Below are 72,089 nucleotides of genomic sequence, written 5' to 3'. Positions count from 1 at the left end.
AACATCTGCAAACCAGGTTTCGAACATACAACAAACATAATACGCCACCTCTATTGGTCTACTTCAAGGATGTTCAACTTCCAATCCTCGTTAGGCCTAGGCCTCCTATGAGTCCCACACATAAGCCTGTCTATCCAGCCTAGGAAGGAGGGCAAAAACCCTAAACATTAGGGAAATTCCACTCCCAACCCAGCAAAAAGGTGCAACCCCCCCTTCGGTGTCCATGGCTGGCATGGCTCACAACGCTATCAGTAAGGGAAACCCCAACCCTATATTACCTAAATAAAGACTTCAGCGTAAACATATACAACCCTTATGGGTACATAACTTGCTTGTGTGTTCAAATGCTACCATACAACAAACTGCGTCTAGCATAGTACAGCAGCTACATTTCAAGGCCTCCTGCAGGTCCCCTTTCTCCCCCCGGCGATGTTCCCTTCAGCCCAGTTCTACAAGGTCTGTGGCCTGCAAAGCTGGTTCCGTGCAGGTGGCTGCGAGGCAAGGACACACGGCACCATCCCCAAAACAACAAAACCTGAGACACAAGAACAATCCTACAATGCCTCCCAACCCTGGCCTACCATCACTTTAAATTTCCCTTCCACACTTTGAACTAATGTTAAACATATACTACATAATCCTGAAAAGGAGTGGTCACTAAAATTAAACAGCGAAGAGAAAGCGAAGAACAGTGAGAGGACACCACTGTTTATGGTGTCCTCATCGACCCTTCGCTTGACCCTCTATAGCACAGGTGTCAAACTCCAGTCCTGGAGGGCCGGAGCCCTGCACATTTTTGGGTTTCCCCTCATTTAACACACCTGATTCAACTCCTTGTGCTAATTACCACACAGCTCTTGAGCTGAATCATTTGTGGTGGAACAGGGAAAGAACTAAGCTACACAGGGCTCTGGCCCCCCAGGACTGGAGTTTGACACCCCTGCTCTATAGTCTGCCTACAGAACCAACAGACCTGTGGACGATGCAGTTAACACTGGACTCCATTTCTTACTCCGACACTTGGAGTGCCCTGAGGCATATGTTAGGATTCTGTTTGTGGACTTTAGCTTTGCATTTAATACTATTCTATCGGAGCTAATGCGGACTGAACTCTCACAACTGTCTGTGCCTGATCCAAAATAACATATTATAACCACGATGGCCCAGTTTTACGCTACAATCATTGAGTCCATCCTCACCTGCTCCATCACAGCCTGGTTTGGATCAGCCACTGAACGAGACAAGGCCAGACTGCAACACATCATCCACTCAGCAGAGCGAATAATCGGCAGTAACCTGCCTACCCTCCAGACACTTTACATCACCAGAACCAGGAAACGGGCATACAAAATCTTTGAGGACCCATCTCACCCTGCTCACCACATCTTTCAAGCCTTACCCTCCATGAGAAGACTCATGGCAATCAGAACCAAGACCACAAGACACGCCAAGAGCTTCTCCCCTCAGGTAGTCTCTCTCATTAACCAAACCAGTCTCTGAATGGACGTTCAATTAATCGTCAGCTGCAGTGAAATATCCACCAGCATAACCAGTGAACAACTGATAAACTTCCTCTATGATTATATTCTGCACTCTTGCACATTATGCACACATACTGCAAACTCTGTATACATATTGCACTCTTGCACATATAGTTGACTTGGCTGCTAATTAATAACGGCACCATTTAAGAGCCCTTTAAATTATTATGCCATTTATGTAGTTTATATTCATACTACAATTATTACTATGTACACACATATATAAATATCATAATACCATCATCACTGCCATTTATAAAATTAATTATCATGTAATTATCATATTACCTAATTGCCAATCTATTGTTTATTACCTTTCTGCATATGTCTTTGCTAAACGTGGTATGTTCTTTGTAATGTCATGTAAAAGCACCACCAAGGCAAATTCCTTGTATGGAAACATATCTGGATTCCGATTCTACATCCTTCATCAGTACTAGAAAACTTCCATCCAGCGTTGCATTTCACTTTGACGCTGTCGCTTTTGAAACACTTTTCTGTGATCTAGCTCTTGTTTTGGTCGCCGGCTATCATCCAACAAAAGGTTCATTTCAGCTCTCCTAATCTGACATAAACCACACTCACAAACACTTTCGGGTTACTGTGCCACCGGGAAGGGATGGACTCCGGTCAGGATGGGTTTCCAGCATTTCCTATCCTGGCTGTTCTCTTTAGGGACAAACACAAGAATGGAGTCTACCCAGCTGGAAATTGTACGTTCCCTGTACGTTCAGAGAACGTACCCATTGGTGTAAAGGACGTCGCTGTGTAACCTTCCCAGAATGTTCCCGGGATGTCACGATGTGGAGTTCTTTAGACGTTCGGGGAACATCATTTTGGGAAAATTCGAGGAACTTTCAGGACGTGTTGGTAACGTTTCGGGTCCTATGTGGTCTTTTCATCACTTTCCCAGGATTTTTATAGATCTTGAGTGACAATTACAGTAACCTTTAGGGGACCTACCTGGAATGTTATTTTTTAGTCCTTGCACCACCTTCTCAAAGCTAGGGCTGTACGATCACATCACCATATGTGATCTTTCCACGAGTAATACTGAGATTTTTATGCAACAGAAAAGGAGAGATTACCCAAAATAACCTGTAATGAAATAGGACTTGTTATTATCTACCAATTAACATAGTGTGACAAATAGGTTAGTGGTGTTACCCCGAGCTGCAACAACAGACACAAAACAGTACCTAATCCAATGAGTAATATTGTGCATGCGCACATCACAATGATGCGGAGGTGGATTTTTCGTACAGCACAACTCAGATCGTTTGCAGAACTTTAGTAACATTACAGGGACTTTTGCACAACATTTAGGTGACTTAAAGTTTAATATATGCAATACCAAAACGTGTTTACACTATAAAACAATTATATCCAATGCATTTCAGTTCTTATTATTTCTTTTATTGTTCATAATTCGAGTGAGAGAGAGAGAGAGAGAGAGAGAGAGAGAGATGTTTTGGTTTTGGACCAAAAATGACTCAGATTATGTAAAACAATTATTTAAACAAATTATTTACATGAAACAATTACTTCAGTCACTGTAGTAACATCTAAAATGTTCTTTTCTCAAACTGAGCTGAAACCATCCAAAAACACTATCAATAAAAAAGAAAGAAACGTTTGAGAGAAAACTCCGTCACTGTCTTCAATTTGATATCGTGTAGATGGCCCAGGTTCTTCTTCCGCTGCCTGAAAATCATAAATAACAATATTTCCCAGTCACTTCGTTTACTTTTTAATTGCTTTTGATTACCCTTAGGTGTACAGGCTATGAGGTAACTTAGCATATTAACCAAATGTGTTTGCCATGTAAAGTGTGGAAATATAAGACAAAACTGAGATTATTAGTGGTTAGACTATGAGTAGGTGTCCATGAATTTGTGACAGAAACAAAGGTTTAATAGAGAGACAAGGTGAAGGGTAATAAAAGTAACGAGTTACACTAATATCTTGGATGTCCTCCTGTGTTGCCATAAAATGTTACAGCACCTTTGTCACGACCGGGTGACGGGCGAGCGAGTGGGATGCGGAAAAGCAGGAGCAGGGAGACCGCAATCCAAGGGCAACAGGGTTTATTATGGAGAACAAGCAGACAGGGGAGCACTCGGTTAACAACGTCAATGACAGACCTGGGGAAACAGACTCGAACGCGGACTGAAACACACAAGACAAGCCGAAATAACAGGAAATAGGTGATCACAATCAGGGTAGTGCACGTGAGTAATGAGGGGACGTGGCACACACGAGGATCGGACGAGCTGGGCGTGACGACCTTGGCTTGTCCGATTTAAGTGAACAGGTACTACGAATTTAAAAATGGCATCAATGTGCAGTGCAGTTTTAAGTGTTAACTGCTCCGAAGAAAAACAAAAAAAACTTACAGGTATTGGGTGGATCTTTGCACGGTGAGGTGCGTGTTTTAGGGTATCCCCTATATAATTTTCAATGTCCTTCTCGCTAACCCTCGGAAATTGTGCAGCACAAGCTCCTAGAAAAAATGCAGTATTTAATAAATATTAAACAATGGGTCTATGCAATGTAATGGACATTTTGTGAAATCTAACCGTTTAACATACTAGGTAATTTAAAACAACATGGTGGAGTGCTGTTCCCAAGAAGGACAGCTTTCCTTTTCGGCCTTTCAGGCTGTAACTGTGACCAGACCTCGTTTGTAGCCATCTTTCTGAGGGTTCTCCTCACAACGTCCCCAATGCTGCAGCCTCCCATCAGACTAAAAAAACGGATCTATACAACATATGAAGATAAATACTTACATGTAAAAACAATTCTTAGTGTTGCAATTAGACAAACCCTTTTAAACAGCAATATAGCATATCAACATTCCATCTTTTGTTTTTGTTCTGGGCCCTCCAACTGCAATTTGAATCCCTCAAGCTCTTGCACTGTCCTGCAGGGCTTCTCAAAACACATGTTCTCCATGGACACCGGGCCAGGGGGATTTTTTTGAATGGTCTGGACCAGGTGTTCAATACTGTTTCCAGTGTCTGCCTGCATCCTTTCAATGGCCATCATGATTTTTTCATGGATGGGGTCTAGGGGGCTTAACAGGGTTGCCAACTAACGCATCTGGCGTGACACTTAAGGCCAATTGATGCTTCACTTTTCCGTGTTCGTTTTCAGATGCGGACAAGGGGACGTCACGTAAATTTCACAATTTCTCGCGTTCGATTTTTACAATCTTATCCTAATTTTATCATATCCTATGTTATCTAATGTTATACAACCTATCCTATCCTTATTATATATTATTTTATGCTTATCATAAGCTATCCTAATTTTATCGTATCCTATGTTATGTTATATAATGTTATCTTAACCTTATCTCTACTTATCATTATCTTAATCTTATCCTTTATCTTATACAATCTTATCTTAAACTTCTTCTTTTAACCTATCCTATCTTGATTTTATGGTATCCTATGTTATGCAATTGTTTCTTTTTTTTGTCAATGTATTTTTTATTGGTTTTTTCAGACATACAAAAACCCCCCACAGGTACAAGCATTAAGACAAATAAACATAACACCACAAGACAAAAAAAAATAAAAAATGTAGTCACTCAGTTACTTTGTACACATCACACATTATCGAGAGTCAAGGTGCATTGTCAGCTGTTCTATATGAGAAATAAAAGGATGTCATACCATATCAAACTTTCCCACTGATCCATGCAATGCATATCTAATCTTTTCAATCTTAAGGAAAAACATGACATCACATATCCATCTAACAAAGGAGGGGGGGTTTCTCATTTTTCCAATTTAAAAGAATGAGTCGCCGAGCCAAAAGGGAGGAGTAGGCTATACAATTTAATTGTGTCTTTCGTAATGGGAGATCATTCAATGGTACGCCAAAAAGTCCAATAAAAGGACAAAGGTCAAAGGTTACCCCCGAAATCACAGAATACACCTCAAATATTGAAGACCAGAATGCAGTCATACTTGGACATGACCAAAAAGTGTGAAAGAGAGTAGCAGGTGCTTGTCTACATCTGTCACAAATAGGATTAACCCCCGGGTAAATCTTGGATAACTTAACCCCAGACATGTGAAGTCTATGTACAATCTTGAACTGAATGAGGCAGTGCCTCGCACAAATAGAGGAGGAGTGGATTCTTTGAAGTATGTTAGACCATTGACCATCATTAATAGTTGTACCCATATCCTTCTTTTACTATTGTCAGTGAAGAACCTTCCATGTCAAATATATTTGTGTACAGCTTTGAGACGGTTCCCCTAAGCTCTGGCTGACTTTCTATGATTGAATCAAGAAATGATGTCTGAGGTAGTGAAGGAAAATGACTGACGTTATTCTGTGTGAAATGTCTAACTTGTAGGTATCTGAAAAAGTGATTTGCTGGCAGAGCAAACTCCTGTCTAACCTGATCAAATGACATGAAGACGCCATCCTTATATAACATCTTAATATTCAACGCTCCATTTTTAAACCATTGTCTGAATGCATTATCTAATAGAGAAGCTGGAAATAGCAGGTTGGCCATGACAGGGGCGTAAACAGACATGGAGGCTAGGCCATAATGTTTACGAAACTGAGACCAGATCCTTAGTGCAGGGCTTAAAGTATTCCGGCACCTTGCCGGATCTCCGGCGTGCGGCCATGAGGGAAAAAAATAATAATATTTTAGAGCCTGCGCATGCGGTTTAATATTTTCGAGCCAATTTATTTCACCTACCAATCATATGAGAGGAACGCAGCTTTAACTAACGTTACAAGCCTATCAGAAGCAGAGAAGGGCGGGTCCTTGCAACACGGTATGATTGACACCCATACGTCAATGTCACGTTAGCGTTGTCGGAGAAAAAAAAATGGAGCGCAAGTTTATGAAGCCTGGGGATGATGTCCTAGCAATAGATAAAGGACTCAAAAATAAATGGTGCTGGGTGTGGATTGAAGAAAGTAGAAATGGCGAGCCTTTTGGCAGTTGGTGCAAGAAACTGAGAGAGCCCGGGGCTTGTTTCTGCACGATTTGCTGGAGGAAGCTACTGTATGCCAGCAGCGGTAAGAAAGTGCTTGCTTGTCATGATTTAGACTCCGGTCATAGAGCCACTGCCCGTGCACTCAAACTTACCACGACGTTGCCGGGAGCAACTGTTACAGCTGACACACCGTTGTCTATGACTGACCGTGTCTGCGATTTAAAAATACGTTTGTGCACATTTATAGCAGAACATGATTTGGCATTCAGAATTTCGCATCCACTGGTCACCCTGTGTAAAAAACTGGCAGAAGACAAAAAAGCGTTAACTAGCCTGTCGGTTTCAAATCAACATGCGAGTTACATGAACACTCATGGAATTGCATTACAGTTCAAAAAATGTTTGTCTGAGAAGCTAAAAAAATGCATGTTCTCACTCAATGTTGATGAAGCAACAACCTTGAATATGGATAAAACACTCAATGTGCTTGTTCGCTTTTTTGATAATGAAAGCAACAGAGTAATAACACAACATCTGGCAAGCAGAAAAGTCAACATTGCAAATGCCCCAAACCTTATGCTGGAACTTAAAGATGTCATGCAGACTTATGGTCTTGAGTGGAGACAAGTTACCAGCATCCTCCTTGACAACTGTGCAGTCATGAGAGGAAAAAAGTCTGGCCTTGAAACTCAAGCAAGGAAGGCGAACCCATACCTCCTTGACGTATCTGGAGACACCGTGCACATGGTTTCCAATGCTGCCAAGGCCCTCATGAGTCCGTTCAGCACAGAAGTGGAAAATTTCTGCTCCGATGTCTATTATGATATTGAGAAGTCACCAAAACAGAAGGAGATTTTCTCAGACTTTCAGAGTCTGCTCCATCTTCCTTCCAAGAGCTTGATAAGACCTATTAGCAACAGATTTCTTCAGATGCTGGAGGTGTGCACCAGGCTGAATGAACTCATGGATGTACTGGTGGTGCATTATTACTATGTGCTGGATTGATTGATTGATTGATTGATTCCCTTTATTGCTGTTGCAATTCACCATGTCACTAGTCACAAGTACCAGCGAAAAGCAGGCCATCAACCCGACCATACATACTGTACACAAACATTATAGGGGGGCAGACAGGTCAGGAAGACAGGGGACTGTAGGAAAACTCAGAGAAACAGATTACGTGAGGAGAGTGGAGGTGAATAAAAAAAACAGCCCCCAGACTAGGAAGTACAATATAGGAACAGAAAAAAAAACACCTCAGCAATAAGCACATAGTCACCACATCTCACAACACTAAAGTCGAGACTTGCAACAGGGTAGGGAAGGGAATCCAAATGAAGAACACAAATACAGGTAATGCTAATCATTTTGTAGTATAAATTAAGTATTTTTTAATGTGCTGTCTCTGCAGTTAACCATTTTTATTGTATTATATTGCATGTAGAGTGATGTGCTAGTTTAGAGTGTTGTTAGGTTTTATGTAGGAATAAGCAATGAAAATAGCCACAGTGGTGTGTGTGTGTGTGTTTGTGTGATACAGAAGGCTTCTTAATGAATTGCTGACGAGATATGCACTAACAGTTGAGGAAAAGACCAGAGTAGAAATTCTTCAACAAGAACAAGCCACAACATCCCGAATGGGAACACAAGCCAACCTTGACCGGAAGGCACGAATCTCTGTGCTCTTTACAGAGTTTGACCGATTCAAAGTCAGGGTCGACATGTTCAGAGGTATCTTGTAGCAGGCTAACTTGTGTAGGCAAAAACTTTACTTAAACTTCCTCGGGACACCGTCAACAACATCACGTTTCATCGGGTCCACCGCATAGGAGGGGTGAGGAAAGAAGCTCAGCGTCCAAGACCTATCGTGGCCAAGTTTGAACATTTCAAGCAAAAGGAACTGGTGAAAAGCCGAGGCAGGGAGCTCAGAGGAACGGACTTCAGCGTCAACGACCAATTTCCCAAAGAAATCCTGGATCGTCGCAGAATCCTGTTCCAGCTCAGGAAAAAATTCATTGCGGAGGGAGCCCGAGCTGTCATCGCGGTAGACAGACTGTATGTTAATGGACAACTATTTCGCGACCAGAACACCACTGCTTGGCTCTACTGAAACCACTTCCGACTAAGGTAACACGCATTTAACAAACTGACTTTAAAGTTTGGCAGTTAATACAGGTTTTTAGCGCACGCCGCACACTAGACGGCTTTGTCTAAAGACTATTAAGGCTGGTTCACTTTATATCCCTTACTGTTCCTCAACCCCCTTGTTTAATGTCTCACTACAGTCGCAGTTGTTGTTGTTGTTGTTATTGTTATGGCCATCATTGTCAATTTGGTTGTTATGTTAATTGTTGCATATCGATATTGACGCTCAAAAATGTTTTATCTGGAAGCAGTCTACCAGATACTATACACCCACACCGACACGTAGGTAGTCACACACTCGCATGCATAGATGCCCACTCAAACATACACGCACCCCCTCATCTTAACATCACACATGTATGCATTCATACACTCACATATACACATGCCCACTCAAGCTCAGACAGATCTCCTCACCTTAATAACACACATGGAGGCATTCACACATTGATATTTGCACACACACTAATCCTGACATATTCAGACTCATTCACACAGAGTCTTTCACATACACACACATCCATCCATTTTAACATTAGATTGCACTCATGGGGTCTAAGTTAGGACAGCATGAATTCACTACGCTTTGTCACTTGGAACGTGCGTGGTATTGGCTCAATTGCTAAGAGACATAAAATCTTAGAATATCTAACAACATTACAGGCAGACATTGTCCTACTGCAGGAAACTCACTTAGCCAAAACAGGACAGTGTACATTAAATTCACCAGAATTTCCACACGTATACTTAGCTAGTTATAATTCAAAACAGAGAGGTGTAGCAATTTTAATCAACAAAAGAATATGTTTCAACTGTAAAGACACTATCGCAGACCCAGAAGGTAGATTCATAATTATTAAAATTTCAGCATATAACAAAGAGATATGTATTGCCAATATATACGGTCCAAATAGTGATGACTCCTCCTTCTTCCACCACCTTTTTGCTGAAATATCATCGCACTCAGACACAGAACTTATACTGGGAGGGGACTTCAACTTAGTACTTAACCCAGAATCTGACAGACGTAGTACAGCAGCTAGTTACCGTACTTGCCAATCATCTGAAACAGTAAAACAATATATGAATGATTTCGGCCTATGCGATGTCTGGCGTACTTTTCACACCACGCTCAGAGAATACACGTTTTTCTCACCAGTCCATCATTCTTACTCCCGGATAGACTTTTTTCTTACGAGCAATACAGTTATGAAAGATATATCTGACACACAAATTCACCCTATAACAATCAGTGACCACGCACCTGTCACTATGACGGTCACTGTAAAAGTTAGTGCACCACCTTTTAAACGGTGGAGACTGAATACATCATTACTAACGGACTCAGAGTTTCTAGAAGTTATTAAAAAAGATTGGACAACATTTATTGAAACAAATGACCTGCCAGGTATCTCTGCGTGCATTCTCTGGGAGACAGCAAAGGCTGTAATACGAGGCAGAATAATTTCATATTCAGTACATAAAAAGAAGAAAGAAAAAGCACTCGAAACTGAACTAGAACAGAAAATTAAAACTTTGGAATCAGCACATGTTGCCTCCCAAGAAAAACACCTTCTCAATGACCTGAGAAAAAATAAAATTAAATTGCAAGAATTAAGAGACAAAAAAACTCAGTTTTACATACAGAGATTACGCTTGGACAATTTTGAACATAGTAATAAATCAAGTAAATTTTTAGCAAACCAACTAAAACAGAATAAGGAGAAGGCAGCAATCTCTTCAGTTACAGACCCCAATGGGAAGGCAACTCATAGCCTAGGAGAGAAGCCTAGGACTTCTATAAAAAATTATACTCACCTGATATTAATCCAACCAATTCTGAAATAGAAGAGTTCTTAAATAACATCGACCTACCAATATTAAATAATGAACAAATAACGGCATTAGAGTTACCTCTCTCAATAGTGGAACTTCATGATGCACTACAATGTATGCCTAACGGGAAAGCCCCAGGTCCAGATGGATTTCCAGCAGAATTCTACAAAACATTTTGGCCTCTGCTAGCACCACTCTTCCATAGAATGGTTATAGAAATTAAAGAAACTGGCAGCATCCCTCCAAATATGAATTGTGCAGACATTAACCTGCTCCTCAAACCTGACAAAGATCCTGCTCTCCCCTCTAGCTACCGACCAATATCACTTATAAATGCGGACCTTAAAATCATCAGCAAGGCACTGGCTAGTAGAATTGAAAAAGTGACACCTTATATAATACATCCAGATCAAACGGGTTTCATTAAAGGCAGACAGTCCACTAACAACATGAGGAGACTAATTGGCGTAATAGACTACTGCAACATTCAAAATAAGGAAGCCATAATCATGTCATTGGACGCAGAAAAGGCTTTTGACAGGGTCAACTGGAAATTTCTAATGGCAACCTTACTAAGATTTGGATTTCGTGAGAACTTCGTAACCTGGATTAAAATTTTATACAGTTCACCTAAAGCCTGTGTAAAAACGAATGATCAAATCTCCCCAAGCTTCACTCTCAGAAGGGGCACTAGGCAAGGTTGTCCACTTTCTCCATCACTATTTTCTATATTTATTGAACCATTGGCAGCAGCAATTCGGAATAATAATAATATCAAAGGTATTCAAACAGCAAGTATAACCCATAAAATTAGTCTTTATGCAGATGATGTATTACTTTTTCTTCAAAATACACAGGGTTCCCTCACGGAGACGATAAGACTTATAGATAAATTCTCCTCCATATCAGATTACTCTATTAATTGGAACAAGTCGACTACTCTTCCAATATCTTGTGACTTCCAGTCCAATCCAACTATCCCACTTCAATCTGGGAACATTAGATATCTGGGTATTAACATTTCTGCCAAGCTGTCAGATCTGACGCGATTAAATTATAGTCCGCTGCTTAAAAAGATAGAAGATGACCTTGCACGGTGGAACAATCTACCCACATCACTTCTGGGAAGAGTAGCTACAATCAAAATGATGATCCTACCAAAAATTAACTACATGTTCTCAATGGTTCCGAGTCAACCTCCGCGGACTTGGTTTAAATCATTGGACTCCTTAGTTTCAAAATATCTATGGAAATCCAAACCACCACGAATAAGTTTAAAAACTTTACAGAAATCCAAAAACTGTGGGGGTTTGGAGCTTCCCAATTTCTACAACTACTTTCTTGCCAATAGATTGATATATGTCCTAAAATGGACTACGCAAAATAACTTAGACCTTAACTGGTTGGATATTGAGCAAACTTTCTGTAATGATATTCGAGTCGAGGACCTGCCATTTATCAGTCATATACTTAAACGACATTGCTGTTTTAAGAGCATCAACATCAGCACATCGCTGACAGCCTGGTGGGAATTTCTTAGAATAAACCAAACTTCAGTGGTCCCATGCAAACTGACACCCATCTGGAACAACCCTGACATCCTGTTAAATAAAAAAGTGATAAACTTCCTGGCTTGGCATAATAAAGGAATCAAGCGCCTCGAACATATAATCCAAGACAATTGCATGATATCATTTGACAAAATTACAGAAACTTATAACATTGAGAAAAACAAATACTTAGAATATCTTCAACTTAAATCAATAATACACAATAGATGGTGCCGTAAGCAATTAGATCTGGAGCTTTCACCTAAAATAGCAAACTTCTTAATAACTCCAATTAAAAAACTACTGTCTAGGATTTACGTGCATCTAGCAGAATCTGATACAACGCTCTCACTCCCTACCCACAAATGGGAAAGGGATTTACTTATCAATCAAGACACTAACTTCTGGAGGCAAATTTGCTTGAATACCTTTCGAATGAATCGGAACTCCAACCTGCAGCTTTTACAATACAAAATTTTACACAGAACACACTACACAGGGCAGAGGATGTTCCAGATGGGTATCAGAGATACTGACATATGCCTAACTTGTAAGACGGATGCACCAGATAATTACCTGCATGCTTTCTGGTATTGCACACCGGTCAACGAATTCTGGCAAAGGATTTGTGAAGACTTATCGACACACCTAGGGCATCCCATCCCACCCTCCCCCTCACTCTGCCTGCTTGGGGACCTCACTGACAATAATATGGACATGAATAAATCTTGCATGCTTCTCACAGTACTAACCATTGCTAAGAAAACAATCCTTCTGAACTGGAAGTCAAAAGAGAATTTAAACATAAATCTGTTCAAAAATCTACTCTGGGATTATGTTTCCATGGAGAGGATGTCTGCCTGTAAGAAAAATCAATTGATCGATTTTGAAGACAGTTGGACTCCAATAATGAATTTTTTAACGTAATGTCGTCAGGGGTGGTGGGGCCTTGCCATCACCGTCCCGGGTTGGGGGCTGGGGGTGGGGGGGCTGGGTTGTTGGGGTCCTCTGGTGTTTCTCTTGGCTGAGGGCGCGTGGTCAGTGTCTCTGGGTGGCCGCTGGCCTGGCCTGGTGGGGGCGGTGCGGGGGGTGGGGGGGTTCTGCCCCCGCGGGGTGGGTGGCGCGCTGGGGGGGGATCGGGGGGTGGGGCCTCTGGGTTCCGCCTGGGCCGCTGCGCTGGGGTGCGTGGGTTTGGGGGCGTGGGCTCTATCTGCTGGGGCCGCTGCTCCGGCTCCCGGGCGGGTGGTCGCCCGCATGCTGGGGGGCCTGGTCTGCCCGGGCCCGTTGCCTGGTGGGGACGGGTCGTTGTCTGCCGTTGGCGATTCCGGCGCGGGGCCCTCGGGCGCTGTGGGGTGGTTTGGGGGGGGTGGTGGGGGGAGCCTCTGCCTCACCTGGGGGGGGGCCTGGGGTGGCCGGGGGGCGGGGGTCACCCCGCCTGGCTGGTCCGGCTCCCCGTTTGCCGGGGGGGTCTGGGGTTGTCCCGTCCTTGGCCGCTAGCTGGGGTCTCATCGGGCGTGGTGGGGTGGGTCTCTCCCGGTCTGCGCCTGGGGGGGGGGGGCGTTCCCTGCTGCTGGGCTGCCTGTGCCGCCCCTAAACACCTCGGTTGGCCGTCCCTGCCGGCTGTGCGGGGTCAGGGATGGGGACTAATCGGGGCCAGTCGGGGATCTGGCCCCGGTGCCGGGGGGGGCCCACTCCTGGCACGCCCTTATTGCTCCCCTGGGTCCAACACCACATTTCACACAACACTAGGGCCTTGAGGGGCGGTGGGGAGGTGCGCCGAGACACTGCCCCTCAATTTTTACTTGCATGTTAGACACCACATGACACTAGGGCTGAGGAGGTGGGTTGAGGCAGGTGGGGCTCTGCCGTCTGCCAGCGGTGGGGTGCCCATGCCTCAACTGCTCGCCCACTTTTTGCACCTTAGTCATATACGCAGTCCATATTACATTAGGGCCTTGGGGGTGCGGGGAGGGGGATGGGGGACTCTGCCATCTGCCAGTGGTGGGGCCCTCATACCCGAACTGCACCCACTAATTTTAATGCATAGTAGACATAAACACACAACTCTCTCACACATGTACATGCACACTTCACACCAACATGGGTCAGGGAGGGGATGGGGGCTGAGGGCCCCCCCCTAACTCTCTGTCTCTGGCCCTGTGCTGGTGGGGTGGCCCGCCGGGGGGAAGACCCATCATGGGGGGGTTCGGGTGGCCCTGGCGGGTATGGGCGGCCTCCTCTCTTGGGCCGCGGGCCGGGTGGTGCTTGGCTCTGCTGCGCCGTGGTGGGGCCCTGGCGGGCGGTCCGGGGAATCTTGGGACACTCTGGGCCCTGCTAGGCGGATTGGGGGGTTCGGTCTGGGCTGGGCGGGGTGTCTGCCGCTCCCCGGTCGCCGCGGGTCCGCTCCCGGGTGGGGGGGGGGCTCTTTGTATGGGCCCCCCTTGGATCATCCTGCAGTGTTGGGGGGGAGGCGTGCCGGGTCGCTGCGGTGGGCGGCGGCCCGTCCTCCCGGGGGACGGGCTGGGGGGGCTGGGGCTCCCCCAGTGTGTGGGGGGCCGTCCGCCGGGGGGGTGGGGGGGGTGGTCCCGGTGGGTGGGGCCCTTCGGCCCTGGACCCGCCTGCCCCGGTGGGGTGGTTGCGGGTGGGGCTGGGGGGCTCGCCGCCCGTCCTCCCTCTGCGGGCCTCCCTGTGCGGGGGTTGGCGCCCCCTTAGTCCCTCGCGGGCTCCCTCTCGGGTTGGGCGGGTGGTTGTCTCTGGGATGCGTGGCTGTGGGCCCTTGTGCCGGGGGGGCAGTAGGGTGGCTTCGGTTGCCTGGTTCTCCTGCCTTCGCCTTGGGCCTGGGGGGGGGGGGGGTGCTGCCGCCTCCCCTGACGGCATTAAATGCCAGCACATCCAATGACAAATCAGGTCACACCTACACTTGCACATGCATACAAGACTGGTTGAGCGATCAATATCATTATTATTATTACTTTTTAGGGTATGTTATAGATTTAGGAATTGAAATATACATATATAACGGTACGATTACGTGTGTGTATGCTACATATATATAATACCGATTTGTATTAATTATTATTAGTAGCACTGATGTTGTTATAATTCTTGTTGTTTGATGAGTGTTATGTTTCTTATGGTTGTTTGTATTCTGTATTCCCCTATACTTCATCTTTTTTCCATCCCGCCTACATTATTAGTGTTATTATTTCTGTATACCTTTTTTTTTTTTCTATTCTCTCTCCCCCTCTCCCCATGGTGATTGATGTCTGTTATTGTTACGCTGTTGTTTTTGTACCCCCCCTGTTTTTCTCCTTTTCCACGGTACTGGTGAGTTCGGAGCGGCCACAATCTTTACTCTTGAATGTAATGTAAAATAAAGTTGTCCTCCGAAGAGGGGGGGTGGTGGTGGGCAATAAAAAAAAAAAAAAAAAAAAAAAAAAAAAAACTTTAGGCTAAATGTAATGAAAGTTAATAACAGTTGTTGTTTTTTACAAAGGGAACAGCCAGGTCTCTACTACAGCAATCATAACCAGCTTTAGAAGTTATGCAGAGTTATATAGAAGTGTTCAAATAAATAGCAGTTTATTGTTAAAAAAAAGTGAATAAAGTGAAATTATTTTTAATCAGTATGTTATTTCCATATTTCAAATGTAATGGAAAGATTAGACATTCAATTCCAAGGCAAAAAATGTAAAATACTTTATTAAGTGTGCATTTTTTTTACAGGAAATGAAGAGAAGGAATATTTATCTTAAGAAAAAAATATAGCAGTGTTGTGAATTTTTTCTTTTCTCTTCAGCCACAAACATTGACATACACTTAAAACATTTTAAAGATTTAACTGATGATAACATCTGATTATGATCTGATTAACATCTGACAAAAACAATGATTATGCACCAAAATATTACTTCAGTAATTTAAAGTTAAGTTAAATCTTGAAAAATGTCTTAAGTTTATGTCAAGTGTTTGAAAAATCTCAACATTGCAATTTTTTAATTTTTTTTTGGGAACAGATTCATATTCCATTTCCTTTGCTTCCAGTAAAAAAAACTGCAGACCTGGTCAAATTCGTTAATAATTTGATTTGGAGTAATTTTTCCATTACATCTGATATATGGAAATAAAAGCTATTAAAAGTATTTATACTTTATTCACTTTTTTAAAACGCACTGCTATTTATTTGAACTGTATGCAACTTGTCTTTAATTCTGTTTTCTTGTTGGGTTTTTTTTACGCATGTGAAAATGTCAAATAAAAATATATTTTTTTTTAATGTTTGCAGGCATACTTTCAACATTTCAGGGATTTTTGAAAAAAATGCAACATGAAAAACCAATGGCGCACTTGCTGCACGTGGAGATGGTGGCCCTAGTTCGAGAGCTCCTCAGCAAATTTATGAAGCTGGAAGCCATCCCACTGAGTGCAAAGGATATCATCAAGGTTGATGTCCGGAGTAAAGATTTGCAACTATAAGAGAAAAGGTTGTCTGTTGGAAGATACTGCTACTCTGCACTAAACAAGGCCCGTGTGGAGAGGCTGATATGGGTGAGAAACATTTACAACTCTCTCAGAGAAGGGTACATGAAGTCATCAGAGTTCCTTCTCAAAGACCTTCCTCTGGACAACAAGATAATCACCTCACTTTCTGCACTCACTCCCTCTCTGATTCAAGATGACTCCATCTGTGGGGCTTTTATCACATTAGGAGAGGCCTTGCCTAATGTGGTCGCACCAGAAGAGATTGGTCAGGTGGAGGAAGAGATACGGGCGTACCAAATAGAGGTGGACCTGGTAACGTGTGCCCAGAACTACATTGAAGAAGAAGGCCGAGTTGATGTAGATTGGTGGAGCAGAGTTGTATCCATGAAAAATCCAGAGAGAGGTGTGAGATTTCCCATTCTGGGTCAGCTGGTCAAAGCACTACTTAGCATTTTCACAGGCCCCCTGGTTGAGGGATCATTTAATCTCATGGGTGATATTCTTGAAGCAGACAGATGCTCCATGAATGTGGAAACTTATGAGAGCCTTGCAATTGTAAAATCCACGATTAAAGCAAGGGAGTGGACAGCATCGACAATGACAATAGACCAGCCATTAAGGTGGTCTTGCCTGTCATCGTATCAAACATATCAAAAACATCTGCAGAAAAAGAAAGAGGCACAACAGGCACAAAAGAAGAAAAGGGTGAATGAGGCAGCAAGGATTCGGCCATCACAGATGGCAAACAAACTCATATGGCAGGCCAGGAATATCGCTGGATCAGCCAAAGCCTCCTCTAGACGAGTCAAACACTCATCCTCGTCCACTGGACCATCCAGACCTTTTTCAACCTCCTCTGGACCAGCCAGACCCTCACCAACCTCCACTGGACCATCCAGACCCTCACCAACCTCCACTGGACCATCCAGACCTTTTTCAACCTCCTCTGGACCAGCCAGACCCTCAGCCTCCTCCTCTGGACCATTCAGACCATTTTCAACTTCCAATGGACCAGCCAAACTCTTTCTCTCTCCCTCTGGACCAGCCAAAGCCTCATCTTCATCCTCTGGACCAGCCAAAGCCTCATCTTCATCCTCAGGACCAGCCAACGCATCATCTTCATCCTCTGGACCAGCCAAAGCCTCATCCTTATCTTCTGGACCAGACTCTTCTGGACTAGCCAAACTCTTTCTCCCTCCCTCTGGACCAGCCAAAGCCTCATCCTCATCATCTGGACCAGCCAAAGCCTCATCCTCCTCCACTGTACCAGCTCCATCTTCTGGTCCAAATGTCTTAAAAAGAAAGAGTTTGCAGGACTTTGCTTACAACCCAGAAAAAAAGAAAAAATAAGTGATAATGGCCTTGATTTCACTTCTAATCTTCAGTTTAGCAGTTCAGTTCTTTAGCACTTTGAGCACTTGTTATTTATGCACTTTAAGCACTTGCTATTGTTTAGCAGTTTTTTTTGTACTTTATTTTTGTTATTATTGTCAATATTTGAAGTAAGTCCTTCAAATAAAAAAGTCCCCCCCAAAAAAAAGTTCAACTGTACTGAAAAATAACGTTGCTTATGAATGTTGGCAAGTAAAAAAGTATTTGTACTTTGTGATCAAGTGCCATTCTTGGCACATCACACAACGACGAAATGCGTCCTCTGCATTTTAACCCATATGTGATATATTAGCTATATTATTTAGCTTCATTCTTAAAATAATAATATTAATACCAATAATAATAATAACAAAACCAAATGTAGCCAGGTCTATAAAGCTACCATAAGGCTTTGAAGCTATTATAGAGCATAATTTGTAAAGAGGGAGACATGAACCTTACAATAAGTTGTGTATACCAAAGTGGGCAGCTGTCTCTTTAAGACGTTCCTGAGTGCCAAAAGGTAGGGTGGGAGTTTTTTTTTTCCGGCGGGTTTTTCTAGACGGAGGAAGGCGGGTAAAGAGAGCGGAAAGAGGAGTGAACGGCAACTTAGGGAAATAAACGTATATATCTACATATATATATTTGTGTAGATGTCAACGTTTAGAGCACTGTTTATTTTTTTTGGCCTAAGCATACAATTGCAGCAATTAGTGGATAGAAAGATTTTGGTGCAAGTGCTCTCTTTTGGATATCCTGGTAGGTCAATTTACCTGTTTGAAAATATAGATATAGGGATCATTAGTGTGAAGGAAAAACAGTCAGGATATGAATGTGAACCTTTGCTGATTGTGTGGTTGATTATTTTCTTTACTAATGTATCATTTTTTGTAGTTGTATGTAAAATGCTAAAGCTACCTATAAGGCTACTTGCTAATTGATCGGATTACGTTGACTGTGATATGGTGTTATTCAGTTTAGCCACCCTGTTAGTACCATTGCAGGTTGAAATGTTTATAATGTGCATATATAAGTATATACATGTATATGTGTATATTAATGTTATTCAGGAAATCTGTATAGTATCATAGTATGGCCTAATGTGAATCTGAGATTGCGCTGTATGTTAATGGATGATGGAAAAAAATATAATTTTGTGTGATGTTTAAGTAAGACATCTAACTCTCTGTACTTTGTGTGCAGACTGTTTTTTTTGGATTTGATTCCGTTCCGAATTCAGTATTTTTTCGGCCAAGGAAGATCGCTTGTTTCACAGAGTCGCTCCCTCTGCGTTGAACTGCGCAATGTAACAAGTTTTTTGCAACTGGAGATTTTTTTCTTTCCCAGCGCTTTGTGAAGAAATCCTCAAGTGTTGCAGCGGCATCCACCTCCCCAATGGACACGGGGATCTCCAGCATGCTGCTGTTGCAGCAGAGGCAGGGTCCGAGTGGGCGGCAGTTTGGAAAAAGATTGCAGCCCTCGAAGACAAGGTTCCGGTCCGAGATCTCCATGCTTGCTGGTGCCCTGACTGACCCATATATATCCCGGAGTAGTTCAGAGACCACTGGGACTCCTTTTGTAGTCCCCACTTCAGCTCCAAGCTGTTTCCCGCCCCCTCCTCCTCATCCTCCACCGCCACCTCGTCCTCCTCCACCTGCTAGTATCCAGGGCCCCAAGCAGAGTCATCGTCAGGGAAATGGCGCAGGACCCACCAAAGGCCCCAACATGGTGGATGTCCTGGCGGAGCTGCCCCGCATTAAACTGCACCCGGTGCTGAGATCGCCAGGTGGGACGCCAGTGCCAAGGAGGGGCTGACACAGGGGACGCCCATGGCCTCAAGAGGACATTACTTCCATCTTATCAAAGGCTCTGGCGGGTGTGGGCGGCCTCCTCTCTTGGGCCGCGGGCTGGGTGGTGCTTGGCTCTGCTGCGCCGTGGTGGGGCCCTGGCGGGCAGTCCGGGGGATCTTGGGACACTGGGGGCCTTCTAGGCGGATTGGGGGGTTCGGTTTGGGTTGGGCGGGGGGGCTCGCCGCCCGTCCTCCCTCTGCGGGCCTCCCTGTACGGGGGTTGGCGCCCCTTTAGTCCCTCGCGGGCTGCTTCCTGGGTTGGGCGGGTGGTTATCTCCGGGGCACATGGCCGTGGGCCCTTGTGCTGGGGGGGCGGCAGGGTGGCCTCGGTTGCCTGGTTTCTCCTGCCTTCGCCTTCGGCCTTGTGGGGGGGTGGGGTGCTGTCGCTTCCCCCGACGGCATCATATGCCAGCACATCCAATGACAAATCAGTTCACACCTACACTTACACATACATATAAGAATGGTTGAGCGATCAGTATCATTATTATTGTTACTTTTTAGCGTGTGTTATAGACATAGGAATTGAAATATACATGTATAAGGGTAGGATCACGTGTGTGTATGCTACATATATATATATATATATATATAATACCTATTTGTCACATTATTAATTATAATTATTATTACTGATGTTATAATGTTTGTTGTTTGATGTCCTTGTAATGAGTGTTATTTTTCTTATGGTTGTTTGTATTCTGTATTCCCCTACACTTCATTTTCTCCGTCCCACCTACATTATTAGTTTTATTTTTCCTGTATACCTCTGTTTCCTTTTTTTTTTTTTCTTTTCTCTCCCCATGGTGATTAATGTCTGTTCTCGTTACGATTGTTGTTTCTGTATCCCCCGTTTTTTTTTTTTTTTTTCCTTTCCTCCACGGGACGGGTGAGTTCGGAGCAGCCACACTCTTTGCTCTTGAATTTAGTGTAAAATAAAGTTGTCCTCCGAAGAGGGGGGGTGGTGGTGGGGAATTTAAAAAAGGAAGAAAAAAGGAAAGGGAAAAGAGAAAAAAAAATCAAAGGCTCTGAAAAAGAAGTTCAGACACCAGATCCACTCTGATGAGTAGGAGAGGCGGTCCTCTGAGCCCTTAAACTTTTTATACTTATATCATTTTTATACTTAAGACTTATATACTTTATATACTTAAACTTTATATACTTATACTTTATGTACTTATACACTCACCAAAGGATTATTAGGAACACCATACTAATACGGTGTTTGACCCCCTTTCGCCTTCAGAACTGCCTTAATTCTACGTGGCATTGATTCAACAAGGTGCCGAAAGCATTCTTTAGAAATGTTGGCCCATATTGATAGGATAGCATCTTGCAGTTGATGGAGATTTGTGGGATGCACATCCAGGGCACGAAGCTCCCGTTCCACCACATCCCAAAGATGCTCTATTGGGTTGAGATCTGGTGACTGTGGGGGCCATTTAAGTACAGTGAACTCATTGTCATGTTCAAGAAACCAATTTGAAATGATTCGAGCTTTGTGACATGGTGCATTATCCTGCTGGAAGTAGCCATCAGAGGATGGGTACATGGTGGTCATAAAGGGATGGACATGGTCAGAAACAATGCTCAGGTAGGCCGTGGCATTTAAACGATGCCCAATTGGCACTAAGGGGCCTAAAGTGTACCAAGAAAACATCCCCCACACCATTACACCACCACCACCAGCCGGCACAGTGGTAACAAGGCATGATGGATCCATGTTCTCATTCTGTTTACTCTACCATTTGAATGTCTCAACAGAAATCGAGACTCATCAGACCAGGCAACATTTTTCCAGTCTTCAACTGTCCAATTTTGGTGAGCTTGTGCAAATTGTAGCCTCTTTTCCTATTTGTAGTGGAGATGAGTGGTACCCAGTGGGGTCTTCTGCTGTTGTAGCCCATCCGCCTCAAGGTTGTGCGTGTTGTGGCTTCACAAATGCTTTGCTGCATACCTCGGTTGTAACGAGTGGTTATTTCAGTCAAAGTTGCTCTTCTATCAGCTTGAATCAGTCGGCCCATTCTCCTCTGACCTCTAGCATCAACAAGGCATTTTCGCCCACGGGACTGCCGCATACTGGATGTTTTTCCCTTTTCACACCATTCTTTGTAAACCCTAGAAATGGTTGTGCGTGAAAATCCCAGTAACTGAGCAGATTGTGAAATGAGCAGATTGTGAAATACTCAGACCGGCCCGTCTGGCACCAACAACCATGCCACGCTCAAAATTGATTAAATCACCTTTCTTTCCCATTCTGACATTCAGTTTGGAGTTCAGGAGATTGTCTTGACCAGGACCACACCCCTAAATGCATTGAAACAACTGCCATGTGATTGGTTGATTAGATAATTGCATTAATGAGAAATTGAACAGGTGTTCCTAATAATCCTTTAGGTGAGTGTATACTTTATATGCTTATATTTATATACTTATACTTTGTGTACTGATTATATATACTTATTAATAAATAATATATTTTTATCACTATTATTTTTAAAAGAGTTGCTGATTTTGTAATACTGCTGCAGCATTCTCCACATGCTAATCACTGCCCCACATCGAATTGGCACTTTGATCAGCCATGAATCACTTCACTACCCCCTGTTGAATGTTGCATCGTATGTTGTTAGATATCTCGTAGTAGTATTGCAGTATTTATTTAAATTGAAAATGCTTAAAACAGATCAATTTCTCACAAACACATCTATTCATGAGTGATTTAAACGGCAAGGATGAAAATGATTAGGATTAGCTCTTGCCAAAATAGGGCTTGTAAACTTTTGTGGTACTCAGAATTAACCCAAACAACTATGACTCTATAATCCTCTATAATCACTCTCACTCTGTCACACTTGAATCAAACTCCAGGCCTCGCATGTAATGAGCAAAATTTTCTTCTTTATTCAGCAATCCAGCATAGTGTTCCAACCACACTCGGGGACAATGCGCAATGCACCCCGCACCCAGAAATCAGCAGGTTAATATACTATAAGACGAATTCCCCTATATGGACTTCTAAGTCCTGATTGGTTACCAAACATCTGCAAACCAGGTTTCGAACATACAACAAACATAATACGCCACCTCTATTGGTCTACTTCAAGGATGTTCAGTTTCCAATCCTCGTTAGGCCTAGGCCTCCTATGAGTCCCACACATAAGCCTGTCTATCCAGCCTAGGAAGGAGGGCAAAAACCCTAAACATTAGGGAAATTCCACTCCCAACCCAGCAAAAAGGTGCAACCCCCCCTTTGGTGTCCATGGCTGGCATGGCTCACAATGTTATCAGTAAGGGAAACCCCAACCCTATATTACCTAAATAAAGACTTCAGCGTAAACATATACAACCCTTATGGGTACATAACTTGCTTGTGTGTTCAAATGCTACCATACAACAAACTGCGTCTAGCATAGTATAGCAGCTACATTTCAAGGCTTCCTGCAGGTCCCCTTTCTCCCCCCGGCGATGTTCCCTTCAGCCCAGTTCTCCAAGATCTGTGGCCTGCAAAGCTGGTTCCGTGCAGGTGGCTGTGAGGCAAGGACACACGGCACCATCCCCAAAACAACAAAACCTGAGACACAAGAACAATCCCACAATGCCTCCCAACCCTGGCCTACCATCACTTTAAATTTCCCTTCCACACTTTGAAGTAATGTTAAACATATACTACATAATCCTGAAAAGGAGTGGTCACTAAAATTAAACAGCTCGCAGATCTTCACAATGCAAGAAATGCAAAGATGGAGAAAGCGAAGAACAGTTCACAGCCGGCTGGGCACATTGTCATCATCAAAGATTTTAAGCATGTTTATTTATATAGCACAATTCGGGCACAAGGCAATTCAAAGTGCTTTACAAAGACAAGGATACAATCAAATTAAAATGTCAAAATCACATTTCAAAGATAAGCAAAAGAAATAATAATGAAAATAAATAATTTTATTAATCAATTACAATGAACACATAATAATAAGAAAAAGCCAAAATAAATAAATAGCTAACTGAAAAGACGTCACATTTTAATGACAGAAAATGACTGGTGCTGCACTAGGAAACTCTGACCATGCAACAATTCATCTAATTCCAGCATACAGACAAAATCTGAAAACTGCTAAACCTGTTGTTACTAGAGTGAAACACTGAACATGTGGAGCAGTAGAGCAATTAAAATCATGCTTTGACTCGACAGACTGGAATGTTTTCAAAACTGCTACTAACAGCGTGGATGAATACACGGACACTGTAACATGGCACATAAGCTTCTGCGAGGACTCTCGCATTCCCAAAAAGTCTGTTGTCAGCTATAATAACGACGAACCATGGTTTACAACTGAACTCAGGCAGCTTCCTAAAACAAAAGATGAAGCTTACAGGAGTGGTGACAAAAACCTGTTCAAATTCTACTGCGGGTTTGAAAAGCCACATTCGCGCATCATACAGCCCTCACCTTTTCAATGGCCTTCTTCACACCTGGGTACCTTCACACCTCGCCCACACTATACCCAGCTCACCCCCCCCCACGTCCAGCCACCTCCCCAGGAGAATCAACGACAGAGATGTAAACAAGATCTTCAGTAGCCAGAATACAAGGAAAGCTCCTGGTTCAGACTCTGTCTCCCCAGCCACTCTGAAGCACTGTGCAGATCAATAGTCACCTGTCTTCACAGATATTTTCAACCAGTCACTGAACCAGTCAGTGACTACAGACTGGTGGCTCTCACATCGGTGGTAATGAAGGCTTTTGAGAGACTTGTGCTGTCATACCTTAAAACCATCACAGACCTATCGCTTGACCCCAGGCTACAGTCTGCCTACAGAACCAACAGACCTGTGGACGATGCAGTTAACACTGGACTCCATTTCTTACTCCGACTTTTGGAGTGCCCTGAGACATATGTTAGGATTCTGTTTGTGGACTTTAGCTTTGCATTTAATACTATTCTATCGGAGCTAATGCGGAATGAACTCTCACAACTGTCCGTGCCTGATCCAAAATAACATGTTATAACCACGATGGCCCAGTTTTACGCTACAATCATTGAGTCCATCGTCACCTCCTCCATCACAGCCTGGTTTGGATCAGCCACTGAACGAGACAAGGCCAGACTGCAACACATCATCCACTCAGCAGAGCGAATAATCGGCAGTAACCTGCTTACCCTCCAGACACTTTACATCACCAGAACCAGGAAACGGGCATACAAAATCTTTGAGGACCCATCTCACCCTGCTCACCACATCTTTCAAGCCTTACCCTCCATGAGAAGACTCATGGCAATCAGAACCAAGACCACAAGACACGCCAAGAGCTTCTCCCCTCAGGTAGTCTCTCTCATTAACCAAACCAGTCTCTGAATGGACGTTCAATTAATCGTCAGCTGCAGTGAAATATCCACCAGCATAACCAGTGAACAACTGATAAACTACCTCTATGATTATATTCTGCACTCTTGCACATTATGCACACATACTGCAAACTCTGTATACATATTGCACTCTTGCACATATAGTTGACTTGGCTGCTACTTAATAACGGCACCATTTAAGAGCCCTTTAAATTATTATACCATTTATATAGTTTATATTCATACTACAATGATTACTATGTACACACACATATATAAATATCATAATACCATCATTACTACCATTAATAAACTTAATTATCATATAATTATCATATTACCCAATTGCCAGTCTATTGTTTATTACCTTTCTGCATATGTCTTTGCTAAATGTGGGTAACTCTCGCCAGTGTGGGGAAGCAATAAAAAAGGCCAACAGAATGTTGGGTTATATCTCTAGGTGTGTGGAGTTTAAGTCAAGGGAGGTGATGATACACTTATATAATTCCTTGGTAAGACACCACCTAGAATACTGTGTGCAGGTTTGGTCACCATACCTCAAGAAGGACATTGCTGCCTTAGAAAAGGTGCAACGAAGAGCTACGAGAATGATTCCTGGTCTTAGAGGAATGTCTTATGAGGAGAGGTTAGCGGAACTCAATCTGTTTAGCCTTGAGCAAAGGAGACTAAGGGGGGATATGATTCAGGTCTATAAGATTCTAACGGGTCTGGATGCTCTTCAGCCAAATGACTATTTCAATATTAGTCTAAATACTAGAACTTGTGGCCATAAGTGGAAATTAGCGGGAGAAAAATTTGAGGAAGCACTTCTTTACACAGCGTGTAGTTAGAGTATGGAATAGTCTTCCTGCTAGTGTAGCGGAAGCTAAAACCCTGGGTTCCTTTAAATCAGAGCTAGATAAAATTTTAACAACTCTGAGCTATTAGTTAAGTTCTCCCCAAACGAGCTTGATGGGCCGAATGGCCTCCTCTCGTTTGTAAATTTCTTATGTTCTTATGTTCTTTGTAATGTCATGTAAAAGCACCACCAAGGCAAATTCCTTGTATGGAAACATATCTGGATTCCGATTCTACATCCTTCATCAGTACTAGAAAACTTCCATCCAGCGTTGCATTTCTCTTTGACGCTGTCGCTTTTGAAACACTTTTCTGTGATCTAGCTCTTGTTTTGGTCGCCGACTATCATCCAACAAAAGGTTCATTTCAGCTCTCCTAATCTGACATAAACCACACTCACAAACACTTTCGGGTTACTGTGTCACCGGGAAGGGATGGACTCCAGTCGGGATGGGTTTCCAGCATTTCCTATCCTGGCTGTTCTCTTTAGGGACAAACACAGGAATGGAGTCTAGTGATCACACCGGAACTTGACTTACCTGAACGGAGATGTATGGAGCAGACTCTCATATGCGCAGGGATGCTCTGGAATGCAAGGTCTTTACGCCCCACCGCTATAAGCTACGCCATCCGACGCCATTTCGTCAACTCTTCCACTTTTGCTCTTGTCTTTTCCAATCCAGAAAAGAGAAGAAACGTATACCGGTCCTGAAGACCGAAGAGAGACCCGAGTCGATATGGGGCTGCCGCTTAGCGGGTCGCCGTTAGCCGGGCCTCCGTGACGCCCCCGCGCAGAGTAGAATGCCCAGGGGCGTCGCAGTCACCGGCGTCCTCCCTGTCCTCCTGTCCTCTCAAAAAACAGCAATCATTTAAACAAACATGAGGGAAAATTCAAAAGGCAAAGATGAAGTCATGCCTTACCTCAGCACAGCTGCCCACCGCACAAACGACAGCGTGTCACCTTACTTTAAAAAAAAAGAAAAATTGGGGCCGCGCACGGACAGGGCCCCTCCCTCACACCACATGCGGCTAATTAGTTGGCCATCCAGAGGCACTCAGTCTATTAGTCACCCATTCAGTCAGTCAGTTCTGCCTTTCAACAACAGGGGGCAGTAGAGGTGCACCGTTCCCGGAAGCACTGCAATACCGGGTCGATGCCTGGAGCAGATGGGGCAAGCCCCACTTCCGGCTCCCTGTTCCAAAAATCCGTTTAATATGTGGTCCCCTCCATGGGGGACGTATCAAAATAACCTTTTCATACCAAAACAAAATGTAAATCAGCTCAAATACATGAATAATAAATATTATGCTTGTACTACTTACATTAACACATAATCACAATCTATAAGGCTGAAACATTCCCACACTATGCAAATCATGCCAACACAGTACAATAAGACTTTCAAAGATAATATTAAACAAACACCCACAGAGTGTTCCAAAGTGCATTTTGCAATGTCTATACTTTGAATGTCAAATTACAAACTTCACATAAATCTAAAGTACACTAAGATTAAGATGAGTTTGTTACCAAACCAAATATATAAGAAATAATTTATTTGCCAGGAATTAAGTTTATGATATTGAATGAAATGTGTGAGCATGCCCCAGTTAGTGAAAGTGTGTCCCCTACCCCAAGACTCCAGAGGGTTAAAAAGGAACACATCCGCAGACTTCCAAGCTCTGCACTAGGGCTGAACGATATTCTGTTTTGACATCGACATCGCGATGTGCGCGTGAGCGATGGTCACATCGCCGGAACATACGATGTGAAGGGTAGAAGCCCATTGTGTATTAAGAGAACGGTAGCACACAGTAAACACGAGTTTGTTGTATGGCTTGTTGCTGGGGTGACATGCACGTTCCGCGTGCCTGCACAGTGATTGGTTCGCTGTGTCGCTGCTCACCGCTCACAGCCAACATTCACTGCTAAAAATGCGCGACGAAGAGGATCCGCCGCAAAAAAATGATTTCGTACCAAAAAGAAAGTCGAAATCATCTATTTGGGACTATTTCGGCTACAAAAAGGAGGATGTTGACCAAAAAGAGGTACTTTGCATGGAGTGTCATAAAGTTGTGGCCACAAAACATGGAAACACCACCAATTTGTCTGATCACTTAAAACGGCACCACAAAGCTCTTTACAACGAATACAAAGCCAAATCTGGATGTCAACCAAAACAAACAAATGTTTGTGATGCCTTTGCCAGTGTGACACCTTACCAGAAAGGCTCTCAATGACAGAAAGAAATAACAGACGCAATAACGTTTCATATCGCTAAAGATATGTTGCCATTAAATACCGTCGCCAAAGAGGGATTTAAGAAAATGATCCGAACGCTTGACAGGCGGTATGTTATACCATCCCGCACATATTTTTCCCAAGTTGCGATAAAAGAGCTGTATGAAAAATGCAAATCTAAGATTGAAGCAGAACTGTCGCACGTGGAATACTATGCAACTACAACAGACTTGTGGTCCAGCAGGACAACGGAGCCCTACATGAGTCTGACGGTCCATTTCATCGCAGAGGACTTCGAGCTAAAAAGTCGCTGTTTGCAGACGGCATTTTTCCCGGAAAGTCATACAGCCGAGAATGTCGCAGAGGCCCTGAGAGAAGCGGTGTCCGCTTGGGGCTTAGATGAGACACGTCAAGTCTGTATAACAACAGATAATGCAGCGAACATGGTGAAAGCTGCCGATCTGAACAAGTGGACCAGGCTACAGTGCTTCGGCCACAGACTGCATCTTGCAGTTGGTGAGTAATGACCATGATCTTTATCCAAAATAAAAATACATTTTTACTCAGCTGTTTTACTTAATAACCTGTCCTGAACCTGACAAAACTTGTAAAATGAATTTGTTGCATGTGTGTACGTAGAGCTTTAAAACGTAAGAAAAAATACAGACACTAAACATTTAATTTTAAACAAAAAATAGTTTTATGAGCACATTTGAGGAGCTCTTTTCCAAAATGCGATAACTCCATTTCAATAGTTTTCAGGGAAATTAATTGTTTTACCTAGACCCACACATTTTGTGAATATTCAATTTATCCTGTTAAAATGTTTTTTGCTTAGTCTGAACATGTTGAATAATGATTATTAAATCAAACAACTATATTGTTGTTGAAAAATTCAAAGTAAATTTTTTTTCTTTTCAAAACGCTATAAATCCATCCATTTTTCCCAAAAATTGATGGTTGTCTTTTTTTAAAAGTCTTTTGTCTTTTATTTTTCATGTTCGCAGTTATTAATAAACAATTAAAATGTCTCATTGCAATATTTTACATATTCCTAATCATTACTTTTGCTGGTTCTTTGTCACAGCTTTTAGGGGCCGTGTACATGAACGCGTCCTGCATCAGCACCGAAAACTTAGAGAGAGAGAGAGAGAGAGAGAGAGAGAGAGAGAGAGAGAGAATAAGATTTTTTTACTTATTTTGAGGAATTATAGCCTAATGAACAAACATCTGTTAGGAGCGCAGCCACGTTGGATTGCGAGAACGTTCACTAGGCTAAAATTAAGTTCGGTGCTTATTGGGGTTTGGAAAGAAACTGCATCTGAAACAAGGAAATTATTATTGGCGTTTATCGCGTTTTGGAAAAGAGCTCTTCATTTATTGTTTGAAATAAAACAGTGTGCTTCAATAATTAAAGTTCGCAATGTTTTGTTTGTTTTCTCCGCTTAGAAAATGCAGTGAAAAAGGATGGCCGCAATGATCGTGCTACAGGAGTCTGCAAGAAGCTGGTGAGCCACTTCTCTCACAGCTGGAAGGCCAGCGATGCCCTGGCAAAAGTCCAGAAGGAACTCAATCTACCATCACATTGTCTCATCTCAGAATGCCAAACAAGATGGGGTTCCAGACAGATGATGATCAGCAGGATATTAGAGCAGCAGCAGGCTTTAACTCAGGTCCTGTCTGCAGACAAGAAGCTGCGGCATCTAATTCCAACCTGGGAAGATATAGATGTGCTGGAGTCTGTAAGCAAGTCACTGGGCCCAATGCTGGATTTCACTGATGCACTTTCAGGCGATGAATACGTCAGTGTCTCCTTTGTAAAGCCAGTTCTTCAGCTCTTCAACACTTCACTACTGGAAATGCGAGAGGAAGACACAGACCTGACCAAGAACATAAAGATGAAGATGCTGGACTACCTCAATGAGAAATACGAAGATGATGATACTCAGAAGCTGCTAGATATGGCATATTTTTTGGACCCCCGGTTCAAGATAGACTTCATCAGTGCAGACAAGAAGACCCAAGTTAAGGCCAGAGTGGTATCACAGATGATGGAATGCCAGGAGAAATCAAGCTGCAGCACTGACGTGGAGCCCAACGTTACCAGTGCACCCCAGGCAAAGAAAGCAAAGAAGTCATTGGGAAGCTTCTTTAAACAGAGAGAAACTGAAGCAAAGGGTGATTCCTCTCTGACCCTAAAGGATGCTTTGGAAGCAGAGCTAAACACTTACCTGCTAACACCTCCAATAGACAAAGAGGAGGATCCACTTGCATGGTGGAAAGTACACAAACTAAGCTTTCCTCATCTCGCCAGACTTGCCCGCAAAAACCTGTGTATTCCTGCGACAAGCTCGCCGTCAGAGAGACTTTTCAGTACTAGTGGCAACATCGTCACTTGCCAACGAACCTGTCTCAAGCCTGCAAAGGTTGATAGTAGAGGTCGACCGATATGGGTTTTTCAATAGCCGATGCCGATGACGATATTTAGGAGTCAGGGTCAGCCGATGGCCGATATATGCTGCCGATATTTTTTGGCCGAAAATTGGACGTTTTCCCCTCTATTTGCATGATAAAATATCACATTAATAATAACAAACGATACACAAAATTTCTCAACTTAGCATTTACTGAATACTGACTTGTGTAAATTTAAATATAAACTTAAATAACAAAAACACAATACAACTTATAAACAACTTAAACTTATAAACAATAAAGATAGCAGCATCAGAATCTCTTTAGCAGCAAACTCATTCTTCAGCTCCCAAGCTCACCAGTCTGCTGCAGATATTGCACCTGGCTTTTCCTGGTGTTGGCTTTGTGAAATGCTGCCATACAGGATTAGATTTTTGTTCAGCCATCAGACAGCAATTACTAAAACAGAAGAATAAATGCAAGGTTAGAATTTTTATTATAGTACCTTCATCTTCAATTCATTCTACAATTCCAGTATTCCATGCACATTAAAACAATTACACTCTAATACATTTTGAAGAAAAAAAAAACACTAAGTGCATCATGGTATGATGAGTAGTGTACACTAACATGTTGTTTCTGTTGTTAGCAGACAGATAGCTTAAAGCCAAATTCACAATCAGAATCTAGTGATCCCGGAAAATAAAATAAAATAACTGTCGTATTGCACAGCCTTGTATGCAAGGACAACATAAGCCCCTAGTGATTGTGACGTTGTCTACGTATAAGCCCGTATAAAGGACAGACATGTTTAATGAGGAAACTAACTGCGCAAAGTCATGCACTTTTTATCTAGACGTCTGACAAATTGTTTGAATCTCCGGTCTCAAATGAAAAAAAGTTGCACAGAAGGACCATTGTCAGCATCAGCTCAAGTAAATGGTAACCAGGCTTTCGAACAAACACTTTTCTCCGCCATGCATTGTTCTTAGCAGCTCTGTATCTCCCGAGGACGGCGCTGTCTGTGATCAGGGCAGAGTAACGCAACTCTCACACACGCTGCAGTATCTGAGAGCTGCCTGCTCCGCCCCACACACTCACAGAGTGAAACTCTCCGACACAAGAAAAAAAACATAACTGATAACATCGGGCTGATATGGTAATAATTAAAATGTTAACAACTAAAATGATTTTTAACGATTAAAAAACGTCTGTGAGCCCACCAATAAGCGCACAAAACGAACTCTATTAGAATCAATGATCCTTAATGTTACCTGTAAGCTACAGTTGGTTGAAGGCTCATTATCATTACCCCAGTTCCCAATAGCGTAATTCGCGTTTTCTTTTAAAGCAACATTTCATAGCAAACTACTTAAATAAACAGGTCATTGAAAGATCAGAATTTAAGCCTTACCGTTTTATCCCAGGACTCTTCCAAAAACTTCTGGCTGTGGCCCTGCACAAGGCAGCATGGGTCACGTGTTCCACAGCAACAATAACACTGGGCTGCCCGCAGACGTGCCTGTCTGAAAATCGGCGTAGTGCACTCGGATATCGGCCGATGCGGATACATTAAAAATGCTAAATATCGGCCCGATATATCGGTCGACCTCTAGTTGATAGACTTGTATTCTTAGCTAAAAACCTTGAGTTAGCAAAGCAAATAAAAAAATATATATTTAAGTTATGTTATGAACCAATCAGGGGGGTTGGTGTTGCAAAGCTGCTGTTTAAATGTGTTCAGCTTTTCTGTTTACAGGAATATGTTCTCTAATCTGTTTAGAAGATTTAATACAAAATATATAAAAATTTTATTTCATTTAGTTTATTTCATATATTTAGCCATGATTATGATGACCAACACCAACACTGTTTTACTTTGGCACTTTGGCTAAGAAAAGTTGACTTAAAAGATTGTGAACCAAAATGCTTATAAGTTGTTTTATAAAAAATATATTTATTTTAAGTTATATTGTTGTAAATCAATCAGGGGGGTTGGTGTAAAGCTGCTGTTTTATTTAAAAATGTGTTCTGCTTTTGTGTTTACAGAAATGTTCGAATTTTGGAATAAAATATTAAGTAACCTTTTTGTCACTTGTAATGAAGCTTGCTTATTAGTGAAATTATTAATATGTAATTATTGGTAATTATTGACTTTAGCCTGGATTGATGGCTCTCAATATCGCAATATATATCGTTTGGAAAAAAATATCGCAATGTAATTTTTTTCCAATATCGTGCAGCCCTACTCTGCACAAGGGTCGGGCTAAAACGGCATCATACACCTTCCCAAAACACATAAAATCAGTAAGCTTGGGAATGAAATAGGTTAATCGCACAATAAACAGCACAACAGATCAAATAAAATGCTAATAAATGTTAATAATGTTAATATTGATGAATAAGTGCTACAGTGATCAACCAAAACAGTGCTCAATAAAATCTTTACGTGCCATTAAATAAAATCCATACCAAATAAAACACACACACAGAAAAACAAAGCACACTTACCTAAAACCCGAAGTGTCCTCTGTGTGCTTCAGGAAAGTGCATCACGTGAACCCTGTAGGATGGAGTGTCACCACCTAGACGTACCGGGGCAGCTTTCGCCTAGGATCAAGGCAGTTGGATGGATGTCAACTTACCTCTGGGGGTAGGTCGTTTAGATAGATGGCTGCTTCCTTCTGGGGGCTGGGGGTTTGGGTGAATGTCAGCTTACTTCTGTGATCAGGGTCTTTGGGTGGAAGTGAGCTTACCTCTGGGGTCAGGGGGTTGAGTTGAAAGCAGCTTGCCTCTGGGGTTGGAACATTTGGGTGGATGTGATCTTACATGAGGGGCCTGCATTTTTGGGTGGACAGCAGTTTGCCTCTGAGATCGTCTGCAGCCGCCCCCCAACTTTCACAGCCAGGACCCCCTCCCTTCCCTAAGGTAGAATAATTCAGACATCCCAACCTGCAAAAACTCAGTTCAGTGAGGTGCCCCCAACCGCCCGACAAGGAGTGAGATGTAACTCCAACAAACTTGATTTCACAGTTTAATTTCTTCATTAATTTCCTCTAGTCAGCGCACTAAATTACGAAGGTCAATATTATGTATTATTTTGACAATAATATAAGTAGATTATTTTACCATTTATGCAAATTCCTTAATTATATTCCATTGCTACGTTACAAAAGTCTTCAAGGAGTCTTTCATGACAGCATTGGCAACTAACCAAGTGTCTAACTAGTGTAGACCTGAATAATACAGCACATGAAATGACACTTGTTAAACTCACCTCAACATGCATTTTACAGTCGTTTAAACCGTCATGAGCAATGCTGAAATCACTGTTGCTAACAGTACAGCACGCAACACTGTCATTATTTTCATCCTTATTAAACATGGATACACTTTCTGAAGTGAAATGCGTTTTATACTTCCGTTTTTTGGGGCACTCTCCGTCTGTCATGATGCTCCACTGAACCGATAACTTCGGTCCTCGAGAAGTTAAATAGAAGCCCGCCCACATTGAAATCTGATTGGCTTATTTTGCTAAGTAAACCAATCAGGATGCTGTCTGTCTAGCACGGGCTACAGTCACACACGCAGGGATCAACACATATATGCAGGTTCTCTCTTTCTCTCTCTCTCTCGCTAATTCCGTCGTACGCGCGCGTCTCTCCAGTGCGCGATGCACACACTACTGTCTCGCATGCATGCTCTTGTTTACTTCCTCTTCTTTCCGGGATATTTTATTCAATTTGCGGGTATCAGGGAGTCGCTGTCAATATATGGGAGACTCCCGGAACTTCCGGGAGAGTCGGGATGTCTGGATAACTGCTTATTTGTACTATAATGATAGCTGTTAATTTTCAGGGAGCTATGATGATATTCGAAATTGTGCAGGGTTATATAAGTACTGTGAAGCTGTCGTTATCCAGTTAAATGTTTAAAAATATGTATTATTTTATCATATTTTATGTATACTTTAAGCTTATTCACAGGTCTCTCCTGCATTCATCTTACCGTCCGTCCATGCCTACTTCAATGTAAAATCAGACAGATTGCTTAACTTGCAGCTGTCCAATTACGCGTACATATTTTATTGCTGCAGATAATTAAGGTAGGTAATACAACGCTGAAGGTTAGATGTATAGTACGATTACATATGTACAACATGTGGTCATTTCAGTCAGACAAACGTTTAAAATGGAAAACCAGCTTTCCGTTTTTACCGGCAATTTCCATAGCACGTCTGAGTCGAAGTACTACACTGCCATCTATTGGACAAGTCAGGTTACTGAATCGTGAAATGTGTCTGTACTAAAATGGATAATATCTTCAGTCATGTTTTCTTTTAGGACCACTACAAGAGGATTATCAGTATGAAGGTTTATCAATAAAAATAATTTATTAAACTAAATATTACAGGGCTCTCCCTGAAAATAAGACGCTCTTAGCTTCCAAAGGCAAGGACACATTCTAGTGATTTTCCAGGAGACTGGACCTAACTAACCTGGGGCCTTATTAAAAAAAACAATCAATCAATTCATGTTGAAGCTCACAAGGTGTGGAGAACAAGAAACACAAGTAAGGGAGAAAGGCAAGGTGCAAAGCATACACAAGCAGTGTAACGACATATCAGTTACAATGTATGATTAAAAATACATCATTTCTCACAGTATGAATAGTGGTCCGTTGCTCCTACTATAGCCTCACGCCTCCAGGGTCATGGGTTCAATCTGCACCCCTGCTGTAATAAACAGTGACATTTTTACAGTAACATACTGTTTAAAATAGTACAATACTGTAGAAAAAATGCTTTCTGGGCAATATTTATGAGAACCTTGTCGATAAAATACTGTAATGTACTGTAATTCTGTACATGAACTGGAAAAAAATAAACTGTAGAATTTACTCAGATTGAATGATGTAACAATTTGCACTCACTTTTTTGGGTTGACTTTATACCCAATTCTAAGAAACATTTTAAATAAATAAAGCTATAGTCTACCCACTGTCACAGTACTATCCTATAAGATTTACTCAAATCAATATTTCAATATTAATATTAATTAATTTTAATATTAACATTAATTAATATTTCAAATCAATATTTGTACTCACTCGTTTGGGTAAATTGGGATATTACTTTTTATGAGTAAAGTAAACCCAAGTTTAGCAAATAACATACCTAATGTATTTAAAGGGCCCTTTTCAGCATTCAACGCAAAGTGATACCAGGTTTGAAACAAGGGTCTTTGCCAGCATGGCCTGATACAGTTTTCTGTCCCTTTGGGAGTAAAGGTCTTTGCTCAAGAGCTCATTAATATGGCTATTCTGCCAAGACTGGGCTTTTCTGCAGCTGTGGTATATTTCACCCACCGTCATGAAGGAAACTCTCCCAAATACTGATCTTGCAAGATGTTCTCTGTTGAGATAAAAAAAAAATGGAATAGCTGTGATTGCTCATGTAATGCTTTTTTGGGGTGATGTATTTGTTAATGTAAGGCCATTTTGATTACCCACACTTGGCCTTGTAGCCTTATATTTGCAGAGAAGAGCCTGAGCTGTATGTATATGTATATTTGCATAGCATGACATGGTACTGCCTTTGATTTAGTAGATTTTTAATTCACTGTTATGATGTTGAATAGGACAAGTGCATAAATCCCCAAATATATTGGCTACCACAGCTAAAACGGATCTTGGTGGGGTGTGTTGGTTCGTGCTCCATGGAGTGATCTTGGGTGGGAGGCTAAGATTGGATGTACATAGAATAAAAAACCTCAATGTCTTCTAACATCCCCACCATAAGAAAACACATTAAGTCCTGCTCATACTAATTCTGGTATCTAAACCATCAGCTTTCCAGGACTCTTTGGCAATTATACATCTCAAAACACACAAAGCCAACTGATACAGAGCAATCAGTTTAAACAACCAAAGGAATCCTGAAGTAAAACAAGCAATGATATGTGGTGGAGACTAATATCTGTGGCATTCCATTCTCAACTGCAGTGGGATTCTAAATATTATGTAAACATGGATATCCAAAAAGTAAACCTAATTAAAATCGAAATATTAAATGAGCAGAATGATTAAATTTGTTGTTCTATCCCAATGTAGGAATTATTAGCTCAAATAAATTTTAATATTCTCCACCAATATGTTTGAATTAATTAAAGTTTAATGAATTATTATTTAATGCTGATTATTAATCAATTGTTATGCCGAATGGTCGGCTCCTCCAAACTCAATTGCGGCATCCCTGTGAGTCTGTTAATGTGAGACTTAAATGGGATTCACTAATTACCAGTATCGCTTAGTAACCTGGGTTAGAAGGCTCGTCCAGCGAGCTGCATCACCAGGTAATGTACACGATTGGTAGCGAAGCTTCCCTCACGGCCAATGAGAGAGAGTCTCGCGATGTTTCAGGCGAGTTTGAGGTTCAGAGCGTGTAGCAAGATCACACAGAGGCAGGAACTTAGTGTGAGTACTCAATGACGGAGGCTGAAGTTGTGTAAAAGACATGCATTTATTCCTAACTAACACTACAACTAACATAAGACAGACATTACACCTAACACAAACAACAAACACGAAATAACAGAATAAAACAAACGATGCAATTATAAAAATGCAATGACCGGATTTAAATGAGTAACCTTAAATGGGAAATACTGTTCTGCAAAGCAAGCATAGTTTGTGGAAACACGACCCTAAAGTCTTATAGCAGGTTAAACAGAACAGCTTAAGTTGTTAGAATGAAAGGAAGTTGATTTACTTGGTTGAAGAGTGGGGGGGGTCTTGGCAGTTGATGGCAGAGCTGCTGAGCTGATGGCACTCAGGAAGGCGCGGCGTTTGGAGCAGTGGAGTGGAGTCCCTTTAGATTCTCTCTCCTGGTGAAGCTTTGTCTTGGGTGCTGTTCTCTGTTCAGCTGGGCCTTCACCGGAGGGCTTCTTGTGGGCTTCTCTCCTCCCGGACTGATGTTCTCCTTCGGGCTGGCGGTTATTCTCTGCGCTGGCTGGCGGTTGTTCTGCTCGCCTTTGTTCTGAGGTGCCAGGATTTTATGCTGTAAAGTTCATGAATAGGGATGACCAGGAATTCGACTCCTGGCCCAATGGCTGGCCATCCATTTGGCGGGCTTTCGGAAGGGGGTCTGTATCAGTCCTTTTGAGATTTATGGCCCGACTGATTCTCCCTTTACTGATGATTTTCATTAAGCTGTTATAACTTTTGATACATCTACTTTTATGGTAATCACTGACCAGATTTGCAATCAGGGGTGATTAACAATCAGTTTGACACCAAACATGCCATACCAGCTTCACAGGTACATACCTCATACCCTCTGTATTAATTGATTAAACAATTAATTATTTTATCTATGTGACTGATTCACATCAGGATACAGGTGTTTTGGGTTGCACCTCAACAGATGTTACACTTTGTGCGGATATTACATCAAATATTCATATTACAAACAGCACATCTTATCCATAGATAGGCGTGGCCATTAGTTTGTGGTAATATCAATATAAGTTGCACATCTGGAAACAACATATTTTGTTTAGTGTGGCTTATGCCAATTCATCTTCTCCAGAATGGATAAGATACACCTTAATTCAGTTCTTTTAACATAGCATGGTAGAAACAAAGAAACTTGGTGACTGTCCACCAAGATCAGATAAGGACCACAAAGGAATGTTGGAAGAGAAGGGGGGGGTTTTAACAAAGTTAGGACACATTGGTTACACTAATTTTCCAGATTCTTCTGGTATACCATGAGAACATATATACAATGGTAGCTATACCTATCTATTTATTTAAATTTATATGTGTTCAAGTACAAAGGGGTAAAATAGGTGATACTCCGTGAACATGGTTATAAGGGTGGCACACAAAACACTAAGATTGTCTAAGGACACATACAAACATAACGTATCTGTAGATTGAGACTAGTAGTCGTGAGTAAATCAATATACATTGTATACAAAAGCCAAACTTAAATGAAATTTCCTTTAGGGTGTTCGTCTGTTGGGTGAGTGAGATGTAAGGCAGAGTGTATGTGGAGGGGGGTTGTGTGCCAAGTCAAGGGCAATAAAAGTTGGAGTACTGGCCTCCCTTGTTATCTGTGTGTATGTGTTCGTGTGTGTAACCCCCCTTTGGTGCCTCTCGTACCAGGCTCGGCCTTGTCTCAGGCCACCTGGAATTTAGGCCCTGTGATATGTGCATGTGTGATCCTACATATCCCCCCTTTCGGCTGATGATGGCATTGCCATCATTCAGGCGACGGAAGTTGAAACAGGATCACCACCATGCAACGAGGCATTGTTGACATCCCATTGTTTGGCACTCTGGGTGGCACAGTGACAGGATGGACAGGGAGGAGGCTCAGGGGCTGGCGCCTGGCTTCTGGGACCGCGAGGAGTGGTGAATCCTATGTCGAACAGGGTGCCAACGGCTGCTGCAGCTCCCAGCAGGGTGCTCAGGAGCCTCTTGGGCCGTCGATTGGACTCAGCTTGGGTCTCGGTCGTTGGGTTACTGCTCCAATCTGTGGGTAGTGTCAGCGGCAGCATGATGCAGGGCCTCCTGAGTCCATCTGACACCTGTCCCACTAGTTTGGGGTCTCTCGGGCAGGTAATGGCTCAGTTGACATCGTCCGACGAATATTCTCTCTGTGTGGGTACAACAGTTGGTAATCACGAGACCGGGCTGTCCCCGGAAGACGGTGCCAGGCGGAGGCCCAGGGAACGCCGTGTCAGACTGGAGCCTCAGCCTCCTAGGCAGAGTAATGCTAATAGCGGGGGCAGCATCATCCTAGTAATAGGGGGTAGAAAATAAAGACCAGATTAGGAGTGAGGTGGTGAGTCGAGACTCTGAATGTTGTGCACACCGGTGCAAAAGAGAACAGGAGAAAGAAATAGTGGGCAACAATTCTTGACCAGAGAACAATTGCAAAGAAACAAACGGGACAAAGAAAATTGCAAAACTGGATCCTCTTCAGTAATTTCCCGGGCATGCGTGAGCCACCCCAGGTCCTTACCAAAAACAACAACCAAAATAAAATGAAAAGCTATCAAAAGAAAGAAACAGATAAGTACAGCAAAAACTGAAAAGGTCACCCAGATATCAGTAGTCAGGCCCACCACCTTAATCTACCCTATCTGTGACCATCTTTCCTCCCCTTTCTCTTTGGTCTTTCTCCTTGGGAGTTTGGGGAGATTTCAGACTGAAAAGATGTCTTTCTTTTGGTTGGAATGTGGTTTATTCCAAGCTGCTGGCTTCATCTTGAGAAGACTGGTTGGTGGGTGTTTCAGGCTTTCTCTGGGCTTGGTATTTCTTGATTTGATTCCGATGAACCCGCTTGAGGCATGTTTCGTGGGTGCCTTTGTTGGTTCGGATTCGGTAAGCCACAGGTGACAGTTTGTCCACGATCTCATGTGGTCCCGACCAGCGTGGTAGAAGCTTCCTGGAAAGTCTTTGTGCTGAGTTTGGTTGCACAAACCTATAGTACCAGATTTTGTCTCCCACTTGGAGTTCATCTTGTGAGGTTTTCTGGTCATTGTAGGCTTTCCTGCCCTCTGCGGTTCTTTGCAGGTTTTGTTGGGCGAATGCAAAGGAAGCTCTCAAATGCTGGTGCAGGCTGTCCAGATATTGTTGTGTGGTGTAGGCTGTGATGAGATTGTTGTCACCAGGTTGGTAGAGCAGGTGGAGAGGGAGTGTCATTTGTCGTCCTGTCATCAGTTCGAAGGGGGACACTCCTGTGGACTTGTGGGGTGTGGCTCTGATTGCCATGAGCACCAGAGGCAATTTCACATCCCAATCTTTCTGATTGGATGCCACATATTTCTTGACCATACCGACGACGGTTCTACTTGGCCGGATGCCATAGGATGGTGGCTGATGTGGAACTGGGCTTTGATCCCCAACAGTTTCCAATTGTCCTGCATCACTTCGGCTGTGAAGTGGGTGCCTCGGTCTGAGTTGACTTTCAGTGGGAGGCCAAACCTGGAGAACACATGGTTTGTGAGCAGATATGCCGTTGTCTGGGCTGTGTCATTGGGTGCCGGGAGGCATTCTACCCACTGACAGGTGACTGTGAGGAAGTATTTGTTTCCGCGAGCTGATCTCGTCAGGGGTCCTACCCAGTCAATCTGTAGATCTGACCATGGGAAATTGATACCCCGTCGCTGCAGAGGGGCCTTGTGGTTTGGGTTTGCTGGTTGAAATTGGCAGCAGACCAGACATCCTTTCACATATTCTGTTACATCCTGTCGCATGTTAGGCCAGTAGGCTACTTGACTAAGTGTCTCGTAGGTTGTTTTGGCATTGCGGTGTCCTGCACAGGGTGCATCGTGGGCGTACAGTAGCATGACCCCCCTTTGTGCCTGAGGGACCACGAGCCGTGGTGAAGTGTGGGCATCAGGGACATCAAGAGGTACGCCCTCGGCAAGATGAAGAAAGGGTAAAGCCATCATCAGGTGATGGAGGTCAGGAAGGGATGCCTGATCAGTTGTGGAGATCGAGTTAGCAGAGAGGTCGCGGAGGTGATCGCAGACCTTGTTCAGCACAGCATCAGTGGGCTGGAGAGAGATGATGTCAGAGTTGGAGACCTGAAGGGAAAGTTCTAGCAGTGAGGCCTCTGGCATCGAGGTAGGTGCTTGGCTGTGGCTGCAGGTGACAACCTGGACGACATGGGTGGGTGGGAGGGAGCAAAACTCCCACGAGTCACCGTGCAGTGGTCCTGCTTTGGTGAGTGCATCCGTGTGGTCATCGTATGTCTTGTCCAGTCCTAGGAGTCTGGAATGACCGCTGACCTTCTTCCAATAGATCTGCGTGTTGCGTGCGGTAATCAGAGCATCGCACGTGTGCAGGAGGTCTTGGTGTTTGACTGGCTTGTTCCCTGATGTCTTGAAGCCATTTTGTGTCCAGTGAGGGAGATGGCACATGAAGCTGAGACGTGCATAGCTGAAGTCTTTGCAGATCAGCAGGTCCTTTACTTCACGTTCGGAGGCCATCTCCAGGGTTATTAAGATTGCTGCCAGCTCTGTGTACTGCGATGTGTGAGGACCAAGCTTGAGCTGTTGTGGTGGGACAGGGTCGTCATTGAGCCACAGAATGCCAGCTCCAGCTTTCAGGGTCCCCTGATGTTTGAATGAGCACCCATCTACATAAATGGTGATCATGTCTTGACAGACATTTTTCTCAAAGTAGTGGTGTCGCGACAGTTCCATTGGTGTGGGCGTGTCCAAAATGTTGGGTGCTGCTGGTCCCTCCTGAGAATAGCTGTGGCAGCTGGGTGACTGTACTGCGTCAGGCTGGGCAGTTATAGCATGGATTGTCAGGTGTTGGTTATCAGCAAGCTCCACGTGACATACAGTTCCTTTTGTCACTGGTGACTCTTCTACTTCCATGGTCATTACCACATCTGTCACTTCCATGCCTTGGGGCCACATGCCTTTCGTGATCTTGGGGCAGAAGGATTCCAAGGTAGGGTCCTGCCTGCACAGGAAGGAGTCATGATGCTGGTATGGGTCTCTTGTGTCAAGACACTGATCTCCTGCTGCGTTCTCTCCATGGTGTGGAGTGAGGTCCGAGGAGACAGCCAGGGTTTGACATTCCCATGTGGCTGTGTCAGGTGTCCACAGTGGCAGCGGTTCTCTAACTTGAGCCCAAATTTTCTGACGTTGGAAGTCTAACAATGGCTCGAACCGGTTCAGCAAATCTTTCCCAATGAGGAATGGAATGGACTCAAGTTGGGAAATGTATACAGGGTGCATTACATTCATGGGGCCGATGGACAAATTGAGGGGGATCGTGTGATCCATCCTGGTGCCCAAAGCTAAATACGCCTGCACGTCCAAAGAGCATTTCCTTGGCTGGAGGGTTTTGTTCTTCTGGGCGGCTAGGTGCTGCACCTGGTAGAAGAGACTGGCTGACATGAGGGTGATGTCTGCTGCAGTGTCGATGAGGGCCTCGAGGGTGAGAACATCTTCCAGGGTGATGGAGAGGTAGAATTTCTTGGCTACCCCCTTTCCATCAGGTCACCCAGAAGCTGTGGCACAGGGGCCTGGCCAGGAAATGGTGAGGCGTTGCCACAGTCAGATTGGTGCTCTGAGTCAAGGCACACAACCAGGACAGTGCTGCCGGGCACCGGCGGGGGCTCATCCCCTTGATCAAGCTCTGTGTTGGTGACGGCAACATCAGGTGCTCTTACTGGGCATGAGTCAGCAGCACTTTCTAATTGAGGTGGGACTTCTTCAGTTGTTCCAATATCTCTGGTAGGGAAGGCCGATGACTGTTGAGCGTCATTTGGGGCTGACCTCTGAGGGAGTTTGTAGGCATTGTCTGGTGTGGGTTCAGGTGAGGGTTGTGGGGTCCTGCGTGATTTGTGCTTCCGTCCTAGTCATTTTGGATCTTTCTTCCGAAAGTCCTCTTGACTCTTGAGGGGATGCTGAGTAAAGAAATCACGCAGCAACTGTAGTAGATTAGACTCCTCTTCTTCCTTGGTTCATCCAGGCCTCGAGTCTGGATTGTAACCTCTCCTTCTGTCTTGCCAGTTCTGTGGTGGATTCCGTCGGGAACTTGGGGGAGAGCTTGGCTTAGGAAGCTGGTTTCCCTGTCGGTCTCTCCACTTGTTCCATGGCTCCATTGGTCTTAGCTTACCCTTGTTAGGATAGCGCCGTGTCTCCCACCAGTCTGGCTGAGTCTTTGACTGCTGTGGGGGCGCACCAGGGTAACGCTCACTGTGGCTCAGTCCTCGGTCGTGGATTGGTGTTTGATGAGGAGGGTGGCCACCTTCCAACGCTAGGTTGGGATCTGTAGTGCCAAGGTTCAGCACTGCCGGAGCCTTGGTTGCCTTCTCAGCTGCTGCTCTTTGTTTGTGGTATGCCTTGATCGCCAGGTCTTGCAGTTGTTGACTTGTCATGGTGTGGGGACAAGCCATGAGCCCCAGGTAGTGGTTAATGGTTGGGTGGAGGTTCCGAAGGAAGAGAGCCTTGAAGTTCGCATCTTCTTCCATGTCTGGCTCATTTCTGGACCCAAAATATACCCGACGAAGGCGATTGTAGTAGGCTTGGGGAGCTTCTTGTCTGCTCTGTTTAACATCAAAGGCGACGGCGATACCTTGTTCTGACTCAGGATCAGCGAACTCTCGAATCAGGGCTTTGTGTAGCAGCTTGGAGTCTGCCTTGATTCGACTGGGCTGTCGATCCAGGAAGCTGCGGAGCTCCAGACTAGATGTGATCCTGATGAGGTAGACTCTGTCCTCATTGGTCACATTGTCCAGTCTTTGGAGGTGGAAGTCGATGTCCTGGAGGTAGGCGTGAATGTCGTGGCCTCATCCGGGATTCGGGGTAAACGTGTTGATATTCTGAGCTACTTTATCAAGCTCCTTTGTGGTAACCCGGTGCTGGTGTAGCGCTCGCTTTGGTAGGTCTGTTCCATCTGGGGTGTCTTCTCTGAGAGAGACCTTCCAGGCGATTGGTTCCTCAAGGTCCGGTGTTGGGCAAGGCGGTACCTTGTCCCAATGAGAGGTCCCTTGAGCGCGGTCTGAGTGCCTTGGGGGAGACAGCATTGTTGGAGAGGAAGTCGGTGCCATCACTGAATCGTAGGATGTTCCAAATTCTGACTTCACCTCATATGCTTGCTTCAGTCCCCGTCTCAGCTGGTCAATCTCTTCTGCGTCAGCCCAATGTTTCGTTCTGGCCTCGGTGAGCTGTTCTTGGGAGCTGATCAGTTGGTGATTCAGCTTGTGCAGGCGTCTCTGTGCCTCGGCCAGATGGTTTTCCAGGGCCTGGATCCAACCATCCTTTTTCTTGAGCTCCGCGTGGGCTCTGTCCAGCAGGGTGTCGGCCTGGTCCAGTCCGGCTTCGAGGTTTTCTCTGGTGGCTCTGGCTTGCTGTTTTTGCTGGTCAGCTTCAGCTCTGAGCTCTTCCAGGGCGTGTTGAAGCTTTTTGCTGGTGTGAGGCCTCTCGCCTTCTTCCGTCTCCTCCTCCTCATGGGGTGGAAAGCTTCTCTTTTGGAGTTCTTGCTTCAGGTTCCCAATGTGATGTTGGGCCTGGACTGCATCTCTCTGTGCCTCTGCCAGTAGTCGTTGGGTGTTTTCCTCCTGCTGTTGGAGTGCTTGCACCCTTTGCTGGAGACGGGACGTTCCCTCTTCATTCATCTTCAGCCTGGCTAGGAGTTTGTGTGCGAGGGAGCCGAGTATTTTGGTTAGCTCTTTACTCCCGCATTTCTGAGTGGGTGGCATGTCCATAAGTTCGGCAATGTCGTCCTCAATTTGGTCAGCTTCTTTGGACCATGTGAGATCGACATGACCGGGCAGCAAGTTGGGAGTCACATCTTCAGGCCAGATACCAAAGTCTTTCCACTGGTCCAGTGGGCTTTCCATGTGGGTCATTGTGACTCGGTCAACAGGAGGGTGGCCGCAGAAATCTGTTACTCAGGCTGGGTGTTGCCTAGGTGGGAGGCCTAACACCTAAATCTGGGCAAACCAATTAAACCAACAAAATAAAATAAAGTAGAACTGGGGCCTGTCAATGGGTAACTGGAAGGGTGTAGTGAACCACGGGAATAGTTACCCACGACAAAATAAACAAACAAAAATTGTTCCCTGGGAGAAGTTGTTGCAGGTTAGAACAGTGTGAGTTACTCTAGGGCCTGAGAGATGCCCTAGTGAGGGGGAAAGGATAAAGCCTTATCCTGGAAATTGCAGATCTGTGGCTATTGACAGTGTCAGAAGACCACAGGAGAAGTTGGGAACAGGAAATGAGAAATAACAGCTTCAAACCAATAGGACTGCATTCAAACGTAGCTTGCTGTTGCAGATCAGATTACCCCTGGGTTGGGCTCTGTTGTACAACTCCGCTTTGACCAGAAGGGGGACCACTAGCAGGTTCTGCTTTATTTGTCCCTATATGAGGTGTTGCGGTGTTAAGCTAGTCATGCAGTTAGAGAGGTTTGAACGCTATCAGGTGTCCCTTCTGTGTAGGGCACGTCCCACAAGCTCAATCCCAGCCAAGCAGGCCCAAGTCCAGCTCCCACTCCCCCGATCCCCAGCAATGTCAACTCGGAAGGGGGTGTTCTGTACGCACAAATGAGACAAGCCAGGTGGGGCTCAGCTTATCGGCTGCACTGCCTGAGACCTGACTCGACCAAGGCTGGCAAAATAGCCTTCAGGTGTCACCCACCCTAGTGAGAGTCCAAGCTAGGGCCGTTCTCAGAACTCACCCTAGACGAGGTCCTGCTCAAAAAGTTGTAGTGACTGCCTGAGGTACCTGTCAGCCTTGCCCTTAATGAGTCAGCGGGTGCAGCCGGGCTGGCGCGCTTTTGGGCGTCCAATTGCTGAGAACTCCCCTTCGGTTCTGACAAACTGTACGATCATAAGCAGTGACAGCAGAGCCACAGGCAAACTCAACCAACAGAGAGCGAATGGTAAGCACCCAGCACAGGAAAAGCTCAACCGATCACGTCCAAAACCTCAACGACTCCCTGATGTGATTGTATATGTAACTGGTTTACTGTTATTAATAATGGTTGAACTTCTATGCAAGTCTCCTTGTTGGGGGAGAGGGAGTGAATGAAAGCATAAAATGAAGTAAAACCTAAAATAAATCAAGAAGGTAAAACAGAAATCAAACCAAATTAATTGTTTCTTATTGTTTAATTGTAAACATCAATTAGTTATGCAGCAATAACCTAATTAGATGTTAATGTGTTGTGATCTAATCGATTTGGTCTGTGAAGTTGATTCCTGCATTCAGGCAAGAACCTGTGTGTCCAATTATGTGTGTTGGTATTACCGGTGTTGACCACTAGAGACCCAACTCAGATGTTGTTACACTACTATGGCTGACCACTAGAGACGCAATTTCGAAATGGAGTGGTAGTTCTATGCCTGACCACTAGAGGCGCACTTTTGAAATGGAGTGGTAGTTCTATGCCTGACCACTAGAGGCGCAATTTCGAAATGGAGTGGTAGTCCAATGCCTGACCACTAGAGGCGCAATTTCGAAATGGAGTGGTAGTTCAATGTCTGACCACTAGAGGCGCAATTTCGAAATGGAGTGGTAGTCCAATGCCTGACCACTAGAGGCGGAATTTCGAAATGGCGTGGTAGTTCTATGCCTGACCACTAGAGGCTCAATTTCGAAATGGAGTGGTAGTCCAATGCCTGACCACTAGAGGCGCAATTTCGAAATGGAGTGGTAGTCCAATGCCTGACCACTAGAGGCGCAATTTCGAAATGGAGTGGTAGTTCTATGACTGACCACTAGAGGCTCAATGGGACGTTGCTCCCTTTGTGGGGGGGGTCCCAGGTACGTGAGCCTAAGGGGTGGGGTCACTGGTGACCCAGGAGAAAAAAACAAATGGCGTCAGGCAGGCCTTCAGGGCTCTGACCTTTAAGTGGTTAGAGTGGCGTTCGCTGACTGCACTCGTAACCAAGACGGTTGCTAGGCGATTGCCGACGCTAGATGAGTGACATACACTTTTAACGTATGCACACGCCGCTTGCGGCTAACTTCTGTGTCTTGCGCAGTTTAAAACCCCTCAAAACAATTGCTGAAACGAGACAGCGCTCGCGTTACGGCGACGGATCTAAATAGCGAGTTCACTATATCTCGTCACAAATGGTGCTTAAATCCCCAGAGATTGGCTGAAAAGGGTGGGAGGACTGCCCTATAATAATCACTGAATAGCCCTAGTCCTCCAGCTGCAACAGTCAGGGTTCGAATTACGGGGGAGCTAAGGGGAGCTCGGCTCCCCTGAAAAGGACCTGGGCTCCCCTGAAAGCCTACTTTGAGACATTTAGGGGGAGCTCTAAAACACTTTTACATTTTTTGTGTCGCATATAGATTTTGATTTTCTGTACATTAAGGTTCCTGAAATAAATGATGATATTAAAAATGTGTCAATGTTGTGTGTTTATTTGCTCATTACATTACTATTTCCGAACACTATTTTCCGCTGTCTCCTGCTGTGACCATCCATGCGTGGCGGCGCTGCACTGAAATTACCGTATTTTTCGGACCATAAGACGCACTTTTTCCCCCCAGAAGTGGGTGGAAAAAGTCCCCTGCGTCTTATGGTCCGAATATTGCTCTGCTCACGTGCTTTAACCTTCTGGGTTCGAGTGCATTGTACAGCGTACTTTTCGCGTCTATTTCAGTTTATATCTCACTGAAATCTTAATGTAGAATAATGAAAAAACGCTGGCTTCTGTCTTTTCAAAATTACGTTAAATAAAAAAATACATTAAAAAAATCAAACCATGTCACCTTACTTTGTTTTACCTGCATCGGGGGCGTGTAGTACCGCTGTCACCCGAAGATCGCTATTCACATTCTAAATAGCCGCATTAGCGCGTATTCAAATCGCATTCGCATGGTAATTTGCTGAACAACGCAGCGGTGAAACGCGATCTAGATACATCCCCATCAGCGCCATAAAAGGGGGGAGGGATGTGGCCAGGTAAGGATGGTTGACATAAAATATTTTAGGACACTATTTGGTTCAGAATTTTTTTTTCTTCATTTCCCTCCTCTAAAACTAGGTGCGTCTTATGGTCAGGTGCGTCTTATGGTCCAAAAATTACGGTACTACGTTTACGTCACCACTTGAACTTCTCACTGAGTTGGTATTTGAATGTTAGCTTAACTTCAAGTTCAAAACATACTTTATTCGTTTTTTGGAACACTCTGTGGATACTAATAAGAATGTCAAAAAGAAAGCAGCCAAACCTCAGTCAATTTGGATTTACAAAACAAACGAAGAGGAGTGATGACAGTGCAACAGCTACAACTAGCTTGCCGGTGTTACCGCCGCTGCCGCCGCTAAAAGTTGCTGCTAGTGACAGCACCAGCACCGAGGACAGCGAGACTTTGGCGCCAGAAACCACCGCTGCGACCTGCAGCGGACCAGGCGATCATGCAACACCTTTCAACTGGACAACAAAGCAATGGAGTGAGTGGAGAATCAGGAATACATGGCTCTACTCCAAAAATCAGAAGTTAGGATGTACAGTATGCATGGAGGCAAAAAGCCTGCTGCTCGCCGAATGAGCAACGGGAGTACATCTGTCAGAGGAATGGATGAATGGAGAGGTCAGCAGCGAGTCACAGAATAACCTGCGGAAAAAGATTTACAAGCATCGGGACAGTCACCGACCCTCAACATCCTGGGTTACAGGACGGAAAGCAAAGACAGAAGACCCCAGGCCTCTGTGGTCACTTCTGATTTAAGGTAAGAATCATGGAATTACTTACTTGATCTGTGCGTTTGTGAGGATTGGCCCTAATCCTATTTAATATTGATGTATTTTTTTATGATTGTTATGTGAGTTATTCTGTTTTCATCATGATTTGCATGATGTAGGCCTAAGCGCGGTTGATTCAGAACCGTGGACAGAGCTGTTTGCCCTAACACTGACAACACTGACTGACGCTTGCGTTTTGAAGTAAACGGTTTACTAAGTAAACAATAGGTTTACTGTAAACCTATTGTTTTAAATGCCCGAACATGCACCAAAAGCGTTAAAGTCAGTCAGGGAGGATCGGTAAATACGGCTCCCCCGAAAGCCACTTTGTAATTCGAACCCTGGCAACAGTATTATAATGCTACAGGCAGTGTTTCTTAAAAGGATGTACACTATATTGCCAAATGTAATGGGACACCCCTCCAAATAATTGAATTCAGGTGTTCCAATCACTTCCATAGGTACAGGTGTATAAAATCAAATACCTAGGCATGCAGACTGCTTCTACAAACATTTGCAAAAGAATGGGTGACTCATAGGAGCTCAGTGAATTCAAGCGTGGTACCGTGATAGGATGCTACCTGTGCAATAACTCCATTGGTGAAATTTCCTCGCTACTAACTGTTCCATGGTCAACTGTGGTAGGACACGTAAAATCACAGAGCGGGGACAACGCATGCTGAGGTGCACAGTGTGCAGAAGAGAGAAGACAAGAGAGGAACCAAAAACTCCCAAGTAAGGAGGAAAAAACCTCTGGGGGTCCAAAGTCGACTGGCTGCCCCCCCCCCCCCCCCCCCCGGGCCCTAACATTAATGTATACAGGACAGAGTGGACGTGCTTGCTAAATGCTGGGTATAAGATGTGACGACTACAGTAGTACTTAGCAATACGATGTTGTAGTATTTGTCTGAATCTCAAATGCCACCAATGCATAGTCCAAAATAGCAGAGTTTAGTGGAAGAATTTTCAAAATTCCATAGAAATACCATAATAAAAACCAAATCTAGAGTGTGGTCAAACAGATGAGTAGGCCCTACGACATTCTGCATAAAGCCAACAGAATCAAGTTTGGAGACTTTCCTGAGAGGATCGCTATAATTCTCCATATGGATATTAATTGATGTGCATGCATGTGAATAGCCGTCAATATTTGATGGGTCGGATGAAATATCAGAACAGCTGTTTCAGATTTAGTATCAGAATATAGGGTAGCACAAAATTATGGGCAGGTGTTTCAGATTTAGATCCATTATGTAGTTCACTGGTTGCGCATACACAAACCCTCCAGGTAAAATGTTCTGCTGGGTAGGAATTTTATTTTTTTTTCCGAACACCACTCCCACCCATTTTATCAATATTTCCCAATAAAATTGGCCAAGCGGGGGTTTGAACAAAAATATGATGCCATATATCACCATAATACTGCCTAAGGCTAGCCAGCACCCTCCCCCCCTTATCTTTTTCAGCGTCCAAGTTGCTTAAGGTAGGGTGTCTGTGCAAAGCTTACCCAAGTCGAAGAGTCCATCCGTCACTGGCAGAATCCTGTTATCTAATGTATGATATATGTCATTTATGAATAAGTGGGGTTATGCTTCAAAATTAAACTTGAGTCGTCATTTGTTTTTCTACAAAGCCATAGTATTTTGTAAGATTTAGTATAACCAAGGGTTGAACTTAAGAATTTTAGCTACTAGCTAACTGGGCTATTTCAGTAAAAATGTAGTACAACATGTAGTTTTTACTAGTTAGTGGAGTAGTGTTCATTTTATTTGTCTCAGGTAAATACCAGGAACAGGTGTGGCTCATCAGAAGCCAAGTGGGATAGAAAACCTACTGGATAGTAGCTCTCCAGGACCGGAGTTGGAGACCCCTGGGCTATACTGACCCACTGTGATATCATACTATGCCCAGTATCCTGAACAAGAATGCTAGTTCCTTAATTCAAAAGACAAAGAAGTTTTTAAAATTGCTGAAAGTGAAGCGGTTTTTAATGAGATACATTGGTAACATTTTTACACTCGCATCTAAAATTAAATAAAATTCAATTAAAAACAGTGAATATAAATAGATAACATAATTAAGCATAACATTAGGCCTAAGAATTATAGCGGCAAAGAATTTTAAGAGTATGGATATATTTAAAAGGAAAACATGACAATAGGAATGTATAGTGCCCTACGCATCTCTGTTATAACTGCATCCACAAGCTAACAAAAAAGCTTTTCAGGTACATTTTATACCATGTTTTTAACGTGTGACAGTGTAAGTCATTTACTCATTTATTTGCTGTTCCCTGATGTTTTTATCACACGAGTGCTTCAAAGTGGAAAACTGAGCAAAATTATCAAATTGTTAACAGAAAACAGGTTCACACCTGCAAACACGTTCAATATTTACATCCGTTCAATAGCCGATATTCACATAGCAAAAGTAGTACATGAAAACAACGTATTAAATTTTTTTTTTTTTACATAGGTTATTTTACATACGTATGTGCTGTTAATTGCTTGTATGTACTGATGCATAATTTGCATTGTTGTAAATCTTCAGGTATTGTGATTTTAGAGATTGTAGTGAAATTGCAGCTTTGTCACAAAAACGAACAGCAGAACAGATCAAAATGTGAGTGACAGATGAGCGTAGAGAGCGGAAGTGTAAGACCAACTGTGTCTTTGAGTAAATACATAGACAGCTGTCAGCATATGCATAACTGAGTACTCTGAGTACTCAGTAAGTACATCCCAGTAACTTCTCAGGCTTCTGACTTATCCTTCTGCTTCTTGCTCTTCTTAAGGAAGGATGGTGCCTTGAATTTCTTTTTCTTCTTGGAAGGGGATTTGGAGGGGGAGCCCTCTGGGGTGGGGCCAGTGGGCTTGGAGGGAGGCGCGGCTGGGGGTGCTGTGGGTGGGGCAGGCGATGTCTCGTTGGTGGACAGAGCCTTCATGCTCTTCTCCAGTTCCTCCTGCCTCTGGTCCTCCTCCTTGCCATTCTCCAGCGGGGTCTTAGATGACTCCGTGGTTTTATTCAGGTTCACCTCATCTGGTAGCGTGTGATGCAAAAGAAATGAACAAAATCTCCTTGCATACAAGCCCCTTACCATCCACTCAGTGTCTTAGTCTGCAGTTCTCATTATAAGGTTCTGAACAGTCAATGGTTTCTCACTAGTGACACAAGACTAATGAGAACCAGGGGGCTTTTCTACCTGTCAGTACATCAGGACACACAGAAACAGACAGACAGAAGAGAGGTATACAGCTGTGGAGACAGGTGAACAGCTGGTTATGCCAACACTGACAGCATGGACCTGGCAGTTAGTGAGACACAGAACAGTGATCCAGAAAAAGATCAATATAAGATGTAAAAAGACAAAAATTCACATGCTGACCATTTTAAGAGTAGTCTTAATGCCTAATGAGCATTTTCCCTCTTAAACTGCCATTTGACTGTGAAATACGGCTTTCACATCTCCTGATGGCTTAATGCAGTGGTTCCCAAACTGGGGGAGCGCTCCCCTAGGGGGGCGCAGAGGTATTGGGGGGGGGGGTACCAATGGGATAGCCTCAGGGGCAAAATAATCTCTTCACAGACTGGACGATTAAACAAATAAAGCAACGCAACATTACAGTAAATAACAATATATAAACCATTAACTTACGTGTACTATTAGAGCATTTATGTAATTTATTTAAACTTTATTTTACCAGGTAAATTAACTGAAAACCAGTTCTCACTGCTTTACGTGATTTTCGGGAGAAATAGCAGATAATGCATCGGAACTTCCTGGGACACAAACGTCACGTTCTTCAGCCAATAAGGGCAAAGTTGTGTCGTCACGGAGGCAGTTCCAGTTTGTTCAGCCGGCTGAGAGGTGCTGTACCATCTGTCTTAAGTCGTCTTGCTCTTGCAAGGTTTTTGCACCATGTGACATGGTGACGCGTGACGACGTTTTGCAGCACCGGACAATAAAATCTAACCATATCATGAAAAATGAGGTTTAAAATTTTCTACATGAAGTGCAGGGAGACTATCAAATTAATGGGTATGATTTAGTGTTGTTTTGTGCTTTGGTATAGGCTGAAACCTGCGGTTATCATTAAAAACAAAATGTGGTAAATGTAAGACAAACTTTAATTTGTGTACGCCGATGAATATTAACAGGAATGTTAAATCTGCATTTGCATAATTTCAAACTTATGCTGGACTTTTATTTTTAATTGATTGCTCTTTTTTCTCCCACAGTGGTGAAATTGCACCATTTGTATTTTGTAATTGCATTTGTTTCGCTCAATTAGAAAAGGGAGTTGTATTTCAAATAAAGTTTGAATGCGGAGGGGGGCTCAATAATGTTCCTATCTAGAAAAGGGGGGCCCTGCAGAGAAAGTTTGGGCACCACTGGCTTAATGTATGATTGTTAAAATGGATCTGTATCCATTTGGTTTGCTGTGTGCCTCATATTTGCATAATATTAAAAATGCTAATTTCCAAAAGACTGGGTATACACCAATAACAGTATGACTATATAAGCAATAAGCCAATTATCTGCATGCTTTCACTATGAGCCACTATGAGATACAAGGAGCCTCAAATGCACAGACTTGATAGAATGATTTTTGCTCTTTCTTGCAGACATCTTACAGTCCAGCTACATTTCCTTTCTTTGCATGCATGCAGTTCCTCTGTAGGGATCCTCTGTTGCCTGATCTCCTAAGCCTGAGAGTGAGGGAAAAACGGCCAAACACAGCAGAACAGTGATGCTGACCCAACAGGTGATGCAACAGCCTTTTTGCATGCTGGGTCTCACCTGACAAAGGAGGGTTAGTGGGGGAGGGGCACTTTTCTGGGGAGGAGGCAGGGGGGGTCCCCTTCTCATTCACCAGCTCCTCCCCACCTGACACAGAGTCAAGGAGAGAGATACATATAAAATCCCCATGTGCATGGAGCTGGGTAGGAAAGTGAGGGGGTGCAAGTGGAAAGTGAAAGGAATAATGTTTAGACTTTGTAAGTGATGATTAAGGGTGGGGGGTGGCACGGCGGGGCAGTGCTTAGTACTGTCGCCTCACACCTCCAGGACCATCACGGCTCCATATGTGTGGAGTTTGCATGATCTGCCTGTGTCGTCGTGGGGTTTCCTCCAGGTACACCAGTCCCCCCCCCCCACAGTCCGCAAACATGCAGTGTGTGTGAGTGAGAGTGTGCCTTATCTTGGGTTGTCCCCTGCCTTGCATCCACAGCCTCTGGGATAGGCTGCAGACCCCCCCCCCCCCAACACTGAACAGGACAAGCAGTTTCAGTAAATGGACGGATGTATTAGAGGCAGGTGGGGGTTAGTTTTACTCTAATCAAATTCAGAACAGATTTGAATTAAACACCCTTGGGCTCCTCATGCTGCATGTACTTAAAAGGGAATTCCTTCAAAGAAAGTCACACTAGCCCTACAAACCTGGAAGAAATTGGATTACACACCCAGCTGTTTCCCGAAAAAAAAAAACGCTATTCCTCGACATCAGCAGGAGATGCTTCTATTCAGATATTTGATATGTGATATTCACTGTGAATTAATGCCCCTGTTCTACCTTTACCATCACTAATCCTCAGTGTCTCAGGAAATGGTTACTTGGAGTGAACTGAGGAACATATGATAATGGTTGGTTTAAAGGTGTCCAATAGCAAACACCAGGAATACGAAACTACAGAATGTAGCTGGAATTCCCCTTTAAGGCACAATGGGACTCCAGATCCGTGTGAGTAGTGTTTTACTGAGGCCCTAATGCAGTATGTCAGTGTGTAGTTATACTATGGGACATTTGTTGGCCTAACCATCTTGCTCACACTGGATAGTGCATGATGGGTCAATAAAAATGACAGACTTTTGCTAGCAGGCAGACATGGACAGTAAAACACTGTCTTTCATCAGTGCGAACACGACAGGGTTCTGGGTTCGGTTAACGTACCGTCCTCCACGCCGGATTGTTGCTTCCTCTCAACCTCCTGCTTGTACTCCTCCAGCTCTTTATCGGTGAGCTCGTTAACCACGGCGGGTCTCAAGCACTGGAGACTCCCAAATTCTAAATAACACACACACTTGGCTCACAGCGCAAAGCGGTGTTAAACTTGCTTTGTCTAAAGCAGGCACACACATACGAGAAAGATCCTGATAGGTAGCTAAGCTATCGGTCTTATCTCAGGGAGTACAAGCGCAACAAAATTCAGGTTAGAACTCGTAACAAGAATTTCTGTTAGCTAATAGAGAGAGAGAGAGATCTCTGCCAGGATATATAGAAACGGAGAAACTCGTCCGAATCTATCCTGGAAACAACGCGCTATACCTGAGAATCTCGTCAGATATAGGGTTTAAGTTTACTGCAGTTTAAAACGAATGAAACCTAAAATAAAATAACCGAAAATTAAAACAAAAGAAAATAACTACTAATAATAGAAATAAAAAATAATAAGCCCGTATAATCCCGCTTAAATGCCTTCGGACTGCCGTGAGTGCAATTAATCCTCAACTTTGCAACCTGTTCACAGTAGCGCTTATTCAACTGCATGTTCGGTCATAAAAAGTTTAAATTGTGTGCTCACAAAAAGTTTGAACCTTGTGCCCGCGTTCTTCACTATTAATGTAGGAATTATTAGCTCAAATAAATTTTAATATTCTCCACCAATATGTTTGAATTAATTAAAGTTTAATTAATTATTATTTAATGCTGATTATTAATCAATTGTTATGCCGAATGGTCGGCTCCTCCAAACTCAATTGCGGCATCCCTGTGAGTCTGTTAATGTGAGACTTAAATGGGATTCACTAATTACCAGTATCGCTTAGTAACCTGGGTTAGAAGGCTCGCCCAGCGAGCTGCATCACCAGGTAATGTACACGATTGGTAGCGAAGCTTCCCTCACGGCCAATGAGAGAGAGTCTCGCGATGTTTCAGGCGAGTTTGAGGTTCAGAGCGTGTAGCAAGATCACACAGAGGCAGGAACTTAGTGTGAGTACTCAATGACGGAAGCTGAAGTTGTGTAAAAGACATGCATTTATTCCTAACTAACACTACAACTAACATAAGACAGACATTACACCTAACACAAACAACAAACACGAAATAACGGAATAAAACAAACGATGTAATTATGAAAATGCAATGACCGGATTTAAATGAGTAACCTTAAATGGGAAATACTGTTCTGCAAAGCAAGCATAGTTTGTGGAAACACGACCCTAAAGTCTTATAGCAGGTTAAACAGAACAGCTTAAGTTGTTAGAATGAAAGGAAGTTGATTTACTTGGTTGAAGAGTGGGGGGGGGGGGTCTTGGCAGTTGATGGCAGAGCTGCTGAGCTGATGGCACTCAGGAAGGCGCGGCGTTTGGAGCAGTGGAGTGGAGTCCCTTTAGATTCTCTCTCCTGGTGAAGCTTTGTCTTGGGTGCTGTTCTCTGTTCAGCTGGGCCTTCACCGGAGGGCTTCTTGTGGGCTTCTCTCCTCCCGGACTGATGTTCTCCTTCGGGCTGGCGGTTATTCTCTGCGCTGGCTGGCGGTTGTTCTGCTCGCCTTTGTTCTGAGGTGCCAGGATTTTATGCTGTAAAGTTCATGAATAGGGATGACCAGGAATTCGACTCCTGGCCCAATGGCTGGCCATCCATTTGGCGGGCTTTCGGAAGGGGGTCTGTATCAGTCCTTTTGAGATTTATGGCCCGACTGATTCTCCCTTTACTGATGATTTTCATTAAGCTGTTATAACTTTTGATACATCCACTTTTATGGTAATCACTGACCAGATTTGCAATCAGGGGTGATTAACAATCAGTTTGACACCAAACATGCTATACCAGCTTCACAGGTACATACCTCATACCCTCTGTATTAATTGATTAAACAATTAATTATTTTATCTATGTGACTGATTCACATCAGGATACAGGTGTTTTGGGTTGCACCTCAACAGATGTTACACTCTGTGCGGATATTACATCAAATATTCATATTACAAACAGCACATCTTATCCATAGATAGGCGTGGCCGTTAGTTTGTGGTAATATCAATATAAGTTGCACATCTGGAAACAACATATTTTGTTTGGTGTGGCTTATGCCAATTCATCTTCTCCAGAATGGATAAGATACACCTTAATTCAGTTCTTTTAACATAGCATGGTAGAAACAAAGAAACTTGGTGACTGTCCACCAAGATCAGATAAGGACCACAAAGGAATGTTGGAAGAGAAGGGGGGGTTTTTAACAAAGTTAGGACACATTGGTTACACTAATTTTCCAGATTCTTCTGGTATACCATGAGAACATATATACAATGGTAGCTATACCTATCTATTTATTTAAATTAATATGTGTTCAAGTACAAAGGGGTAAATTAGGTGATACTCCGTGAATATGGTTATAAGGGTGGCACACAAAACACTAAGATTGTCTAAGGACACATACAAACATAACGTATCTGTAGATTGAGACTAGTAGTCGTGAGTAAATCAATATACAGGGTATACAAAAGCCAAACTTAAATGAAATTTCCTTTAGGGTGTTCGTCTGTTGGGTGAGTGAGATGTAAGGCAGAGTGTATGTGGAGGGGGGTTGTGTGCCAAGTCAAGGGCAATAAAAGTTGGAGTACTGGCCTCCCTTGTTATCTGTGTGTATGTGTTCGTGTGTGTAACCCCCCTTTGGTGCCTCTCGTACCAGGCTCGGCCTTGTCTCAGGCCACCTGGAATTTAGGCCCTGTGATACGTGCATGTGTGATCCTACACCAAGTTGTGATTAAAAAGCAATGAGGCTGCCGCCCATTATATCTGCTCTAGGGAAATGCACTTCTGCGGCCACTAGGGGAGCTCTCACCTTCGCTAAATAATGTTGCATAGTCTAACAAGCTTTATAATCTGTGTCAATGAGCAGTGCCTTACCGGAAATGCTTTCCCTGGGAATTATTGTAAACATGTATCACGTATTATAGGAGAAATACTTGTAAATGAATTAGATTTATTAACTGGCTCCTGAAATAAGGAATTGTAAATGAACTGACCTTAATGAGTATTAATTAAATTAATTCAGAGACATTGCAGTTCATTCCACATGAAAAGTTACAACTTAAGCTAAATCCGCTTAAATCATTTAGAGCATAGTCATAGTGATCAATGAAACACCTATACACACACACACACACACACATATCCTTATGGGGACCGCTCATTCATTTCTATGGGAAAAATGCTAATGCTAACTTAACCCCTACTCAGCTCTAACCATAAGCATACAGTAAGTAGGCAACCAAAATACAAGAGTTTTTGCATTTTTAGTTTTTTCATTGCAGTCACGGATTTTTATAAAATAGAGTTTTCCCTTATAGGGACCAGGACCAGCTACACCTGTACTATTACACAGGCTACATGTGAAGAATGCGAGACAAAAAAGAAGAGCATTTAGACAGCCAGAGAATGTTAACTGCCAGTTTAATTATATTTATTACAGAGCTTATTGAATTGTTCAGTGAAATAAATCCATCCATCCATCATCCATCCATCTAGCAAACGGGCTGGTAGCCTCTCCTCAGCAGCATATGGCACAAGGTTGGTGCTCACCCTGGACAGGAGGCCAACTCAAATGTAATAGTGAATACTGAAAATAGGACAGTGGTGCAAACAGGAGAGATGATTATTTATTAATTTGTTTGTAATTTGATTAATTAATCACTTAATTCACGTTCCACAGCCACTTGTCCCATGTAGGGTTACAGGTCACTGGAATATAAACCTGAAAATAATGGGCGCAATGCAAGGAGGAACCCAGGAGGGGGTGGCAAACCCATCGCATGGCAGGGAATAACCCAGATGGGGACACCAGCCCTTTAGGAGTGCAGGGAATAAGCAGGGGGCGGTGCCAACCCATCACAGGGCAGGGAAAATGCCAGGAGGGGGGTGCCAACCCATCACAGGGCAGAGAATCTCCCAGGAGGGGGGTGCCAACCTATCACAGGGCAGAGAATCTCCCAGGAGGGGCGGCAGTCCATCACAAGGCATGGCAGTTCATTAGATCACAAAAACCTGCTTTGTCAGTTAGACTGCGAAAGGCATTCCTAAAACTCATTTAAAAATAATGAAAAATACTAGAGTAGCTGGTTGGATACAGAACAACAAATTAGGGTTATGAGCATCTCTCCGGGATCCACCCATCTATCTTCTAACCTCTCATCCTGGTGAGGGCTGTGGGGCCTGGAGCCTATCCCAAACAGGACAGGACACGGGGATGGAGTACACCCTGGACAGGATGCCAGTCATACAGAGGACACATAGACACTAATACAGCCAACTGGACCACATCTACCTCTTCTAAAACATCCATATAGTTTCCTGTCTGTTTCTGACAGCTTTCACCATTTTTCTTTTGCTCCAGTTCTTTGTACTTTTTGAGGTCACAGGTTTTAGTATCAGTACATTTGCAATCTAGAGGAATGTTACCCTCCAACTATGAATTATTGTTTGTGGTCAAAATCACCCCATTTGTGTTAATTTGCACAAATTATAGTATAAATCGATATATTCCAGATCAATTTTTAAAGTGATTTCAGGAAAGGCCTGAAATATCATTATCGACCATCATGTGACCCCAAAAGCCGTTGGAAAGCCAGTAAGAGGCCCATATGATGCTTAGAGCTGAAAAAAGGACAATATGCTGTTTTTGTTAAAAATATCACAGTGCAGTTGTTTTAAAAATAAATCAATGGCTTTGCACAAAATTTTTTATGTGTTTTGTCTAATAAAAACCTGAAGTATCTGAACTTGAACCAATACTGAGCAAAATATCACCACTTACTTTTATGAATGTACGCATTATCTGTGATGTAGAATAAAACACTATGGCTCAAGAAAACAGTCCATTTCTGTATTTTAACAAGATAAATGTTAAAGTAAGAAAAGATGACAAAATATTTCAAACTACATTTTAGAACAGCAAAATCAAATATACTGTATACTGATAAAATTGCAAAAACATAAACATCAGTATATCAAACAAATAACACCAAAATCCCAAAGATGAATGAACACTGAACAATAACTAATCACAAACACTGCAAATGCTCTGCACAAGTGTGACAGAATGCAAGAAATGTAGATGTATGTGGTTTGCTAACATAACATACAAGTAGCACAAAGTGTGGTCGTCTTGCATCTGGTGATCCTGTGCGGGGACGTCATTCACAGAAAGCGTACAAAAATGGATGCTGATTTGTAAGTTGGGGCTTTTCTCCTCTATATGTGGGGAACCCCTGTTCAAACAGATGCAATTAACAGGAAACTTCTTCTAACTTAAGGTGTGAACTGCTTCATCTGAGAAAACTAGACTTAGGAAACAGGGAGCATCAGCGACAAGTCAATGACTGACATCTCATACAGCCATATTGCAAACTAATACACACATAATGAGGATACAACATGAAATGGTCTGGGGGAGGGGGAAACATTTCCACATGTAGGGGGATAGAGGCATTTAATTATTTACAGAAAATTCCGTGTAGCCAGTGTAGGAACCTGAGGTCAGTTTAACACAGATCACTGTCCGTGGTGCTGAAATCTCTACTTGATCGGCTGGTGCTGAATGAATAGGACGGCTGGCCAACATATCTCACTGTGTGATTCCACTGACTGGTACCTTCTAATGCATGGGATTTTTAACAATGAGGAAAATAATTTTAAAAAAAGTTATTACAGGAAACAATATTTACATGCCTGTAGCTTTCATCTCTCACGACAGGAAACCCAAAAACTATTACTTTGTCAGGGATCCGGGGCGCGAGAACGAGGCATGGTGCACAGAAAGGGTGGACGATCCACTGGCGGCTCCAAGAACAAAAAGGGGTTTATTAAATAAAACAGAAAACACTACAAACACAGCAAAAACCAAAAGGACCACGAGGGGTCAAAAACTAAAGGGGATAAATAAAGACTAAATAACAAAAACCTAATACACGTTGAACACTGAAAATCTCAAAACCATCAAACAACGACAATCAACAACACACAATCACAATCAATGAACCACTGGGGAACTGAACAGAAGCAGGAACTAAAATACTAAGGGGTAACGAGACTAACACAGGACAGGTGAGGCTAATTAACAAAGACCAGGGAAACAGGGCACAGGTGAAACTAATAAACTCAAAAGGAACTGATAACAGGGAAACTAAGAACTAACCAAGGAAACAGAAACTAACACTGGGGAATTACAGAACAGATAAAGACACAAGCAGGGGCACAAGGAACACAACCAAATACAACGTCACCAGATACAGGAACTAGAAAAACTCAAATGAAACACTAGGGAGCAAAATACAAAGACAGAGGAGGTGGGACTCAAACACAGGACAGAAGGGTACACACAACTGGATGCTCAACACATTGAGCCATATGACAAGACAGGCAACAGGGGAGAACAAAGACTAACATAAAGAACAGGATGACCAGCGACACCTGCTGGTCAAACGGGGAAGGGACAGAGTGGGACAACAGGAGGGGCTGACCCTGACAGAAATACAGTAAAACCGGTCTAAGTCGACACTCGCGGGACCAGCTTAAAAGTGACGACTTAGAGAATTGAAGAGATAAACCTAAGTCGACACTTCGGCGACTTATGTCTATCTCGCCGTTTTGCCGACTAGTAAATATAACACCATACCTCTACTACACCGCACTATACACGCGAGACTTAAGCCCAGGGAGCGACTAGTGCGATAGGTGGGGATTCCCTTTTTCTACATCGCCGTGGTGACAAGCAGGCGGCGGGAATGCAGCGATTGGGGTGTCGACTTACAGGTAGGAAAATCCATTCATTTGTGTTGTTCGGGATTTAGGTGACGACTAAGGGAATTTGACGACTTACAAGCGGCGATTTACACAAGGAATTTTAAAGGAAACATCATTAGGAAAAATCGGGACTTTTGCTTGAGCGTCGACTTGTGCACATTGACGAGTTACAAGATGGCGACTTAGACCAGTTTTACTGTACATTCATGTTATATCAAGTATATCACATACTCATTTAAAATCACAAAACACACCTGATTTAATCTATATTTTAATTATTTCAATAGTATTGCTTAATTACAGCAGTTAAACATTATCTGTATTACAATGGTACAGAAAAGTTGGGCTTTGGCTTTCCTGAGAGAAGTATGGCCTTGCCAGGATAGATGTCCTGTATGATTTGCGTTCTCTTTCATGCAATTATAGACACGTTTGTATTCATCTTCCTGGAGACCATCCATTCATTTCTGTGGTCAAAACACTTTTTTTAGATTTTTGATTGCAGTCACAGATTTTTTTAAAATTGAGTTTCCCTTTGGGGGACTGAAAAAGCTGGTCTCCACATCGTCAAAATTTCAGGTTTTGTTGCATTGTGGGGACATTTGGTCCCCAAAATTTAATATATACATAATGCGCGCGCACACACACACACAAGTTGGTCTTCTTATCTAAATGGGGACTGTCCATTCATTTCTATGGGAAAAACCCTAATCCCAGTCACGACACACTTAATCCCTACCCACCCCTAACCTTAACCATAAGTAACCAACCCAGATACAAGACTTTTGGCATTTTTACTTTTTTGATTGCATTCACAGATTTTTATAAAACTGACGTTATCCAAATGGGGACCTCAAAAGATGTCCCCAAAAGTAGGGAAATTTCAGGTTTTACTACACTTTGGGGACAGTTTGGTCCTCAAATGTGATCAATGCAAATCCACACACACACACACACACACGTTTGTATTCATTTCTTTGTGTGGACTCTCTATTCGGTTCTACGTGGAAAAACCCGAATCCCAACAATAACAACTTTTACCCCTCCAGCCTAACCTCAACCATAAGTAACTAGAAAAGATACAAGACTTTTGCCCCCCTTACAGCGCCATCCACCTGGCATTTCCCAGCTGGAGGCAAGGCACCGGAGCAGGGCAGTAGTGGGCAAAGTGTCTGATCTCTCCGCAGCTGCCATGGCTTTGCGCGTATAACGTGCATGCTCTGTCCCTCTCTGCAGACGGAGCCCCCACATGCGCAGGTGCAGGTTTGGCATGAAGTGGCTGGCGACCGGCGTGATGTTGCAGACAGGGACAGGATTGTCTCAGTCCGCTCAGCCTCTGCCAAGGCCTTGGCAAGCATGGCCGGCGTCTGCAGCTACATGTGTTGGCACAACCGTTCCGGGTACCGGTGCCCTCAGCGGGGAGGCTTCTGCTCACTCTACCTGGTGGATCCATCGGGTTGCCCCAGGAAGGCACGCTGCCCGACTCCCGGGGTGCACATCCACGCACTGGTGCTCCTGGCTGCCACTGTAGGAAGTCGTTGGGTCGTTGTATAGGAAGTGGTTGTAGTCTTCCAGGGAGGTTAGTTAAGAATATAAGAGGGGGGAGACAAAAAACCCTAAGTACTAATAAGTGGGCAGTGTAAAAGGCCTACCCTTTGCTGTCTGTATTTAAATGCTAGGAGCAGTAGAAACAAAATTCATGATTTGAGGCCTTCATTTCATCAGACTCATGATATTATAGGACTAACAGAAATGTGGTTGAGTGACAATGATGGAGAAGAATATAATATGGATGGTTACATGTTGTTCTGTAGGGACCAGATAAGCAAGAAGGGAGGTGGTGTTGCAGAATATGTAAAAGAAAATTTGCAGGCAAGGGAGCTCACAGATAATAATAAACCTAGAGAAGCTACAGCACCCTCCACAATTATTGGCAGCCCTTGTAAATATTTTTAAAAAGGGTTAGAAAAAAATCTACCTTTTACTAAAATAGCTTCATCTAACACCGAAAAAATTAGAAAAATCCAACCTTTCATTGAAATAAATTTTTTCGAAGAAAAAAAAATCCATCAAGAAATAATTATTTTTAACAAAAATACTTGAGCCATGATTATTGGCACCCCTGCTTTTAATACTTTGTACAACCTCCCTTTGCCAGGATAACAGCACTGAGTCTTTTATAAGGTTGGAGAATACCAAGCCGGGCATCTGAGTCCATTCCTTTTTAGAGAACCTCTCCAGATCAGCACTCTACTCTTCAGCTCAGTCCATAAGTTTACAGTGGGGTTCAGGTCAGGTGACTGAGATGACCATGGCAGAAGCTTGCTTCTATAGTCAGCTAACTATTTTTGTGTTGATTTGGACATGTGCTTAGGATCGTGGTCCTGCTGGAAGATCCAGTGAAGGCCCAGTTTTAGCTTCTAGTGTCAGTATTGTGTATGAGGGCTTGCTGGGATTGCTGCGAGGATTGCTGGGATTGCTGCGAGAGAGTGGTGTTGAGCTGCAGCGATTGTTTGGGATTGTTTTTTGGAGTGTTTTGAGTGTTTGTGTGCTTTACCTGTTTACGTGGGTGGCTGTTTATTTCTATTTATTGTTCTTATTTCGGTCAGCGTGAGTGCTTGTCTGTCCTGTCTGTTAATTAACAGCGCGATTTTTCTGAGCGGCGTTTTTCTGTCCGCGTTTAAACTCCGTAGCAAACACCCGCGGGGCGATAATAACTAATAATATCTAACGTCGGTATCGCTACCCAGCGTCGGAAAAGGACAGTTGCTCCTGAGCTTTGCTCGGTCGCCAGTCGGGGCCGGGAGGACATTTTCCACTTTTTTCCCGCTCCGGCAGTAGCCTGCTGTGAGGGGGTTTTTGTGGTTTTTCGACCTCCCAAGAGCAACTTCGATTTCGCCTTGTTTTTAGTTCATACTTGGTTCAGGCAGAAGTTCTTCTGGTAAGTAGTAGTAAATTTATCAGGTTTAAAATTTTAAATAAAATAATAATTAAGTTCCGTTTTAACACAAGTAATAACTTATTTTAGTGTACTCCGCACGTTACTGCATTTATTGTTACGCAAATTAATCTTTATAGTTAAATACACTATATAAATTTACTGGGCTGGGAGTACGGGGTCATAGTGAGTTAGTTAATTATGGGGCCGGCTCAGTGTTGCGTTTGCAAGATGTTTGCCCTTCTGGACGTTAGTGTCCAGTCGGACTTCATCTGCGAGCGATGTAAGCTAGTGGACTCACTCATGGTCAAGGTTCGCGACCTTGAGGAGCAACTGGCTCGCATCCAATGCAACAGTGAGTTAGATGAGCTAGTTGATACGCCGTTTAGGGAGATGGTGTGTACGCCACTAGCGGGGGGGAGGGAGAATGAAGAGCAGAGAGGTCGAGAGAGCTGGGTGACCGTAGGTCGTAGACGCAGGAAAAGGCGTACACACGTTACAGAGGCGGCATCACCTGAGGTGTCTGTGTCTAACAGGTTTCAGGTGCTTCCAGCTTTAGAGCCGGAAGGGACTGGGGAGGCAGGTGGGCCCTTGGGCACTGAGGAGCCCCCTCCCCCCAGAAAAAGGGAGGTTGTGGTAGTGGGGGATTCAATTATTAGGGGAGTAGACAGTTATGTGTGCACGCGTGATAGAGGGTCCCGTACGGTGTCTTGCCTGCCTGGTGCCCAGGTAGGAGACCTTCCAGATCGTGTGGACAAGCTTTTGGCCCCAGCTGGGGTGGATCCAGTTGTCGTGGTGCATGTTGGCACCAATGACATAGGCAAGGGTAGAAGGGCTGTTCTGCAGGATAAATTTATAGAAGTCGCCAATAAGCTTAGAAGCAGAACGTCCATGGTGGTATTTTCTGAAATACTCCCCGTGCCACGCGCAAGTCAGGCTAAGTTAACTGAGATAAGGAGATTAAATGTGTGGCTAAAAGGATGGTGTAGGAAAGAGGGGTTTAGGTTTATGGGGCACTGGAGGACCTTCTGGAACAGGTGGGACCTGTTCAAGCCGGATGGGTTGCATCTGAACCGGAGGGGAACCAGTGTACTGGAAAGGCGTATTTGTAGAGTAGTTGAGGAATGTTTAAACTAGGGACTGGGGGGGCAGGGAGGTTAGTTAAGTATGTAACTGGGGGGAAACGGAAAGCCCCAAAAAATCATATTATAAGTAGGCACTGTAATAGGCCTACCCTTTGTTGTCTGTATTTAAATGCCAGGAGTATTAGGAATAAAATTCATGATTTAGAGGCTCTTATCTCATCAGACTCTTATGATATTATAGCAATAACTGAAACGTGGTTCAGTGATAAGGATGGACAAGAATATAATATGGATGGTTACACATTGTTCCGTAAAGACCGTATAGGTAAGAAGGGAGGTGGTGTTGCAGTATATGTAAAGGAAAACTTGCAGGCAAGGGAGCTTACTGATATAAGTAAAAGTACGGAAGCTATATGGGTAAAATTAGATGCTACAAACTCAAATAGCCTAATTGTCGGTGTTTGTTACAGAGCACCCAATGTAGCTGCTGAGGAAAGCAGATTGTTATACAGTGATATTAGGATTATGAGCAATAAAAATGATGTGGTAGTTATGGGTGATTTTAATCTACCGGGGATGCAGTGGGACATTGTTGCTGGCTCTTCTGAAAATGAACTTGACATGGTGGAATTAGTACAGGATTGTTTTTTTACTCAGTTTGTTAACACCCCTACCAGGGGAGATGCCATTCTTGATCTTGTTTTGTCTAATAACCAGGACAGGATTGGTAAATTAGATGTTTTAGAACCACTTGACAGTAGCGATCATAACATGGTTAAATTTGAGGTTAAGTTTAGTGCCCGAAGAGCAAAGTCCAAATCAAAAATATATAATGTTAGGAAGGCTAACTTCAATTGTATGAGATTAAAACTAGAAACTGTGAACTGGATGGAGTTAATTAACAAAACTGTTGAAGAGGCATGGGGATTTTTTAAAAGCACATTATTGCAAGTACAAGAGGACTTCATACCTGTTTCTAACAAGAATAAATCAAGGAAATTGCAACCTAGGTGGTTTAATAGGGACATAAAGTATAAAGTAAGGAGGAAAAGGGCTTTGTTCCAGAGATGGAAAATAACTGATGATGACATAATAAAGCAAGAGTATCTAAATCTACAGGCTGAATTAAAAAATGACATTAGACGAGCTAAAAGGAATGTCGAAAGGAAGATCGCATTGGAGGCTAAGGATGACGTTAAAAGTTTCTTCCAGTATTTTAACTCTAAAAGAGCTCTAAAAGCTGAAATCACTAATCTGCAGGATAGTAAGGGTCTTATAATTGAAAACGACATTGACATAGTAAATGAGTTCAATGATAGTTTTGCACGGGTATTCACTGTTGAGGACACTAGTAACTTACCAGTTCTTATTACTAATCCAACATCGTCTATAACTAATATATATATAACTGAAGCTGATGTTTTGCAAAGCCTAGCTAAGCTCAAAATAAATAAATCACAGGGCCCTGATGGCATCTTACCTATAGTGGTAAAAGAGATGCCAACCCTTAACATTACTGTTTCAAAAATCCTTATCTGAAGGTGTGGTACCTTCTGATTGGAAGCATGCCAACATAACGCCCATTTTCAAAAAAGGGGATAGAAGTAATTTGTCAAACTATAGGCCAATCAGTCTAACTTGTATAACTGGTAAAGTTATGGAGGCTATAATCAAAGAGAAAATGGTAGATTACCTGGACTCAAATAACATTTTGAGGGATAGCCAGCATGGATTTAGGAGAGGTAGATCCTGTTTAACAAATCTGTTGGAGTTTTTTGAGGAAGCTACTCAGGAAGTTGATGATAAGAAGGCCTATGATGTCATCTATTTAGATTTCCAAAAGGCTTTTGATGTTGTTCCCCACAAGAGGCTCTCACTTAAACTCAAAGCGACAGGTATTTTAGGAACTGTAGCGACTTGGATTGATAACTGGTTAACGGATAGGAAGCAGCGAGTAGTTATAAGAGGCTCGATGTCACAGTGGGCCTGCGTTCATAGTGGGGTACCGCAGGGTTCAATTTTAGGACCACTTTTGTTCCTTATTTACATAAATGATATAGACACCAATATATACAGTAAACTGGTGAAATTTGCAGATGACACCAAGGTGGGTGGTGTAGCAGATACTGAACTAGCGGCTCAGCAGCTACAGCGGGATCTTAATTTAATTAGTGACTGGGCTGACACCTGGCAGATGAAATTTAACATAGACAAATGTAAGGTACTCCATGTAGGGAGCAGAAATATAAAGTACAGGTATTTTATGGGACCTACTGAAATAAAGGTAGCTGATTATGAGAAAGACCTTGGTGTGTATGTTGATGCTTCCATGTCTCATTCTCGCCAGTGCGGGGAAGCAATAAAAAAGGCCAATAGGATGTTGGGGTATATCTCCAGGTGTGTGGAGTTTAAGTCAAGGGAGGTAATGCTAAGATTATACAATTCCTTGGTGAGACCTCACCTAGAATATTGTGTACAGGTTTGGTCACCATATCTTAAAAAGGACATAGCGGCCTTAGAAAAGGTGCAGCGTAGGGCCACAAGAATGATTCCTGGTCTTAGAGGAATGTCATACGAGGAAAGGTTATTTGAGCTAAATCTGTTCAGCCTCAAGCAAAGGAGACTGAGGGGGGACATGATCCAGGTCTATAAGATTCTAACAGGTTTGGATGCTGTTCAACCGAATAGTTACTTCAGCATTAGTTCAAATACAAGAACTCGTGGCCATAGGTGGAAATTAGCGGGAGAACATTTCAAACTGGATTTAAGGAAGCACTTCTTTACACAGCGTGTAGTCAGAGTATGGAATAGTCTTCCTGATAACGTAGTGCAAGCTGAATCCTTGGGTTCCTTTAAATCAGAGCTAGATAAGATTTTAACAACTCTGAGCTATTAGTTAAGTTCTCCCCAAGCGAGCTCGATGGGCCGAATGGCCTCCTCTCGTTTGTATATTTCTTATGTTCTTATGTTCTTATGAATAAAATACAAAAAAATATCCCTTTGTCCACTGTTGTTGTCCAATCTTGTTGCCCTTACCCTGTTTGTCCCTTTATCCCCTTTCCTGTGAATACTGTTACACTGCAACTCTAGACTGGAGATCATAACAGCATCTTACCTATAGTTTTAAAAGAGATGAGGGATATTATTTAGCTTTGCTATTTCAGAAATCTGTATCTGTTGGTGTGTTACTAATATAACACCCATATTCAAAAAAGGGGATAGAAGTAATCCAACAAACTATAGGCACTTGGAAAAGTAATGGAAGCTATAATCCAAGCCAAAATGGTGGACTACTCTTGGTGTGTATGTTGTTGCTGCCATGTCCCACTCTCGCAAATGTTGGGAAGCAATTAAAAAGGCCAGTAGGATGTTGGGTTACATCTCTAGGTGTGTGGAGTTTAGGTCAAGGTAGGTGAAGCTTAAGATTGTACAATTCCTTGGTAAGACCCCACCTAGAATATTGTGTGCAGGTTTTTTCACCTTACCTTAAAAAGGACATTGCTGCCTTTGAAAGGGTTCAACGTAGGGCTACAAGAATGATTCCCGGTCTTAGTGAAATGTCTTATGAGGAGAGGTTAGCTGAGCTGAATCTGTTCAGCCTCGAGCAAAGGAGACTAAGGGGGGACATGATCCAGGTATGTAAGATTCTGATTCTGATTCTGATGTTTATTTTTTTTCCATTACTGCAATATGTCACTCATGATTATATAACAGAATAGATGAAACCCTGCCTACATCTAGCTTTCTCCCAGGGGATTCACTATCCCAGTGTAATTCAATACAGTCAGTATCTACTGAGATGCTTGATATATTTTCTTTTTCATTGCATTTTTGATGGACATAGAGGACAGTATTTGGCTGAGACAGTATTAGCAGTTTAAATACAGCTCCCCCTCATGACAGTGAAAAAGTCTGCAGGCCATTGCAGAGGTCTTGGATGATGTTCTCATCTATGGAGGTCTTTGGTGGCTGTCGTAACCAGTGTCTCTGCCTAGGCCAGTGGTGGGTCTCATATTGAGGTACAGAGAATGGGTCCTTCCGCCTTGCGGATTCCCTCTTTCCCTGAGCAACAGCTTCCCTCCAAGATGATGGGGGGAGTGCGGTGGACAGAACTGGGGCTTCTTCCCTGTCATGCACTTTCTGGACCACTGGCTGAGGCCGGACACACAGATGAAGTTGCATCCTCAATGTTAGGCCTCTGGAGACCAATTTCTTTAGCTGGCCTGTTGCACAGAAACATTTCTCTTTATTGTAAACTGTAAGATGATTACAGCAACTATTCTGCTGTTATTCAATCAGTGAGAATAATTTACATAGTACCGACCAATTTTTTAAACTTCAATTAACATCAGACTGTCTCAAACTCATGTTAAAAAAAGTTCTGAAATACATACGTTTATATACGGGCTGATGATAATGTTCCACCGCCCCAGCATCCACGTCTCCAGTACAGGTGCCAGCCTGGTTAGAGGGAGGTGATGTGGGTGGAGATTCGTCATCTCCCCAATCAATCACCTCATCCCACTTATTCCAGGCTGCCCAGTACTCATTATCTGTCCAGCTCACGGCTTTTTCCAATCGCCTAGTGCTGAGAGGAGAAACAGGTTTCAGTCAGACAGGTTGCACTACAGCTCACCAGACAACAGTAAAAACCTCTTAAAGAGCAAATACATAAGCCGGTTCTATCTAATAATTGTATTTAATAATAAAACAGTACAATCATCTAAGTTTTATCAATGTAGATGGCCAGAAAATTTTACTGTCACATATATATGTACTTGTTACTGTGGCAGTACACTTGTTAACAATAATGCTAATATACTCACTGCAGCTACAGGATATATATATATATGGGGCATATGGCATACCGAGCATTCTCCGGTATGGTATTAATTCTAGTGCCACCCCCCTCCCCCAGTCAATAAAATGTATTGCTTAATGCCAACAAAGGGAAGGGTGAGTGCACTTGACCTTCTGAACATGATAACTGGTATTTGTTGCATCTTTTTATCACTTCACATAATGTCAAACGTTTAAATGCAGTTTTGGGTGTTTTTAGAAATCCATATTGCTCCCTCTCACGAGAGAGTAAAAACCAGTACAGTATCTCTGTTTGGACCAGTGGTGGGTCTCGTACTCAGGCACAGAGAATGGGTCCTTCCACCCTGTGAATTCCCTCATTCCCTGAGCGACAGGTTCCTTCCACGCTGATGGGGTGACGGTGGTTTCCAGAACTGGGGCTTCTTGTTCCCTGTCATGCACTTGGCTTTGCTGGACCAATTGCTGAGGCTAAGAATGAAGTCGTATCCTCACCGTTAAGCCTCTGGACAGCAGTTTCTTTTGCTGACCTGTTACATAGAAACACTTCTCTTTATAGTAAACTGCAAGATGATTACAGCAACCATTCTGCTGTTATTCAGTCAGTGAGAATCATTTACATAGTACCATACAATTTTCAATCTACATCAGACTCATGGTTCAAATTATGGGGGGTACTGGAGGGTACTGTACCCCCCGATCAAGACCCAGACCCCCCCAAAGAGACAAAAATAGCAGTTTTGGGGGGGGGGGTTAACATTTTTCTTTTGCTGTAAAAAAAAAAAAAAAGATAACCTCACCTTGTAGGAAAAGTTTATGTAAAACAATTTCAGACACCCCTAATGTGGACCGTACCATTTTAACCACCTCGGCGCTAGAAGCAGCCAGTCGGTTGCGTCATTCATTCTCATTGAGTGACCTGTTCATTGTGTTCGTCTGTCATAGTACTGTTTGTCGTGCATTGGTAAATGTGAGTAGCCAGCAGAAGTCTAGCCTGTTGAAAATGTGTTATTTTACAACCTTCATTTATTCGTTTAAGTGTTTCATCTACTAATGCAAGCTGACGTCATTATAAGTTGAATTACTTACCATTGTCCTTCTGAGGCAGATGTTCTGTCGAGTTGAGCTACTTTGTCCAGGTAATCTACTGTAGTGCTAATTGATAGCCTTAATCATAGCTTACCTCGACAAAGTAGCTCAACTCGACAGAACACCGGTACAGTCAACTTTAGTTACATTAACTAGCAAGATGAGCTAAGTTCTCTATTTAAACCAGGCTTATTTGGTGAGGGAAAATCGATCATGGTCATTTTCCAAGGAGATGAACTCCATATGTTTTCGTTCTCATTTTATCACGAATAAATTGTGCCATTCTGAAATTAATTTGCCACTTAGCCTGTGTGGTTTGTTATTAGGCTAATATTAACGCATAAGAAGGTCTAACGTCATGCTCTGAAAAAACATTACTATAAGTGACACCTATAGGGGCAACGTAAAAAAAACTAGCTAACAAATAATAAGCCCTATTATTTGAATTTTAGTGGTATTGATTCTGCATTCCACAATTTCATATATATAGACATTTTAGAAGCTT

General features: G+C 43.2%; 3 long non-coding RNA genes and 1 pseudogene across 4 annotated transcripts; 1 reads left to right on the top strand and 3 right to left on the bottom strand.

The window, feature by feature from the left end:
* Positions 1 to 27,066: 27,066 nt before the first annotated feature.
* On the bottom strand, positions 27,067 to 27,299 carry LOC140582514 (U2 spliceosomal RNA; annotated as a pseudogene).
* Positions 27,300 to 30,803: 3,504 nt separating this feature from the next.
* On the bottom strand, positions 30,804 to 33,180 carry LOC140582377 (uncharacterized). The gene is made up of 2 exons (XR_011985318.1): positions 32,025 to 33,180; positions 30,804 to 31,069 (listed from the first exon to the last, which is right to left on the bottom strand). It is a non-coding gene; the product is annotated as an uncharacterized lncRNA (long non-coding RNA).
* A 14,500-nt stretch (positions 33,181 to 47,680) lies between these two features.
* LOC140582357 (uncharacterized) lies at positions 47,681 to 62,971 on the top strand. Of its 2 annotated transcripts, none has more exons than XR_011985294.1 (3): positions 47,681 to 48,841; positions 49,500 to 49,589; positions 62,891 to 62,971. It is a non-coding gene; the product is annotated as an uncharacterized lncRNA (long non-coding RNA). The 2 variants fall into 2 exon arrangements; XR_011985295.1 differs by lacking the exon at positions 62,891 to 62,971 and adding an exon at positions 50,633 to 50,908.
* Positions 50,812 to 55,118, bottom strand: LOC140582356 (uncharacterized). Its single transcript, XR_011985293.1, has 3 exons — positions 54,806 to 55,118; positions 53,656 to 53,742; positions 50,812 to 51,893 (listed from the first exon to the last, which is right to left on the bottom strand). It is a non-coding gene; the product is annotated as an uncharacterized lncRNA (long non-coding RNA).
* Positions 62,972 to 72,089: the final 9,118 nt, after the last annotated feature.

This window comes from Paramormyrops kingsleyae, chromosome 24 (genome assembly GCF_048594095.1).
Source record: "Paramormyrops kingsleyae isolate MSU_618 chromosome 24, PKINGS_0.4, whole genome shotgun sequence".
Lineage (NCBI taxonomy): Eukaryota > Metazoa > Chordata > Actinopteri > Osteoglossiformes > Mormyridae > Paramormyrops > Paramormyrops kingsleyae.
The sequence above is the reverse complement of the archived record's forward strand: the minus strand, read 5'-3'. Positions and strand labels throughout refer to the sequence as shown.